The sequence below is a fragment of the Hyperoodon ampullatus genome (assembly GCF_949752795.1).
Source record: "Hyperoodon ampullatus genome assembly, chromosome: 1".
Classification (NCBI taxonomy): Eukaryota; Metazoa; Chordata; class Mammalia; order Artiodactyla; family Ziphiidae; genus Hyperoodon; species Hyperoodon ampullatus.
In genome coordinates, this window is record NC_136914.1 from 156,884,633 (window position 1) to 156,956,721 (window position 72,089).

The window sequence follows — 72,089 nt, forward strand, 5'->3', positions numbered from 1 at the left end:
AAATTGAAACCAGATGATACACAAAGAACTCCCTAAAGGTAAAGCACCAAATCCTTCATTCAGAAGAAATAGTTCTCATACCGAACAATGGATACATTTATTGGATTGTATAGTAGCTCAAAGATAGATTTTACTGTAGGAATCCACTCATATACTAACAGTGTTTTCATTTAGGCAATTAACCAAATTAGGACTATCTTCTTAATAAGTACCACTGAACAAGGTAGTCCTAATTTAATAAGTAGTTCCTTTTGTAACAGTGGGCAACTTGCATGTATATATTTCTTTGTAGTAGGATAGCTAAAGTCAGTCATCATCAGATATTTTCTTGGAGCAAGGTCATAATTTGATTCCATTCCATTAGAGACTTCAATAAAGCAGTTGAATAAAAATTGCAAAATGGGATATAAGAGAGAAAGAATGTCTTCACTATTTTGAAATAGAGGATTTAGGTGTGGCCATATATAAGCATTGCTCCAAATCAGACATGTTGATGCAGCTTCTCCAAGATATGGGTTTTCAAATCATCCTTTGGACTCATCTACTTTGACATGGTGGTAGTAACCTTTCTCTTTTAAAAAGGTTAGATCACTTGTTTCAGTGTAATGGACGCAACGGATATTCCCTATCATCCCCGATGCCTTCCCCATTTTCTTTTAATTTTATCTAATCCTGGAAATTCTTTATGCATTACTTTTGTAAATAGAAAAAAAACACTGAGAACTGCTAGAAAATAGATTGAACATTTTCTGTGTAGAAAAATATCATAGTTCAAATATTCTCCCCTGTTTCCGTGTGCTATATGTATGTATCCAATCAAATCAAGTTTGCATAATTAGGAAACGTCCAAACTCAGAGGTATCCACAATTGAGTTCTCTAGATGTTCAAATGCAAAACAGATGAAGTAGTATTTTTACACCGGCAATTCTGTTTATTCATGAATGTAAAGGAGTATATGCCCATTGTCAATTTAGCAGACTGTTTAAGATATAAATGAATTCTCAGAGAATGAGCAAGCACTTTGCTAAGAATGATGGATGGCCCTCTCTGAGATGAGTAAGTGTGGTAAACATATAACTTCTGGTCACATAGAGTTTGTCTGCCAGACGATACCTAACCTCACCCCATCCCTCATCTTCAACCCATCTCTGACCCCACCTTATTCCAGAGCCCCACTTAATCCCTGCTTTCTAACCCAGGGGGTGGGTATCTACAACAGGGTGAGGTTCAAGGCTGTGGAGAGATTTTAGCATGGGAAGAATGTGCGTTTTACACATTACTTGTTAATAGAAACAGCTGAAACTTTAAGTGTTTGTTTTGGGGCTGTGTTTAAAAATCCTCCGCATGAAAACAGCTGCATCAGTGCACAGCTGTATCAAAACCACCTTGTCAGAAATGTCATGCATGCACATATTTTTTTCTAACCTATTTTGGACAAATCATACTTCTCAATGTATTTCTTTTATCCATGGGCCTATAGTGATGTATAGTTTATAGCATATGCCTGGTAAACAAGTTTATAAAATATAAGGATAAAAATATGATGCACACTTGATATACTATTGTTCAAATTAAATCATATTATCTCTTTTTGGACTCTGTCTACCTGGGATATCCAGGTGTGTTTCTGGGCTTTATAGCTTTAATATTTAAAATGTAGTATGCAAATCTTAGAATAATTAAGTTTGCCTTAAAAGAGAATCCCTTTGAGTTTAGAAGATCAGAGAGCAATTGAATATGCCAGAGCAAAAAAAAAAAATCGTTTCATTTTGGACATAACCACAAATTCAATAATAACCACTTTCCCCTACCATTTGTAATATGATGAATTTCTAAATTCCTATTGCTTTTCTTTTAATGTTTTACATTATAAAATGGAAATGAGTGCACTGCATTTTAAATCTCTTATATTTTAAAGTTGAAGTGAGTGAAAGAATTCAGGTGAAACAATTGTTTCATACCAAATTTTTTGAAGATTGGTCTTGGCCATGATTTAGATACTTATGATAAAACTTGGAAGTTATGTTTAATGTTACTTCTAAATTTTTGAATGTACGCAAAGCTACAGAGCATTTACTGATTGAGTGATGTTGGGTGAGTCACTTAACCTTTCTGAGGGTCAATCTGCTCATCTTCAAAATGAAAATAATATTTGCAACCCAGCATTATGGGGAGGATTAAACTTGGTATGCATGTAAAGCACTTAGTACAGGGTAAATAATCAACCCTGGAAGCCACCTAATTCACCAGCCTGGAAGGTCCCTGGGGCCCTGCTTCTCTCGTTTATGGCCTGAGTTGAGACTTCCTGTGTACCCTTTTCCTGTAGCTCTCAGTATTTATCCCTGGTTTGTCGTGGAGTGATCTGATTGCCAAAGGGGAGTGTTCTTGGGTAGATTTAAAAGAGAGGCTCAGGGTCTTTCATGTTCCTTGTCCTCAGCTGATACAGGACCGCTGGGGAGCAGCAAACTGCATCCATCCCCCATTAACTCTGGGAAAGCTCAGACAATCACTTCAGCCATCCCTTCTCCAGGCATTTTTCCGACTCCCCTAAAAAGGCCTGACTTGAGACCTTGCTGGAGGCAGAAACTGAGTCTCACTAACACAATACCCTATAAATCTTGAGCCAAACCCAGGTTCTATTTGCAAGTATGCAGGGAGAGAGCCTATAGTTACACAATTAAAAATAAGAGCTTAAAATGCAGTTTAGGTGACACGTTGTGAATGAGATACAGATTGAAAAAAAAATTCAGAATTCTGCCTGTTCCCTTACAGATGGTCAACTTAGGGAATGGGGTTGGGGCGGAGTGGGGTGGGAAGGTAGCATCTGAATTGATTTAGAGAAAGGCAAGAAAGACTGGACGTCCTTTACAAATTCTATATCTTTACCATGATCAGCCCTATTTATCTTCAACTAAAATATAGCCTGTGAGAGGGAGTTATTTCATATCATGCACAGGAAAATGAAACATTCACTTGCTTACTCTTTACACTTGGAGATCTTTGTAGCACATTTATTTCATACTAAATATTCTGGAATTTTTGACTGGAGCCTAACTCAGTGAAAGATCTACTGGAAGATTAATAGTATTCTGTTTGATATATAAAATTGATGAATGTACTTCAGTTGAATAAATTTTCTCATTTTTGATGGTTTATATATCAGATGAGCCTATGTCAGTGTTCTCAACTATGACTGACCATTGGGGAGCTTTCAAAAAAAAAACACTGTTACCTGGATCTCAATGCCAGAGATTCTAACTTAATTTGACTGAGTCATGGCTTGAGGAGCAAGAGTTTTAAAGATCTCAGTTGATTCTAATATTTAGGTGATGTTTAGAACCACTGGTCTAGATTAAGGTTTAAGGTGTTTGGGCTAACCCTGTAATTTACATAACCCAGCAAAATTGTTTCTTCCACTTAGTTCAGTGAAGACTTATTGAGAAGCCACTTTCTTCAAGGCCCTTTTCTTTTAACCCTAAGTTTGCTGTTTTATGAATAGGTACCATTGGAAAGAAAATAAACAGAATCTTACAATTTTATTGTTTGAAGTGTGGTTATAAGCAATCTAATCCAAATCTATTTTTCTACAGAGAAGTATCAATTGGTGAGAAAATTCAGAAATGTTAGTGCAAAACCACCTTTACAACTGAAAGAGAGAAGGAGAGAGAAACAAAAACTTAGGAACTTTGCTCAGTAGGTCAGTAGATAACATTTATAAAAAATGTGGCAAAAAACACACAACATAAATTTACCATCTTAACATTTTTTTTTTTTTTTTTTGCGGTACACGGGCCTCTCACTGTTGTGGCCTCTCCCTTTGCGGAGCACAGGCTCCGGACCCGCAGGCTCAGTGGCCATGGCTCACGGGCCCAGCCGCTCCGCGGCATGTGGGATCTTCCTGGACCGGGGCATGAACCCGTGTCCCCTGCATCGGCAAGTGGATTCTCAACCACTGCGCCACCAGGGAAGCCCCTCATCTTAACATTTTGTAAGTGTGTAGTATAGTTGTGTTAACTGTGTGCACATTGTTGTGCAGCACATTGCTAGAACATTTTCATCTTGAATGACTGAAACTCTATACCCATTAAAAAACAGTTCCTCGTTTCCCCCCCTTCCCAGTCCCTGGCAACCACAATTTTACTTTGTTTCTATGAGTTTGATTCCTTTAGGTGCCATGTGTAAGTGCAGTCATGCAGTATTTGTCCTTTTGTGATTGGCTTGTTTCATTTATCATTAGGCCCTCAGACTCTGTTCATGTTGTTGCATATGATAGGGTTTCCTCCTTCTTAAAAGCAAGATAATATTGTATGTATATACTACATTTTCTTTTTTTTCTTATTTATTTATTTAATTAAAATATGGTTGATTTACAATATTATTAGTTTCAGGCTTACAATATAGTGATTCAATATTTTTATACATTATACTCCATTTAAAGTTATTATAAAACTTTGGCTATATTCTCTGTGTTGTACAATACATCTTTGTAGCTTATTTATTTTGTACATAGTAGTTTGTACCTCTTAATTTCCTACCCCTATCTTACACTTCCCTCCTTCCCTCTCCCCACTGGTAACCAATAGTTTGTTTTCTATATCTGTGAGTTTGTTTCTGTTTTGTTCTATTCATTCATTTGGTTTTTTTTGTTTGTTTGTTTTATTTTTTAGATTCCACATCTAAGTGAACACATATGGTATTTGTCTTTCTCTGTCTGACTTATTTCACTAAGCAGAATACCCTTCAGGTCCACCCATGTTGTTTCAAATGGCAAAATTTCTTTTTTTTTTTTTTTTTATGGCTGAGTAATTCCAGTCTCTGTGTGTGTATCACACCTCCTTAATCCATTCATTTGTTGATGGGCACTTGGGTTGCTTCCATATCCTTGCTATTGTAAATAATGCTGCATTGAACATTGAGGTATATGTATCTTTTCAAATTAGTGTTTTTGTTTTCTTCAGATATATATCCAAGAGTGGAATTGCTAGATCATATGGTAGTTCTATTTTTAGTTTTTTGAGGACCTCCATACTGTTTTCCATAGTGGCTGCACCAATTTACATTCCTGTCAGTTTGTACTAGGGCTCTCTTTTCTCTATACCCTCACCAGCATTTGTTATTTGTGGTCTTTTTGATGATAGCCATTTTGAAGGGTGTGAGGTGATATTTCATTGTGGTTTTGATTTGCATTTATTTCTCTGATAAATGATGTTGAGCATCTTTTCATGGGCCTGTGGCCGTCTGCATATCTTCTTTGAAAAAATGTCTATTCAGGTCTGCTCATTTTTTTTTTTTGGTATTAAAAAGTTTTATTGTCATCAAAGATATGCATATACATAGTTCGAGGAGTCAAAGTTTTAAGACTTGAAACAAAAAACTAGCTGTCTTTTGTCCCAACCCTCTTTACACACGATTCCCACAAGCCAGGGTGGAAGTCTTTCCAGCTTCCAGTTTTCTAGCTGAAGCCTTTGATTTTGCCTCCATGGTTCTAAATAGAAAGCTTATTCTGCTTTGTCTTGATTTTTCAGATTTAAACATTATCCAGTGAATTCCTACAATGAAAGATGAGGATTTAGCTCTCATAACAGCTGCACGCTTACTGCCACCTCCAACACATATTTCACCTTTCTGTAGTCTTCTAGTATAGTTATATCCTAGTTTTTGGCATTGTAAATGTTTTAATCTGAGTAATGACATCTTCAGTTGTTAAAAATTTTTAAGTATCATTTTTGGTTTTTTGCTGACTTTTATATCATTTTGGCTTTTAAGTCCCTCTCCCACACAGTGGGCTCTTTTTACTCATTTTTTAAAAATTAAGGTATTATTTATACAGAGTGAAATCCATCCTTTTTAGTGTGCAGTTCTGTGAGTTTTGACAAATGTATACAATTGTATAATTGCCACCACAACCAGGATACAGAAGAATTTTATCATTTCAAAAAATTCCCCCATACTCATTTATATTCAACCCTTCCCCCACTCCCAGCCCCTGGCATCTAGTGAACAGCTTTCTGGTCCCATAGTTTTGCCTTTGCAAGATGGTCATATAAATGGAAATATCCAGGGACTTCCCTGGTGGTCCAGTGGTTAAGAATCCACCTTCCAATGCGGGGGACGCGGGCTCGATCCTGGTTGGGAAACTAAGATTCCACATGCCGTGGGGCAAGTACTGAGCCTGTGTGCTGCAACAAAGACCCAGCACAGCCAAAATTAAAATAAATAAACAAACAAACAAAAACATCCAGTATGTAGTCTTTTTTTTGTTTATTTGGCTGTGCAGCAGGATTGCGGGATCTTAGTTCCCTGACCAGGGATTGAACCCGGGCCCCCTGCAGTGGAAGTAGAGTCACAACCACTGGACCTCCAGGGAATTACCCAGTATGTAGTCTTTTTTTTAAAATTTTTAAATGTTATTTTATTTACTTTTTTATACAGCAGGTTCTTATTAGTCATCAATTTTATACACATCAATCGCCCAATTCATCACACCACCATCCCCACCCCCCTTGAGGCTTCCCCCCCTTGGTGTCCATACGTTTGTTCTCTACATCTGTGTCTCAACTCCTGCCCTGCAAACTGGTTCATCTGTACCATTTTTCTAGTTTCCACATACATGCGTTAATCTACGATATTTGTTTTTCTCTTTCTGACTTACTTCACTCTGTATGACAGTCTCTAGATCCATCCACGTGTCAACAAATGTCCCAATTTCTTTCCTTTTTATGGCTGAGTAATATTCCATTGTATATATGTACCACATCTTCTTTATCCATTCGTCTGTTGATGGGCATTTAAGTTGCTTCCATGACCTGGCTATTGTAAATAGTGCTGCAATGAACATTGGGGTGCATGTGTCTTTTTGAATTATGGTTTTCTCTGGGTATATGCCCAGTAGTGGGATTGCTGGATCATATGGTAATTCTATTTTTAGTTTTTTAAGGAACCTCCATACTGTTCTCCATAGTGACTGTATCAATTTACATTCCCACCAACAGTGCAAGAGGGTTCCCTTTTATCCACACCATCTCCAGCATTTGTTGTTTGTAGATTTTCTGATGATGCCCATTCTAACTGGTGTGAGGTGATACCTCATTGTAGTTTTGGTTTGCATTTCTCTAATAATTAGTGATGTTGAGAAGCTTTTCATGTGCTTCTTGGCCATCTGTATGTCTTCTTTGGAGAAATGTCTATTTAGGTCTTCTGCCCATTTTTGGATTGGGTTGTTTGTTTTTTAAATATTGAGCTGCATGAGCTGTTTATATATTTTGGAGATTAATCCTTTGTCTGTTGATTCGTTTGCAAATATGTTCTCCCATTCTGAAGGTTGTCTTTTCATCTTGTTTATGGTTTCCTTTGCTGTGCAAAAGCTTTGAAGTTTCATTAGGTCCCATTTGTTTATTTTTGTTTTTATTTCCATTTCTCTAGGAGTTGGGTCAAAAAGTATCTTGCTGTGATTTATGTCATAGAGTGTTCTGCCTATGTTTTCCTCTAAGAGTTTTATAGAGTCTAACCTTACATTTAGGTCATTAATCCATTTTGAGTTTACTTTTGTGTATGGTGTTAGGGAGTGTTCTAATTTCATTCTTTTACATGTAGCTGTCCAGTTTTCCCAGCACCACTTATTGAAGAGGCTGTTTTTTCTCCATTGTATATTCTTGCCTCCTTTATCAAAGATAAGGTGACCATATGTGTGTGGGTTTATCTCTGGGCTTTCTATCCTGTTCCATTGATCTGTATTTCTGTTTTTGTGCCAGTACTATACTGTCTTGATTGCTGTAGCTTTGTAGGATAGTCTGTAAATCAGGGAGCCTGATTCCTCCAGGTCCGTTTTTCTTTCTCAAGATTGCTTTGGCTCTTCGGGGTCTTTTGTGTTTCCATACAAATTGTGAAATATTTTGTTGTAGTTCTGTGAAAAATGCCATTGATAAGTTGATGATTCTTCCAATGCAAGGACATGGTATATATCTCTATCTGTTTGTATTGTCTTTAATTTCTTTCATCAGTGTTGTATATTTTTTCTGCATACAGGTCTTTTATTTCCTTAGGTAGATTTATTCCTAGGTATTTTATTCTTTTTGTTGCAATGGTAAATGGGAGTGTTTCCTTAATTTCTGTTTCAGATTTTTCATCATTAGTGTATAGGCGTGTAAGAGATTTCTGTGCATTAATTTTGTATCCTGCTCCTTTACCAGATTCATTGATTAGCTCTAGTAGTTTCCTGGTAGCATCTTTAGGATCTCTATAATATCATGTCATCTGCAAACAGTGACAATTTTACTACGTCTTTTCTGGTTTGGATTCCTTTTATTTCTATTTCTTCTCTGATTGCTGTGGTTAAAACTTCCAAAACTACATTGAATAATAGTGGTGAGTGTGGGCAGCCTTGTCTTTCTCCGGATCTTAGTGGAAATGGTTTCAGTTTTTCACCACTGAGAATGATGTTGGCTGTGGGTTTGTCATATATGGCCTTTATTACGTTTAGGTAAGTTCCCTCTATGCCTACTTTCTGGAGGGTTTTTATCATTAATGGGTGTTGAATTTTGTCAAAAGCTTATTTTGCATCTTTTGAGATGATCATGTGGTTTTTCTCCTTCAGTTTGTTAATATGGTTTATCTCACTGATTTGCGTATATTGAAGAATCCTTGTTTTCCTGGGATAAACTCCACTTGATCATGGTGTATAATCCTTTTACTGTGTTGTTGGATTCTGTTTGCTAGTATTTTTTGAGGATTTTTGCATCTATGTTCATCAGTGATGTTGGTCTGCAGTTTTCTTTTTTGTGACATCTTGTCTGGATTTGGTATCAGGGTGATGGTGGCCTCTTAGAATGAGTTTGGGAGTGTTCCTCCCTCTGCTATATTTTGGAAGAGTTTGAGAAGGATAGGTGTTAGCTCTTCTCTAAATGTTTGATAGCATTTGCCTGTGAAGCCATCTGGTCTTGGGCTTTTGTTTGTTGGAAGATTTTTCATCACAGTTTCAATTTCAGTGCTTGTAATTGGTCTGATTATATTTTCTATTTCTTCCTGGTTCAATCTTGGGAGGTTGTGCTTTTCTAAGAATTTGCCCATTTCTTCCAGGTTTTCCATTTAATTGGCATATAGTTGCTTGTAGTAATCACTCATGATCCTTTGTATTTCTGCAGTGTCAGTTGTTGCTTCTCCTTTTTCATTTCTAATTCTGTTGATTTGAGTCTTCACCCTTTTTTTCTTGATGAGTCTGGCTAATGGTTTTTCAATTTTGTTTATCTTCTCAAAGAACCACCTTTTAGTTTTATTGATCTTTGCAATTGTTTCCTTCATTTATTTTTCATTTATTTCTGATCTGATCTTTATGATTTCTTTCCTTCTGCTAACTTTGGGTTTTTTCTGTTCTTCTTTCTCTAATTGCTTCAGGTGTAAGGTTAGGTTGTTCATTTGAGATGTTTCTTGTTTCTTGAGGTAGGATTGTATTGCTATAAACTTCCTTCTTAGGACCGCTTTTGCTGCATCCTGTACGTATTGGGTTGTCGTGTTTTCATTGTCGTTTGTTTCTAGGTATTTTTAAATTTTCTCTTTGATTTCTTCAGTGATCTCTTGGTTATTAAGTAGTGTATTGTTTAGCCTCCATGTGTTTTTATTTTTTACAGAGTTTTTTCCTGTAATTGATATCTAGTCTCATAGCATTGTGGTCAGAAATGATACTTGATATAATTTCAATTTTCTTAAGTTTACCAAGGCTTGACTTGTGACCCAAGATATGATCTATCCTGAAGAATGTTCCATGAGCACTTGAGAGGAAAGTGTATTCTGGTTTTTTTGGATGGAATGTCCTATAAATTTCAATTAAGTCCATCTTATTTAATGTATCATTTAAAGCTTATGTTTCCTTATTTATTTTCATTTCGATGATCTGTCCATTGGTGAAAGTGGGGTGTTAAAGTCCCCTGCTATGATTGTGTTACTGTCAATTTCCCTTTCTATGGCTGTTAGCATTTGCCTTATGTGTTGAAGTGCTCCTTTGTTGGGTGCATAAATATTTACAGTTGTTATATCTCCTTCTTGGATTGATCCCTTGATCATTATGTAGTGTCCTTCTTTGTCTCTTGTAATAGACTTCATTTTATAGTCTATTTTTTCTGATATGAGAATTGCTACTCCAGCTTTCTTTTGATTTCCATTTGCATGGAATATCTTTTTCCATCCCCACACTTTCAGTCTCTTTGTGTCCCTTGGTTTGAAGTGGGTCTCTTGTAGACAGCATATATATGGGTCTTGTTTCTGTATCCATTCAGCCAGTCTATGTCTTTTGATTGGAGCATTTAATTCATTTACAGTTAAGGTAGTTATCGATATATATGTTCCTATTACCCTTTTCTTAGTTGTTTTGGCTTTGTTATTGTAGCTCTTTTCCTTCTCTTGTGTTTCCTGCATAGAGAAGTTCCTTTGGCATTTTTTTTAAAGCTGGTTTGGTGATGCTGAATTCTCTTAGCTTTTGCTTGTCTGTAAAGCTTTTAATTTCTCCATTGAATTTGAATGAGATCCTTGCTGGGTAGAGTAACCTTGGTTGTAGGTTTTTCCCTTTCATCACTTTAAATATGTCCTGCCACTCCCTTCTAGAAGGCTTGCAGAAGTTCTGCTGAAAGATCAGCTTTTAACGTTATGGGGATTCCCTTGTATGTTATTTGTTGCTTTTCCCTTGCTGCTTTTAATATTTTTTCTTTGTATTAAATTTTTGATAGTTTGATTAATATGTGTCTTCGCATGTTTCTCCTGTGATTTATCCTGTATGAGACTCTCTGTGCTTCTTGGACTTGATTGACTATTTCCTTTCCCATATTAGGGAAGTTTGCAACTATAATCTCTTCAAATATTTTCTCAGTCCCTTTTCCTCTTCTTCTTCTGGGACCCCTATAATTCGAATGTTGGTGCATTTAATGTCCCAGAGGTCTCTGAGACTGTCCTCAATTCTTTTCATTCTTTTTTCTTTTTTCTGCTCTGCATTAGTTATTTCCCCTATTTTATCTCCCAGGTTCCTTATCCATTCTTCTGCCTCAGTTATTCTGCTATTGATTCCTTCTAGAGAATTTTTAATTTCATTTATTGTGTTGTTCATCTTTGTTTGTTTGCCCTTTAGTTCTTGTAGGTCCTTGTTAAATGTTTGTTGTATTTTCTCCATTCTATTTCCAAGATTTTGGATCATCTTTACTATCATTACTCTGAATTCTTTTTCAGGTAGACTGCCTCTTTCCTCTTCATTTGTTTGGTCTGGTGGGTTTTTACCTTGCTCCTTCATGTGCTTCGTATTTCTGTCTTCTCATTTTTTTTTTTTTAACTTACTGTGTTTGGGATCTCCTTTTCACAGGCTGCCCGTTCGTAGTTCTCGTTGTTTCTGGTGTCTGCCTCCAGTGGGTAAGGTTGGTTCAGTGGGTTGTGTAGGCTTCCTGGTGGAGGGGACTAGTGCCTGTGTTCTGGTGGATGAGGCTGGATCTTGTCTTTCTGGTGTGCACGGTCATTTTCGGTGGTGTGTTTTGGGGTTTTTGTGAACTTAGTATGATTTTAGGTAGCCTCTTTGCTAAAGGGTGTGGTTGTGTTCCTGTCTTGCTGTTCTTTGGCATGGGGTGTCCAGCACTGTAGCTTGCTGGCTGTTGAGTTGGAGATCTCTGGGAGAGCTTTCACCATTTGATATTACATGGGGCCGGGAGGTCTCTGGTGGACCAGTGTCCTGAACCAGGCTTTCCCACCTCAGCGGCTCAGGCCTGACACCCGTTTGGAGCACCAAGACCCTGTCAGCCATACGGCTGCTAGTGTTGGAGTGTCTCCTGCAGAGGTGGGGGGTGGCTGTGGCTCACTGTGGGGACTGTGACACTGGCAGCAGAATTCTGGGAAGTACTCCTTGGCATGGGTCCTCCCAGAGTCCGCCATTATCCCCACCAAAGAGCCCTCTTTGCAGCTCTTAATGTTATAAAATTTCGTGAATCCCTGTGTTATCACAAATACCAAATAGGTAGTATTTTTAAAGCTTTTAAATAGTTTGGTCTTAACCTAGGGATATGTTTGTAAATCAGATAAATCAAATGTCTTTTCCTAGATAACAAGAGCAAGTTATCCAACCTAATGGCTGTTTTTCTTTTTGTACTGAAGCTCCCGTGTGCACATAGTTTAACTCCTCAGTATACATATGTGTGTGTGAATGTATGTATATGTATATAATTCTTTTTTAATTGAAGGAAGAGCTTGTTTATCTGAGCTCTCTGTCCGATTTACAAATTGTTTCCAGTGTTCTCCACATTCAGTAATTGAACATGTATTTTACATTCCAGTCTTTCCAGAGAGAAAAGGGCCTTTCTTTTTATTTTTTATTTTTTTGCGGTACGCGGGCCTCTCACTGTTGTGGCCTCTCCCATTGCGGAGAACAGGCTCTGGATGTGCAGGCTCAGCGGCCATGGCTCACGGGCCCAGCCGCTCTGCGGCATGTGGGATCCTCCAGGACCGGGGCACGAACCCATGTTCCCTGCATTGGCAGGCAGACTCTCAACAACTGCGCCACCAGGGAAGCCCGGGCCTTTCATTTTGAGTTGGAGTTGAAAGCTGATATCCCTTTGGGCAAGCCTATATGCTACTTGACAACTATTTTTAAAACATAAATTATATTTTCCTACATTTTATTGCTAATATTGAATCAATTTATTTTATAGGATTCAGAGTAATTAAAGAGTTCTAGCATCACATGCTAAATGAAATAGATTTGATTTGTATAGTACTCGAGATTTCTTTAGGAGATCACCTTTTGTAAAATGGACTTTGGTAGTCAAATCTCCAAATATGTGATGAAAACAATGTGTGTAGTATGATAAAAACAAAAGTTCTAATACTCTAAGGGTTATTTGAAATCTTGAAACTGATATTGAAGTAAGGATGAGCAAGTTAATCATTTTTGTGTCTTTTCAACAACAGCAATTTGGAAATTCTTCTCTGCATGTTTTTATTTCTTGGTCATTCTCCTGAGACCTACCCTCCTGCCCGTAGACTACTTAGCATTGCAGCTGGTAACAACATTTCTGAAGGCCATAGAATATAATTTCTTCAGCTCATAATGACAGAACAGATTCAGCAGTAGAATTTCCTCTGGATATTAATATGTGTATGACACATTACCTATTTCTTATATCCCCTGTGTCTTTAAAGTGTTATTTTTTTCTGGGTGCAGATTAAAATTTCTTGATGTTCAGTAGTTAGCTGGTGTGTGTGTGTGTGTGGGGGGGTATGTATAAAGGACTGTGTAGCTAGAAATCAAGCTGAAGTTTTACCCCCCTCTGAGCTTTTCCTTCTTCTCTGAGTAGCACTTCTTTGAAGTAATTTTGTCCTCTCAGAGGGGAGTGAATCATTATGTGTACTTAATGTTGAATATGGCCTTGTGTGTCTGCAAATTGGACTATTGGGAAGCATTAGAATGAAGAAAATATGGGCTGCTTTTACCTTGTGTGTATTTAACAACTTTCACATGAAGGGAGAACCTCACATTAGACAAAATATGATTAAAGGCAGAAGTTGAATAGAGAGGATTATACTAATGCCCTCCAGAAAGTGGCATAGAGAGTCTTATTTGTTGGGTTTGAGGGTTGCTTTTTTTCTTAAATTCTTTTTGGTTTAATGTGTGTTTTCCTTTCTTTTTAATTCTTCAAATTGAGACATATTCAGTAAATTTTGTCCAGTGAAAAAGACACTCATCTTTGTATGGTAGTATAATGGAAAGAAACTGGAATGGAAAGCCTGTATTCAGGATTAACCTAGAGGATTTTCCACTTTCTTAGACTGGGTAAAATAGTATGCAGAAATAATAGAAACACAGGAGAAAATGGGAAGTTTATTACTTGTAAGCTAAGAAATACATTAAGTGAGACGTGTATGAGAGCTTAGTCTGGTAGAAACATGGAGAACTGGAGCTTATGGGTGCTCATGCTGGGACGTTTCTGTGGGGACTGTATATATGAAGGCAGAAAGTGGCAGCAAAACCACAATATGCCTGCTAACTCGTCTTATTGTAAAGTCAGATTCGGGCTTCAAAGCCCTGCCTTATCTTCCTTCTTGGCCCAGGTATCAGTAAATTCCTGAGAGGTTGTATTAAATTTTGCCTTCTTCTGGGGAATGTAGGTGGCTTTGCTTGCTTGTGTTTTAAAAAGCAAAACAAAAAAACACCTGAGGGTTTGTAGAGAGTGTTTGCAGTAAGGACCAACAAGGAAGCAGGGTATTGCATCATAAGGATGCTTTTTGTTGCACATAAGAAAAAAAAAAGCTAACTGGGTTAATCAATAAAAGGGATTTTTTGGCTCATGTTACTGGAAAAGTCCAGAGGTAAGACAGGCTACTGGAAGGTTTGGTCCAGGCCCTTGCTGTGTTTCTCTGCAGTTTACTCAGTTTGTCCTCATGTCACTTAGCTTTGTTCACATGTTGGCTTTGGCCTTATCCTCTTTCTTCATGGTCACAGCAAGGTGGCCTCAGCTTCTAGACCTCATATTCTCACAGCACATTTTTCCAGAGCAGGAGAGAGCACCTGTCAGGGCCACTGTGTCACACTATTCCAGATGGCACAGAGGAATAATGTGGCTCTCAGAGTGGCATCTGTGTCCTAGAATTCCTTACAAAACTCTTGATTATCCATGTGTTTGGACCAGTGTAGGTCCCATCTCCACCCATGTACCAGTCACTGTCAGAGGACTAGAATGTCTTGACTGGGTCATTCTAGGGCCATGGGAGCCATCTCTGTAGAAAAATATAGAGTAACATTCATTGGAATTACATGGATTTCCAAAAGAAATAGGGGATGATTTATAAGGGGTAAGTGAAGAATGGTAGTTGCAGAGGAAAAGAACAGTATATTGATTTAGATGTGTTGGATAAGAACTGACCCTTTTGCCCCATGATAGTTACATTAGCACTCAACCTCTGATACTTTTCAAGGTTTCTACCCTCCCTCTTTCCTTTCACTCTTTAAACTCTTCCATTTGATTTTTGCTTCCACCATTCCACTGAAACAGTTCTTGCCTTGCCAAATCCAGTGGAGGCCTCTAAGTCTTGATGTACTTGACGTCTGTAATATATGATAATTTGATTACTACTTCCCCTTCCTTGACTTTCTTTTTCTTGACTTCTTTGACACCATTACTAGTCATCTTCCACACCGATGACTCCCACTAAAGTCACTTATCATTATTTAAATGCCTAAAGTGGGCTCCAGTCAATTCACAACATTACATTATTGATCATTCTCTTCAGTTTTAAAATGAAATGTTTTTCATTTCTATAAAAATAATTGTTATAGAATAGTTATGTATCTAATGATTATATAATGCTTTATAATATCATTATGCATAATTTGGAAACTTCAGAAAATAAAAAGGAAGACCATACACATTCATAGTCCTGTCACCCAGATATAAACATTATTTCTTTTTTAAAAAATATTTGTTCAGGGGCTTTCCTGGTGGCACAGTGGTTGAGAGTCCACCTGCCGATGCAGGGGACATGGGTTCGTGCACCGGTCCGGGAGGATCCCGCATGCTGCGGAGTGGCTGGGCCCGTGAGCCATGGCCACTGAACCTGTGCATCCGGAGCCTGTGCTCTTCAACGGTAGAGGCCACAACAGTGAGAGGCCCGCGAAGTGCAAAAAAAAAAAAAATATCTATATCTATATCTATATCTATATCTATCTATATATATATATTTGTTCATTTATTTATTTGGCTGTGTCAGGTCTTTTAGCTGTGGCATGTGAACTCTTGTTTGTGTCATGTGGGATCTAGTTCCCTGACCAGGGATTGAACCTGGGCCCCCTGCATTAGGAGCATGGAGTCTTAGCCACTGGACCACCAGGGAAGTCCTTAAACATTATTTCTATAGCAGTCTATTTGATATAAGTATTTTAAAATATGTGTGATTAAACGATTTTGAACAAAATTCTTTTTTCTATATATGTCCGTCACTGTAGAAAAATTGAGAAATACAGAAATTTTATGCATCAGAGGTAGAAACAATTAGCATTTTCCCATTTCCTTACTCTTATGAGATGGCATGAAAGGTATTTCGAAAGTTAACATCTGCAGCAGGATTTCTGTTCATCTTTTACAGTGGAAAAAAATCCCAGTAATTTTGTCTGACCAATGTGGCTTTTAGTGTTAGAGAAAATCATCACTCAAGTTCCTTTGCAATGAGAATAATTATTATGTTGATCTATGCAGTTCTTTGCAGGAGGGTAAATAAAAAGATTTTACTTATTCTCTCTCCACAATGTCTAATCCTTTAAATATTTTTATCATTTGCAAGGTGCTAAGAGAATAGGATTAGTTATTGTTTTATGAGCCATCGAAGATGGCAGTAGGTTCCATGTGAACTCTGGGACAAGGTAGACTTCCTGATCTGGGGAAGGAGAGGAAGCAGCAGGTAGAAGCTGAAGGAGGCACAGCTGAGCTTTCCTTGCCAGGCTGTGGAATCCGCCTGACCATGCATCATCCAATTAGATGTATGAGTCAGAAGAACACAGAAATCTTCCTCAATGGTGATTATGTCCTATTTTGATTAATTTACTTTTGCTGGAAGAAGTCTCTAAGTAAGATTTTGCAAGAAGATTTTTGAATAGTGTGCTTTCTAAGCTGTTGTATCCTTGAATATATTTTGTTGCCTTTATATACTGGTTGAGTGTAAAAGTTTTGGCACACAACTCATTTTTTGGGGCATTTAGTATTTTATTTGATAAGTTTAATGACCACCTGAGTTTTATTCTTTTGGAAAAATACCCTCTCCGTCCTTGTAGACATTTTAAATTTTCTTTGCCATTCAAATATTTTGGCAAATGATTTTAACTATGACCTTTAATGGAGTTTACCAGAACATGGTGTCTCTTAATGAGAACCCAGGTGTTTTATTTTCAAGTCAACAAAGTTTTCTTCCGTGATGTCTTTAATTATTGTGTTGGATCCAGTTATTATCTTTGTTTAGGATGCTAAAATTCTTACTTTAGATCTTCGTTTTCCTTTCCTTGGATATGCCATTCTCTCTTTTATGGTTATTTCTTTGTCTTTTAAAAAAATCTAAACTCTGGTAGAGCATTTCAAATTTGTCCTTTATGACACCAATTTAATTTTTCACAATTTCAGTAACATATTATTGCCTTCTATAAGGCTATATATTATATAATTGAACTTTAATTTCTTTCCATTCACACTTCACATTTGTTTTATTTTATAGCCTTTCAGTCTCAATTTCTTATTTATTTTCTCCTCCTGTCTGTTAGATACAATGTCTCCCTATATTCTGCTAAGGATACCAAACTAAACTGTTTCCAGCCTCCTGCAGTATGGCTTCTCTGAATTTTCATTAGAAAGTTTCATTTTCTACAGACTGAAGGTTTTTCCCTTATAAGGCTCTATATTTTTCCTGCTTTCTCAAAAGAGAGATGTATCCATACTTAGTGTTTCATAAAACAAGGTGTATGGGTTGCCCTACACCTTGCCCTAGTCTCTGCCTGTGGTTCTAGAGGAATCTCCTTCAATGTGCTGAAGGCAAGTTAATGTGCACAGCTAGCCCATTACCCAGGGCTTTAAAACATTTGGTTTTGCTGAAGCAGATTCTTCATTTACCTCCTAAGCTCAAGTACTTGTAAGTAAGACATAACGGGGGAAACAAACCTACAGTTCCATGCATGCACTCCAACTAAAACTTTTCTTGACTCCTGTAAGGCAGTACACCACTGCTCCTTCTAATCTCAATTCCTCTCTCTCTCTGTGCATTCCTGGGAGTTTCTTCATTGGATTGTAGAAGAGTGAGGAATTGATAGAGGTGTTAAGGAACTGTTAGTCTGTCTTTAAAAACTGACGGCATTGGCTTTCCAGTTTTGTGATATCTAATTATCTGTATAGTAGGGGAAAAAGATGAAGGGTCTCTCTACTGACTTTTGGGCAAGCAGGCAAAGGGAGATGTGGCACTGGTGGTCTCTTTTGTGTGTTCAGCTTGGATTTAAGTAGATATACCTCCCAGATTCTGGAATTAGGTTGATTATTTGGCCTACTTTAAGGTACTGAGAGGTTTTGTCTCTTTCTGTGTCTACATGGATATTTTGTTAAGAAGTTATAAGGGGTATCTTTCCCAGGGACAGAACTAGCTACCACTTTGGCTTCCTGCATGACAAAATCACTTGCATTGTTGCTACCACTGATGCATCTTTCATACTTTTGAGAGTATATAGTTGATCCTCACTTTTAGGCACCAATAAGTTATCTAGAGGCAGTTATTTAACAGCTACTGGGTATCTGCACCAAAATGCCCCATATGTACCTCAAATCCAACTGTCAATTTCACATCCTTGCTTCAGCCTGTTCTTTGCTCTGTATTTCTCTCTTGTGTGACAACAGTCATCCCATTACTTAAGCCAGAAACGTGGGAGTACACCTAGAATTTTATTTCCTTTCTGTAACCCCTCAAATCAAATCAATAATAATGCCAGCTAGTTACTTAGCACTTATTATGTGCTCTTAAACATATAAACAGTGCTCTTAAACACTTTGCATATGTTAACTTATTTAATCTCTGTGATTACCTCATGAAGTAAGGTCATCAGGACTGGGACTAGAGTGAGTCAAGTGAGGCATCCAGGGAGCAAAATTGAAGGAAGCACTCTCAGGATTATGCAAATGTATGCTTGCCCTAGTTCCAGCCCTGATCTTTCTTATATCCATTTACTGGGTGAGGAAACTAAGGGACAGAAAAGTGAAATAATTTGTCCAAGTTCATGCAGTTGGTATGTGACAGAGTTGAGATCTGAACTCTGTTTAGTCTGACTTCAGGGTGCAGAAGCTTAACTGTTACACCACATACTCCTCACACATCACCTACCCCTCTTCTCCCAGTTAACTCTTATGTTAGTCTTTTCCACTCACATCCTTCAACGCCTCATTATGTCTTGCCTGGGTTATTGTGTAATTTGGTAACTAGTCTTCCAGCCTTCAGTAGAGCTTCTATCAGATTGGTGAGCCTTAATACTGTTGGAGTTATTCTTGGGTAACTTGAATAATTGAGAGACAGCTGATTTCAGTTCTCCCTAGCCCACATGCATGGTTTGACCAAGTTAAGCACTCTTTACTCCAGGCGTTTAAAGATGAAAAAGAGACCTGTCTGTTGGATTCAGAAATACATAAATGGGAAAATGTTGAATTGGTATTAATCATAATCTTCTTCTAGCATTCCCATTCTTTCATTTGTGATTCCAGGCTAAAAACCTTTTTGGTATATGTGTTCTTCCCTAGAGACATGTTCATAGGTGGGATGGGCTTAAAGTTTCCTTCCAGTCGGCTTCACTGTGCAGGTTCCCATGTTTCCTGTCCAGGGGAAGCAAGAGAAGTGGGTTTTGGTTTGGACCATCACCCCAGCAGGTTGCCAGTATATCCTTCACAGGAATCCCATTCTCTTTCCAGGGCCCAGTTTTCATAGGTGGCTCCCTAACTTTAGATCCATTCTAAGAGTCCAAGACTAGTCTCTTACTGGATTATCTGTTCTGAAGCTGAACATTAGAAGGAAGTAAGTGTCTTCTTTTTCACTGGCTTATTTAACCCAGGACCCGCACAGAGGAATCAGAAGATAGTCATATAGGGAGATAACTTTAGTGATGGATGATATAAAAACATTTCTCTGGCTAGGTCATGTTGACCTAAAATTTTAATCCATTGTGCATTTTTAACCCCAAACATATTTACTCTCCGAATCTCACTAGGTCATTGTGACTTTGTTTTATTTGCTCAGGGTGAGAAAAAAATATAATATTCTTTGTAGAAAATTCTCAAACCTAGTCTATATTCCTAAACTTGCCTCTTATTTTCATCTCAACCCCCCACATTAATCATGTACAGGACTTTAAGAAATGTCCTATAAAATTACCTTGCTAAATTGAAAATTGGATTGTAATAGTCGCAGCCAATATTTATTGAGTGATTTCTTTGTGCCAGGCACCGTTCTCAGCACTTTGTGTGCAGTAACTCACACAAATTTTCACCACAGCCCTATGAGATGGGTGCTATTATTATCCCCACTCTACAGATGAGGAAACTGAGGCACAGAATAGTAAAGTATCTCCGCAAATGACCAAAATGACAAGTGACAGAGCCAGGATTAAGGCAGAGCAGTCTGGCTACAGAGACCATGCTCTTGCCCACTCTGCTAAATAAGTCCTATTGGCGATATGATAAAGTCAATCTTCCTTAGCACAGAACACATTCCTCTCTAGCTCCTTAAGTGTTAGATTTATCAGACCCAAACAGCTTATTGCTAATTACATGTACCATGATAATCCACACTTATATGCCTCTAAGCCTTCCTTCCTATTGGCTCTCCCTCCTCTTCTCTCTGTTGTCCAGCTGGTGTCTCTCTGTCTCCCTCTCTGCCTCTCTCGCTCCCAACAAATTATTTCTGTCCTGGGCTAGTTCTTTTGCTTCATTTTTCTTTCTTTCTTTCCCATTCCCTTTCTCCACTCCTAAGAAAAGTGAAGTACAGTCATCCCTGAGTATCGCAGGGGATTATTTCCAGGACCCCCCACATGAACTGAAATCCATGGATACTCAAGTCCCTTATATAAAATAGCATAGTACAGTCAGCCGTCTATATCTGTGGGTTTCACATCCGTGGGTACAGAGAGCCAACTGTATTATTTTAGGGGTGTATGGTATTTCCTGAAAAAGTGAAGATTGTGTTCAGTATCTAATAAAAAAGTAAGAATAGTGACTTATAACTGTGACTCAACCCAGTCACCTTGAATAATCCTTGAATAGCCTTCTCCAGCTATCCTTGAATATGATTTTGATTTTTAGAACCTAAACCATCCCTGGAATTATCTAATTATCTAATAACTTTCTAATTATTTCATTTCAAGTAGAAGGAAACTCAGTCCCAGGGAAGTTGACTTGGCCGGGATCACACAGTTAATTCCAGCTTTTCTGATTTAGAAGAGTATTCTCTCCTCTGTACCTTTTAAGCCTAGTTGGAAAAGGGAGAGAAAATGGAAAATATTCTTCCTTTACTTCCTGTTCCACATTTTTTTTTTTTTTATTCTGCCAGCAATCAGTTTTTCCCCTTTGGCCTAAGTTTGTGATATGTAAATGTCTGCTTCTCTTTTTTGAGAGGGTGCCAGGCAGACTCTCTTAGCTCTCTTCTTTCTTTTCCCCTAATCTTCCCCTCAGGCTAACCCTTTCCCTTGCCATATCTCAAGTTCATGGCTCTGATTGCCCATAAGAAAACATCATGCACATCACCATCTTTATTAATCTCTGAAGTATTTAATAATACTAGTACAGAAATGCAGAAATCATGTGCTTGTCATATGGATGGCATGTGTACTTTCATTGCCCATGATTACAAAGAAAATGTTACTCAAGTTTTTATTTGTATGTAGTAAATAAAACAGCTTGACCCTTTAAGAAAATAGAAATGTAGATTGAGTCGATATCATGGATATGCTTCCTTTCTCATTAATATTAAGCAGTAAAAGCATCTAACAAGCACCGTATGTATGGACCAGAGTCCACAGACATGTACATGTGTATGTGGCCTCAGTGAGAGGTACCACAGGTAAAGGTCACAGGAAAGAAAGCAGCTTCACAGACATCAAGGAAATAGCAGCTACTTACTGACAGCCAGACATTTCAAATAACATCATGGGTCCCAGAACCACTTCAAAGGAAACCGGCCAGGAAACAGACAAATCATGAATTTGAATACTTCTGAGATTCCGGAAATTCAAAAGCAGAGCCTTCAGATATTTGCATTGAGGTAGATTATGAGCAATTATTTTATTTCTCAAAATTGCTCAAAGCTTTTTGTGGAAACAGAAGACTAAGACCATTTTCTGCCTTTGGATGATGCCTGTGTACTGTTAGAAATTTGAGGAATGTTTAAAGAAATAAATCCTGAAATCCTGAAAAATGTGTTTTGTGCCTAAAACATAAGATTTTTCTTTCAAAAAGTAGTACTCTGTGAAATGTATTTTCTCTACCAGCTAAATGAGGATTGATCTTCTGGGTGTTTCTCAAACTGGTTGTACCATTTCAACTTGCAGAAGTGCATATGATTTTTCCTTTTTTTTAGGTTTGTGAAGCTCTACTTCAGGAGAAATATATAGGCAGGGAACAATTATTAATTTTGATGGCTATACTAATTTTTTGATCATTATAATTAAATATTTTAAAAACTAAGAAAAAACGTTATGTTTGGTACATAGCAAATGGAAGGCCTGCCTTTTGCAATTTTTGATTTTTAGGGACATGATCTTATGCTCATATTTTCCTCATAAGTAAACTAAACAATTGAGACCTTTAAAGTATAATTATTCAAAGTAGTAAAAACAAAACAATTAGATTGTGATTATTTCATCTCTTGGTCTCGACATTTCCAAAAATCGTTCCCAGGACTACTTATTTTTAAATGAACAAAAATGTTCCTATTCCAAATCCATGAAAGTAGGCATCAGTCTTTCAGAAAACAAGTCACCCCACTTGCATCATTCATAACCTAGTATTTGGGAGTAGACTTTTGGTATAAACAGACATAATATCTAGCTACAACCCCTCTACAATTGTGTAGAGGCTTTGCTTTTCTTTAGGCACATCCTTGCCCAGAAAACCTCCCACAGGGAGGCAGTATGGTCTAGAGAATAAAACGCCCATCTTACCTTCCTTATAGCTTTGGCACTGACTTCTATATTACCTCCAAAGCTTTAGTTATTTTTATACTCTACTTTTGCCATTCTAGTCACAAAGGCACCCTTTCCTTTTATGTAAAACTCAACTATTCTGGTTAACTAGATTTGTCTTTTAATTAGAAATATGCTTGTATGAGAGATGAGGGAAAAATTCCTTATCCATGTATAAATGAGTGATTGACAGAATATCAATTAGGACCATGCCAATAGTTACATAGCAGTCGATACTTTGTGCCACGTACCTTACTGCCCCTCAAACAGTCATAGCTCCCTACATCACAGGCTTGTTACAGGTGAGTAAGGAACTTTGGACAAACATTCTTTTGAGAGCCTACTAGTCTCCTGGCATTGTGTTGGATTCTGGGGATATGCAGGTGAAAGACATAGTTTCTGATTTCAAGGAGTTTGCAATATAAAAGTTCAGAAATACAACTCTGAGGAAGAGAATGCAGCATGCTGCTAAAGCTGATTGTAGTACTATGCTGGTACAGGGAAGGAGTACTTGAAAAGGTGAGCAGGAAGAGAAGACTGGAAGAGTCTTCTGGAGGCATAGAAAAAGCATGTGCAAAAGCACTGTGGTTTGAGTGTTGTGTACCTAGGGAAATGCATACAGGTGAGTGTTGGTGCTGTGTGAGAGGTATAAGAGGTACTGTCTGGAAACACTGGAACTTTTTGTGAGGATAATTGATGGTCATCAAAAGATTTTAGCAAGTGAAGGACATGATTATATTCACGTTTTGGATAACTTGGCTGAATCCACAATGAGAGGGAGGGAGGAGAGCTGAGGTTGCTACATAAACCATGTGGAAAATGATAAGGGCCCGAATGATGGCACTGGAGGTGAAGGTATAGAAAAAGGGTCATAATCTAAAATATTTTTGAGGTAGAATCTGAAATGTCTTCCAACCAGTTGGATGTGTGGTGAAGTGAGAGCGAGGAGTCTAGGTTGACTCTTCTTCAGTTTCTAGTTTTGGTGGTTAGGTGGAAGGAAGGTGGAGCCATGCAAGACATGATGTATATGTAAGAGGAGGTGGAGTTTGGGGGGAAAGAGCGAGAGTGAGGTGAGTCTGAGGTGTTGTAGCTTTGTGGATCCACAACAATGCTAGTTCATTATTTTCTCCTGTTTCTTTTCCCCGTGGAATATTTGTAGATGCCTAGTAGGCCTTAGACATCTGAGTCTGGGCTGGAAATAGGTCTGCAGTTAATCAGCATTTAGATGGTAATAGATGAAAATGGAAATAGATGAAATTGCCCAGAGACATGTATCTAAAGTGAAAAGCAAAGGATTGAACTCTGGAGCAAATCAGTATCAAAAGGATAGAGGGCTGTGCCATTATTAAAATATGTTGTTTTCCATGTTACATTTCTAACTATATATTCCAGGTGGATAGAAGATCGGGTGTTTTGAATTTGACTTGAGAAACATTTCAAGAGTTTTGTGAAAATCAGTGAAAACAACTAGTTTCACTCTGTGGAGTCCAGTAGTGACATAATTTTGAGATCCTTTTTTATGGTAACAGTACAAAGAAAAGGGCAACTAAAGTGCTGATTATTATTGGCTCTAAAAGTGTGCTTACTGATAAACCCAAATTGATGCATCTGAATTGATGCAACTCACAGAGTGTGGTTATGAGCTTTACGGCCGAGAATACATTTACTTGATATACTGTGAATACCTGGATGGATTCTCTACCATATCCAGGGATATTAGATCACGTTTTTGTTGTTGTTCTTTTGCTTTTATCCTTTGTTCAATTTAGTACTCTACACAGAAAAACTAGTCTTAAGACCTTTTTTCCCCCCTCTCCTGGTTGTCTTCATTTTCAAACCAAGAAGGTCATCTCTAGCCAAATTTTGCTCTGAAAGGCTTCCTTCTCTCCCTTCCCCCCAAAAATAAAAAGCTATGGTCTAAATACAAATAAATACACTAGAAGGAACTACACATACCTGCTGGGTTTTTAAAAAATATTTATTTATTTCTTTGGCTGCACCAGGTCTTAGTTGTGGCAGGCGGGATCTTTCATTGCAGCATGTGGGATCCAGTTCCCTGACCAGGGATCGAACCTGGGCCCCCTGCATTGGGAGCATGGAGTCTTAACCACTGGGCCACCAGGGAAGTCCCACCTGCTGGGTTTTTTGAGTTTTTTTTTTTTTTTTTTTTGCAGTACACGGGCCTCTCACTGCTGTGGCCTCTCCCGTTGCGGAGCACAGGCTCCGGACGCACAGGCTTAACGGCCATGGCTCACGGGCCCAGCCGCTCCATGGCATGTGGGATCTTCCCGGACAGGGGCACGAACCCGTGTCTCCTGCATCGGCAGGCGGACTCCCAACCACTGTGCCACCAGGGAAGCCCTTTTGAGGTGTTTTGATGGTGGGCAATGGGACTCTGTGTGGCTATAAACTAGGCAGACAGCTGGGCCCTTAGAGAAGAGGAATGGGAGACAGAAGAGGCAGCTGGGCAGTGAGTAAGAAAGGTTCACTAATGCAAGTTAAATTGGAAATGGGATTTACTTAGTATATAGAAAAAAACAAAACAGTGATTATCAGCCTTGGGAAATGTAAACAAATTTTGTCCCTTTTTATTTTTATCCTTGAGATCAAGTCAAGGAGTTCTGTCATTCGGAGCCTGCTGTGTGCACACTTGGGTCCTCATGCTGTCTTCATACTGCCTTCTGAGCTGCCCAGGATTTGGTTAATGTGAATCTCATGATGAGTCCTGGATACATGAAGACACCTCTCTGGCTTTCTTCTTCCTCTCCCTCTTTTCCCTATGGAAACACAATTTTCCACCTTACCTCCATCTCCAACCCCAAGTCATTCTGTGTCCAACTAGGCATCCAGGTTGTTGACCCTTAGCTAATCTGAAAAACAAAACTTGTGCTAACATGTTCATGGCTAGGAACTAGAACTCCAGGGTTCTCTATGCATATCAAGAGAACAAGTTACTGGAGATAGCAGCCAGCGAGATACAGTGGATTCTTCTGTCTTTCTTACCCAGTAGGATGACTTTATAGGTAGAGATGTCAGGGAAAGCATTTAAAACCTTGGTAGTAGGGTTATGTAGATAACTAACTGATTGATTTAAGCAAAAACTTGGATCTTTCTCAAGTCACCTTCCTATTTAGAAAATTAAATCAGAACTTCACAGACCAAGCCTGCTATGGGTCAAAACACAGGAAATTAAATGTAACCTATAAATGCATGTTGAGGAAATAAAGCTTAAGAAATGAAGAGAGTAAGACCCACTGTAATAAGCTAACTCACTGTAGCAGTATTGCCCCAACCACACTAGCTTCCTTCTCTTCCTTATATACAGAACACACACTTGTTTCCTCAAAGCTTTCCACTTGCTGTTCTATCAGCTGGGATGCTCTCTTTAGATACCGACATGCTTTGCTCCCTCATTTCCCTTACTTCTCAGATCTGACCACCCTATGTAAAATAGCATCACTCCCATCACTCTTTATCCCCAACTCTGTTTTTCTTCAGAGCACTTATATATCACTGAACAATATATATTTATTTGTTATTGTCTGTCTCTCTTACAAGCTCATTGAGGTCAGGGATTTGCCTACTGCTCTATCCCTAGAGCCTAGTTCAGTGGTTGCTACACATTTTGAATAAACGATCGCATGGCGGAGTTGAGCATTGAACCTAGGTCTTTGGAATTCTAATCCAGTTTTCTTTTCATGTGGTTTAGTTCTCATCTCATGAGGTCATTCTGTCCTCTTGTCTTGCCCTCCACGTAAACCCTTTACACATACACAGGCATAAACGCACTTAATAATCACTTCTTAGGGGAATTTCCTTGGCTGCTAGTTTCCATTGTTTAGGCACAGGAGAAACAACTGGGAATGGTAATCCTGCAGATTTCCAGGCCTCACGCCTGTGCTCTTGATTCAGTAGGCTCGAGATGGAGCCTGAGAACTAGCATTTTAAACAACACTGTAGGAGATTTGAAAACTGGTGGTCATGTGACCATCTTTTAAGATATACCTTTGTGACATCAGATTCCTTCAGGCTCTGTTAAACCCCTTCTTTTAGGTTTTTACCATGGGCCAATTAGACTACAAACCATCAGCAAATTCTATGCTAATTCCACCATAAAATCCATTTAGCAGTGCTACTGCTCTGGGCCATAGGCAGGATAAAACAGAACAGAAGTGACTGGGGGGAGGAAAGGATGAAATCTACATTGACAGTATGTCGACTTGTGTGTGTCAGTATGTCTGAGGGCAACATGGAGGTTGTAGCAAAGTCCCCTCAAGCCTGGAGCTGTTTCTGTCTTCAGCTCTATCTACTGAAGAATGGAGACGTTTTGTAGATCCATAATCCCTTTGGGTTATATTTCTAGGATTGAGATGGTCATTTCAGTGGTTAACTGCAAGAGAGGAAGAATAGGAGAAGACATAGAGGGACGGTAAGAGAGGGGTTACAAAGTCTTCCATATCCTTGGTCATTTATCTGGGGAGGGCATGAGGTTCTCAGGAATGCAGGTAAATTGCTGACTTCAATGAAAGTCAACCTTTTATGGTTGTTATATAGATCAAGGGAGATCCTGGGTATAAAACACTTAGCAAAGTGCCTGGAAAATAATCATCACAGTAAATGATGGTTATTAATACATGTGGTATGGTTATCTCCATGCTTCATTCTACCTCATGAATCTCCCAAATTTGTCTAGCTTATGGTGAAAAAAAAGTTTAACATGTATGCAGTGTGTCGAGCTTTTCAAAAGCAACCAAACAACACTTACTTAAATGATGATATACTTATTTTTATCACCACTGTGATCCTTAAGTTCACTGTGTACTTCCAACGATTTTCCTAAAGACTTAAACTCAGTAAAGTCCAAAATATATTTGGCCAAATGCTTTTGTCCTTCATTTTTGAAGCTGAGTGCTTGGAAGAAAACTTATTCACATGTTATTAATTATTTGACATGTAATTAAGCACTTCCAAACAGTTCAAAACCATTTCCAAGATTTATTTTCCTTGAGAAATTGGAGTTGCCTTGGTTTTGTTTTGGACGGAAACACTAACCATGTCAGCTCTATTTAGGCAGGAACAACTCTTTGCTTACCCATGTATTCACAGTAATTAGCACAGGGCCTGACAAATAAAAGGTGCTCAATATTTATTGGATGAATGAACCATCAGGTGGCTCAAATTTTGTGATCCCAGTAAATATTTGCATTCAAGGGTCTCAACTTGAGTGTTTTCATCCTAAATAAGCTCTATGTAATCATAATAGGTTTATTAGTTTCCCAGTACTGCTATAACAAACTATCACAAACTGGGTGGCTTAAAACAGCAGAAGTTTATTCTCTTACAGTTCTGGAGGCCAGAAGTCCAAAATCAAGGTGTTGGCAGGGCTGTGTTCATTCTGAAGGCTCTAGGAGAGAATTCTTTTTTGCCCCTCCAGCTTTTCATGACTCCAGGCATTTCTTGGCTTGTGACTGCATAGCTCTAATCTTTGCCTCCCTCTTCACACGGTCTTGTTCTTTGTGTGTTTTCTATCTCTTATAAGGAAACCTGCCATTGGACTTAGGGCTCACCTGGATAATCTCAGATGATCTCATTTTGAAATCCGTAACTGGATTACATCTGCAAAGTTGCTTTTTCCAAATGAAATCAAATTCACAGATTCTGGGACATGGACATATCTTTTAGAGCAGGGGTCCCCAACCCCTGGGGCCATGGGTTGGTACCGGTCTGTGGCCTGTTAGGAACTGGGTGGAACAGCAGGAGGTGAGCAGCAGGTGAGTGAGAGAAGCTTCATCTGTATTTACAGCCGCTCTACATCGCTCGCATTACTGCCTGAGCTCCGCCTCCTGTCAGATCAGTGGTGGTATTAGATTCTCTTAGGAGTGCGAACCCTACTAATTAACTGTCCATGCGAGGGATCTAGGTTGCACACTCCTTATGAGAATCTAATGCCTGATGATCTGGGGTGGAGCTGAGGCGGTGATGCTAGCGCTGGGGAGCGGCTGCAAATACAGATTATCATTAGCAGAGAGGTTTGACTGCACAGAGACCATAATATATCAATAGCTTGCAGATTCATATCAAAACACTGTCAGTGAGTGGCAAGTGAAAACAGGCTCAGGGCTCCCACTGATTCTGCATTATGGTGAGTTGTATAATTATTTCGTTATATATTACAATGTAATAATAATAGAAATAAAGTGCACAATAAATGTAATGTTCTTGAATCATCCCATAACCATCCACCCCCTCCCCGGTCTGTGGAAAAATTGTCTTCCATGAAACCAGTCCCTGGTGCCAAAAAGGCTGGGGAACGCTGTTTTAGAGGGCCACCATTCAACCAATACAATGAGTTAATGGAAATTTTTGACATTTATAGTGGGGTTATCTTTCCCCTGATGTTTCTCTCACTATATCATTGTATATAGATTTTTGAAGTTTTTGTAGCTGAGAAGGTTGGGGACATGGTTTTTGTTTTGGCCTAATTAAGGGATAGAAAATTGGGAAAAACAAATCAGCATTTCACCTACAGATGGGAAAAATACGGTGAATGTTGGTAACTGGTGGGTGGAGAGAGGAAGTTAAGTAAGTGCTCAGGAAGTAATGTTACACCCAACCTGATGAGGTCTGCATGATATATTAGGGATGGGTATTTGAAACATAGTGATTTGAGTGATAACAAATGTAAAAGAATAGTGGTTATGGTGGTATAAGAGGGCCATTTTATAAATATCTCAGCGTTTTACTCTTTGAGAGGGAAAGCAGTTTGTGTAGAGAATTGACAAGTCATAGAGACATGGCCAGAGACTCTTGGGATAAACAGTTGGAAATGAAAGTCCTAAGAAGAATTCTGATCAGGAAAGAGACCTGGGGTAGATGTGGCTTCTACACTAAAACCATCTGCATTTGATTTGGCAGTAGTAAAATGCAGTTGTAGAATGTATATTATCAAAAGAAATAGAACATCAGTGGTAAATTATTCCAACATTAAACAAAGAACCAGTGAGAACACTTTCAGAATTATTGTAATTCTGGTCAGCATTTTATTGAGAGGAAATTTTGGAACTTGAAAATGTTTAACAGGGGGCAACTGCAGCAATTTTTAGCCTAGTGAGGATAAAATTTTTGCTAAAAAATGATCCAGTATTGTTTAAGTGAAAGAATTCTTGAGAAAAGGGAGACATCATGGAGTAAAAAATATCCTGAGAGGGGAAGAATACACTGAATAAGTTAGAAATAGAACTTTAGCACCACAGAAGAGCTTGATGAATAAAACACTTGGTGAAGAACTCAGTAGTAATTGGAACAGAGTTCCTTTTGTTCTAAGGCTTAATCGCTGAAGTGGGATTTTAACACATGGCCTTTTATAAAAAATGAAATAACTAAAATTTATAACATCCAGTGGTGGACAAGTCATACAAAAATGTATTTGTAAAAATGGAAAGCACCTGCAACTTTGAGGGTTAAGAAAAACTGAATTTATATTTGATATCTCAAGGGAAAATTGTAAATTTATCTTTTCCTGCCACTGGAAATTTCTTTTGGTGAATTCATTATCAAACTCAGGCAGTGGAAGTCAGATAGTAAGGATATTATTGAAGACATTGGCGATTTATGCAGAAATGAAGGTGTATACTTGTCATCTGAATGTCCTTTTCTATATGCAAATAAAATAGATTCTTCCCATTTAATTTATGTCCTCTCAAAATGGCTGAGAAAATGCTATTTCTATAGCTTCAGTTTCTGCTTATGCCATTCAGATTCCCTTTTCTTTTGGTCTTAAGTAACCAGTATTCCCTCTCCCCATTTTCTCACCTCTGGCTATATAGGCACAGGGGTATCCACCCTTTTCTCCATTCTGACAGCATCTACATTGTAGGTCAAATTGTCCCAAGTATTTTTTCTAAGTTTGTTTGGAATTTAATATTAAAAAGAAATAAATGTTATATACAGTACATATAATTCAAGAAACCCATCCTTGATTGCTAAAAAATATAATCATCCCATCAATTCAATGACTTTTTTTTTTCAGTTTTAATTCATAGTGTGAGAATGAGTTGCTGATTATGTCCCCATGGAGGCTAAATCAACCCATCCATCTAATGTTCTCTTCTCTCTCAAATATCCTGCCACTTATTTTCTGATGTATAGATAAATCTTGAAGATTTATTTTTGAATTTTCAAACTCCCAGAGCAATGGTCCACTATAAGGGCACCATGGAGGTTTGGGATAGTACATGATAATTGAGAAATAGAAAAAAAAGGAATATATTTGCATGTTTTTATGTTAAAAATCAAGAAAGAAATTTTCACTAATATTCTATTGTATAGATAGGTAGCACATATATATACTTTACAAATAAATATACATATTATGTGTATGCATTTCATAGAAAATCCCATTGGTGTTTTAAAACATTTTTTTCTTTATGTTTTTTAGCATTAAACTTTAGCCTTCAAAATAATTTTTTAAAATAAGAGACTTATTCAATAATACCTCAGAACTTTGAACTTAGGTTCCTCTGACATGCATTTTTCTTTCTGAAAGTCTTCCCTTTCTGACATATAAGCAAGCATACTACATTTCTGGGTCTCTGAAGCTCTGTCAGAATTTCTTCCTGCTGCAGTACCTGGGCAGTGAGCAGCAGTGCCTGAAAGTCTTATAAAGAGACCCCTGCAACATTGCCGGTCCTAACAGGCTGAAACAATGACTGTTTTTCACTTTTACGTGGTCTGTTATGTTCCTTTCTCTCTCCTTTATGTTTTTTTTTTCCCCCCTGCCTAATTACTACATTAAATCACAGAATCATTTGAAATTTCCTTTTTGAGTACTGTGGTCCAGCCTAGCTCAAATCCAGTAAACTTGACAAATCTTAGTTTTAGCAGGAGGTTCCAGGGCTGTGGAGTTTTTCTGGGGTTCCTAGTGCTTCAGGTGGCAAAATATGAGTAGGTTAGCTTCAACATAGGTGTGTTCTCTTCCCTGCTAAATGTCACTAGTAGTTCTGCTATTGCGATTTGTCTTCTGCAACAGTTATTCTCTGCTTACAATATACATTTTAGATTTTATCCCACTGAAAATAAGACTTATAGCAGTAAGTGTGGTGATATGGTCACAGTGTTAGAATTTTTTTCTTACTGTCTTTTCTGCATTTATGACTTTCTTCTTAGTCTTTCTTAGAGAAAGAAATCCCTTTTTCTAAAATGTTTGAATACTCAGTTTGTCCTTACTTCAATTAAGAATAAATATTGAGCATATACTATATTCCAGGCATTGTGCTAAGGCATAGAGCATGGAACACTCATCAAAACAGACCTAATCTTTCCCCCTCAAGGAATTTATAGTCTATCAAGCAATTCAGACAATAAAGAAGTCATTGCATAGGTAATGAATGCTGTAAAAGAAGAACTAAAAGATGCTACGAGAATGCCTTTTTTTTAAAAAAGGCACTCTTCAATCAGATTTCCAGCAGAATGAGGCCAAGAAGCTCTCTGGGTCCTATTTTTCCTGCTCTCCTTCAGCCCACATGCTCCTGCTTTCTGTGTTCATATAAGCAAGACCTAGATAAGGAGAACGATGAAAGCATTGCTCACTTTCCTCTGTTTCTTTTACTGTGATTTATGTCCAGTTATAAAAGTGGGATCAATTTTAGATTATTTTAAAGCAATTTTTGTGGGTGTAGCTAGTTGTTTTCCCTGGGAATGTGGGAACGTTTGATGACTTTCCTCAAAAGTTTCATTGATCCAGTCTCCTTTTACCCATTGTCTTAGGCCAAGTACAGTGATGAATGGAAGGAGATTGGGATGTGGAACTCCTAGATATGACCTTGCATTTTAGCAAACAAATAAAAAGTTAAAATTTGACAGTATCTAGAACTACACAGTGTTTGCAGTTGTATTTAAAGCAAACTATTTCTCAGGTATTCTTAAGATGTGTAATGATCTGCCTGTACTCTTCGTTTATGCATGGATCAGTTAGCTTATGTAATCAATTTGGATGACTTGAGAGCTCTTAAAACAGAATTTCTTCATTTTAACTCACTTCATTACACACACACACACAGACACACACCTAACCCCTACCCCACACTTCCCCGTGTCAGTGCTCAGAGAATAGGCCACTTGAGGACTACAGCAAGAAGGCAGCCATCTATAAGCCAGGAACCAAACCCTGCTGGAATCTGATCTTGGACTTTCTACCTCCAGAACTGCGAGAAAATAAATTTCTGTTGTTTAAGCCACCCAGTTTATGGCAATCTGAGTAGACTAAGACAGGCTTTTTTTTTTTTTTTTAAGTGAATCATATGTTTTTTTTTTAAATTCCGTCAGTATTTTTATTTATTTATTGGCTGCATTGGGTCTTCATTGCTGTGCGTGGGCTTTCTCTAGTTGCCACGAGTGGGGGCTTCTCTTCGTTGCGCTGCGGGCTTCTCATTGTAGTGGCTTCTCTTGTTGTGGAGCACGGGCTCTAGGCGTGTGGGCTTCAGTAGTTGTGGCATGTGGGCTCAGTAGTTGTGGCACACAGGCTTAGTTGCTCCGCGGCATGTGGGATCTTCCCAGACCAGGGCTCGAACCCGTGTCCCCTGCATTGGCAGACGGATTCTTAACCATTGCACCACCAGGGAAGTCCCAAGACAGGCTTTAAGACTAAAAGATCACCAGATTTTGTTTGAAGCAAATGGGAAAAATTATTCTTGCTATAATTATTGTCAGGTGAGGTTCCTAAGGTAGGCTGAATGGAGACAGGAAGTTGCCCTCAGACATGGAAGAAACAGAAGTGAGGGAAAGCATGAAAATCCTCCAAAAAGGCTTCATATTGTGGTCTCAAGATATATTCTCCTTATCTTTTAATACCAAGTCATTAAGTCTCAAGGATTAAGTGGCAATGTGGTGATGAAAGAGCAATGATGGTAAAGTGGCATGAGCAGCATGAAGGCAGCATGTACTGAACAAGGAGCTGTCCCCTCACATCAGGGTAGCCTTTGGTGAGCCCTGCTCTCTGGCCAATTGAAAATTAGAATTCTACACCTCAGATTCAACCTCATTAATTCCTGCTTCTTGAATGATGATGTCAGTGGTTGAGCTCTCTGAATGTTCACAATGATTGAGGTCCCAGCCTGGCCCCAGCTCGCATCTGGTGTTCCTCTCTAAGGTGGTCACGAACTACAAGATCAGAAAAAAGAAAGTAGTTTCAAAGCTCAGTTCTTTTCTGTTGTTCTGTTTTGGAATTTAACGACATATGTGGGAGAGACTCACAACCAGCCACCTTGCAAAAGACTTACTTAGAAAACTTAAACAGAGGGGCTTCCCTGGTGGCGCAGTGGTTGCGAGTCCGCCTGCCGATGCAGGGGACGTGGGTTCGTGCCCCGGTCTGGGAAGATCCCACATGCCGTGAAGCGGCTGGGCCCGTGAGCCATGGCCGCTGAGCCTGCGCGTTTGGAGCCTGTGCTCCGCAACGGGAGAGGCCACAACAGTGAGAGGCCCCCGTAACGCAAAAAAAAAAAAAAAAAGAAAACTTAAACAGAAAAGAACCACAATTTTTACACTATTCTCCAAAGGCAAATGGGTACGTGTATGAGTGTGTGTGTGCATGCACACATGCAAGGGATCCACTTATACTGATTCAGTTGTAGAGATTTAAAATTTCATGCTTTTAGATTATAGTTTATGAATCACATCAAAATATTTAACAGGAACTAGTGGTTTTAAAAGTATTCCTCATAAAACACAAATGTGCAGGCATGAAAAAAATCATTTGGCTTCTGATATGGTATGGCAGATGATTTCTTCAGGTGAACAAGAATGGACATCTGAGTGAGACTCAGAAGAGGCCAGAGTCTGTGGAAGGATTGCTTTCACTCTCTCAAACACTGCACAGACCTGTCTTCACATTGGAGATCTAAAACAGTGCATGAAAGCAGAGATACAGGTGTTGACCAGGCCCGTGAACCAAGCCCGCTTTGTTTGTATTGCACACAGTGACCTCTTCTCCTGGGAGATCAGATTGCAAATGGAAACTGGGAACAGCGCTTGGGAAACTAACAAGTGCTGATCTCTAGGTGATGCCCTTTTCTTTTTGGACATCAGCTTGCTGCATTTCATGAGAACATCTTATCAGCGAGTCAAAGACATTCCAAGTCTCTTTCTTGCATTGGTGTCCTGACTTGTGTACTTAAATAAAACCCAGCAAATAAAAGCAATCTAAAGCAATTAAATATGCATCTCATTTTAGGAAATTCTTGTCACATTCTAGTCACATTTTGATGATTCTATCTGATGTTACTTTTGTCCTGTAAATCACCACTTTATTCATCTTGGGGAAACCATACTATAGCCTAGAATCTTCTTCAGAACTGCGTTGAAATCAGAAGCATCCAGATAAGGTGAACATGAACAAGCGTACCCCATTTGGAGCTGGTAGTTTCACTTCCTTTTGCTTCACTCTATCTATGTCATGAAAGTGGAAAGTAGTTACTTGACATACACATATTCAAATCAAAACACTGGATTTCTTTCTCTGGAAGAGAAAGAAATTGCCCTAAGAAAGAGAACCTTTGGACATAGATCAAACTGCTGCACTGAAGGAACAAAACTGAAGACCAGTGAGAGGTTAGCACCAGTGAAAAGACTCTCGCCATCTGCTAAATACACTATTCCATCGTGGTGATTTAAGAAACCAAGAATGTCCTTAAAATCTGCTTTGGAAATCTTTTCCTTTCAAATCCTCTTAGCAACCAACATGTATTACAGTGCAATGTGACTACAAAAACTCATGTGTTCCAGGTGAGAGAGAAACTTGTAATACAGTTCAGTCCTAGAGGCTGAAATCACTTGAGTCTCAGGAGAGGGGCTGTGAGGGTAGAAGCTCATCCAGGTTTTTTTGTGGAAGGCTAACAGTGCCCCTAGTCTGCCTCCCTTCATCCTTTTTCATTGAAAGTTGTTCCTTGAGAAGTGGAGGTGACTGGACTTAATGTTGGTGGGAGCTTAGCATATGGAAAGCTGTCTCTGGCAGGAGAAAGAGCCAACAGCAATCAGGTTTCATTCTTGCTATAAAATGCAGCAATATGACACACACATGGTTTAGTGAGCTGGAGAGGTTGTGATAGTAATCTCCATGAGTACTTTTCCAAACATTCCAAGCTCCTTCAGGTAAATTCCATCCCCTCTTCTTTGAGTTTTGTTTTGGTAATCTCACAGGAAACCAGTCTTGGGGGATTTTTCTAGAGGCCAAATTGATATTTCAACAGGGTTGAAATAGAATCTCATCTACCAGGGTAAAAATGTCTTCCTTACATGTTCAGGTCCCTTCTGTAGAGACCTGAGCTTTGAGAAGAATGGAGCAGGGGACCCACCTAGCCAGGATTTGCCTACTTATGGAAGCTGCTAAAGCAATCCATCTTTAATTCAGAGATTCCAGTGTACACTGAAGATGTCAACACATTAATCTTCTCACCACCCTTAAATGATGATTCTATCTCTTTTCCACACATGAACAGAGTAGTAGCCAAAATATAGAGCTTATATGCTTTGTGTGGTACTGCAAAAAATGCTTAAGTTTGACATTTGGGCCCCAAGCAAAATTTAAAATAAGTATTCTTTCAATTCTCAACATCACCCCATTCTATTTAATCCCACCTACCCCCAAAAATGTCTGCCTCCTAATCTCTTTACAACTGTAATTTCAGATTATTTGGGAAGTAGACTTCAGAATATGAACATCTCTCTTAGAGGTGGAGTAAAGGATCAAGACAAGAACTCAGGCTCTCCCTCAATCTTTGAGAAGGCTGAAGCTGCAAACATAAGTTGCTGGAGAGAATACAAACATCACCCAGGTTGGGGAGCAGTGATCTGGACTATGGTGGCTGGAAACAAGGAAAATTCGGAAAGGGAAAAGCCATGGGTGGAAGTCGCATTTCTTTTGTTCTCTAAGATGTTCCTAGACAAGAGGAGATGAAGGGCAGGGGCACAGGAAGTGGGTTCTTGTAGTAGAGTGGAGCGGTGAAGATGTTAGGACTAGGAAGAATTTTAGGTGCCACAGTGGTGGTGGCTTGTGCTGGCAGTGACCGTGCTGGCAGGGATGGCTGTGGAGGAGGAGGACTACAAAGGTGAGGCGGTGCCTGTGGCTACTCAGCACAATGCTGGGCACATAGCCTGCTGGATGGTTTGTACCGTGAAGGCAAGGAAAAGGTAACCTGAGGCTTACGTTGTAGAAACAAGTCACAGTGTCACAGTTCTCTGCTTTCAAGCTTGTGCAATATAAATGGAAGGCAATATATCCCCAGCTTTTGAGAAAATCTCAAAATCTTGAAAATCTCTTGGTAGAGCCAAAGAGGGACAATTGGTAGAGTTACTCTGTACCAAGTAAGGAACAAGAATTTGCAAAGCTCCCCCTCCCTCTTGTTTTTTCCTATTAGATTCAATGTGTTATTTGAATTTCATTGCATAATTAACCATGCATTTCCACATATTCTTATTTAATCCTCATAAAAATCCTGTGACATAGGTTTACCACTATTTTTATTTTACAGATGAATGAGGTTCGGAGAATTGGAAGTGAGTTACCTAAGATCAGCAAGTGCTAGACTCAGACTTAGTCCTTCCAGCCACCCTGCTGTATGCCAAAGTCCTGGCGACTGTTCTAGTACCTTTCATCAGCCACCATATTACCCTCTACTCTTGCCCAAAAGTTAGAACTGTTTTCAGAGCTGCTTGAACATTGGTGCCCTGAACCTTATTCTGAGCTTAGATGACAAAATGACAGATTTGTTAATTTAGCACTGCAGAGTTTTGAATCAAGTCATATGGAAAACTCAACAGACAATATTCTTGCTCCACAAATGTACTTGAATTTTTTTCAAAACTACATATTTTGGTCATTAAATGCCATTAAGAGAAACTGGACTTGCTGAAATGTAAGGTGGGGCACATTTGGTAGACAATGTCTTATGGAATAGTTTCACATGGATGTTATTTTAGAAAAAGCAAGAGGCAAGTAAAATGGAAAGAAAAACGAGGGGTTCACACATTTTTACTTGTGAGATAGATTGCATTAAATTGATATAGCTTTTAAGTTCGACTGTATTTGGCAACATTTGGAACTTAAAATCTCTTATAGAACGTGACTCTAAATGGAGGCTCCTTTAAATGTATGGAGAAGCAGCAGTCTTAGATTAATAGACACTCAGGAAAGCTCGTTCTCTCAATAATGGGGGTGTTTAATACGCATCAGTCTTTGCACAGCACTCACTTTTTCCCAGAGCAAAGCAGTTTATCACACGGGCCAGAATCTGCTAGAATTTCAGCCTGCCATTCTGGGCATTGGCGAGGTCCTGACCATATGTACAAAAATAAAGATCAAAGAGCTAATAAGTAGCGGTCAACATGCCTCTGGTCAGTACAAAAGAAGAAAAACAGGGCATCAGCCTTCTTTTCAGCGACTGTGCTAGAAGGAGCCCCAAATCACTACCACACCAGGAACTGCAAGTAATGCTGGGAACAGAGGCTATAAAACATGCAATATGTTTGTTTCAAAACACAAGCAGCAAAAAACAAACATACAAAAATCCACCCTAAATAAAATCAGTGTTCTTAGGCACACCCTAAGCAACACTTTAGCAACATTTTATTTATTTTTCCGTTTTTATACTAAGCTTAAAGAGCTTTCACAGATTGTTTATTTTGAACTCATGCAAATGGGACAACTCATTGGAACTCTAAGACATAGAGAGCCACAGGACTTTGGTCTACCTTGTTTCATAGGAACAGGAAGAGTTTTGACAATTAAACACAATATTGTATTTTCTGGGTCCCACTCTCTTAACATCTGCCTGAAGTCTGCCACCTATATATAACTAGATGCATAGCTTCTTTGTGCTGCTCTGTCACTCTCATAATCAGGCCTCTAGGGAGTGATGACTGAATGCCAAAGAACAGGCTATCCAAATCCATCATTTTCTTGGTCTCTCTTGTGCTTTCTGAGAATACAACTGAGAGTGAGTGATTACCAAGGAGCACTACAATGATGTAATAACTGATGTGGCAAGGAGCTAGCAGTGGAAAAGTTAAACAGAGCAGAGTATGAGTTGGGCAGAATGCAAAGCTGCATTCGGTTACTCTGATAAGATTCCTCAGCTGCCCAGTCTTGAAGGACCAATATTAAAAACAGTTAAAAGAGTGATTTGGGGGTTACTGGAGAAGAAATAGGGCAAGAGGGGCAGGTTTTCATGCATGTGTGGATCTGGAGTCAATTCGACAGGCAGAAAAGGTGGTGAGCGCCAGAGCTCTCTGCCCACCCACCTTGATTTGGAAGGAAGTCAGGGAGCTATATGGTTTTGTGAAATTTCTCAAGTGTCCTTGGAGATAATAGGTCTTTTAGGAATAGTGACTTGTTACAGATGTGTGCTTCTATTCCACCACTGTCCACAAGAACTTAGCATCACAGAGGAAAGGATCATAACAAACTCATACCAACTTGCGGCTTGTAGTCTTTTAGGGGCAGAGCTGCATCCATTGACGCATTTATTAATTCATTTCCCTTTATTGATCTCTTGATAAGTAAAGGCACTGAATCTGGTTTTGGGAGGGTAAAGACAGCCCAGACACCTTCTTGTCTCTGCTTACTAGATAGTGTCAGCCTGAGGCCACCTGGTCCCTGGCGTGTTGAGACACACTCACAGTTCTTTCCTCCAGGTTCTAGTAGCAACTCTTCTCTAGATGCTGCAGTTTTCATGCACCTCCACTCCATCACACAGACTCTCTACCTCTTGAAAATTGAGGGATGAGAAAATAAGGCCTCATAGGTGCTAGCTCAGTAAAACCACCAATTTCCAAAACACAAATTCATACACTCAGAAACTTTGTAAGGATTCACATGCAGCAGTCTGGGGAGGGGAAGAGTGTTAATTAGTGACCTCTGATATTGAGACCTAGACGCAGGTATTTTTTTTTCCAGAAAGATGGTGACATTGGGAATAATTTTATTCTCTTGTTCTTGGGGTTCTTAGTCTATAAAATACCTATCACTGGCTTCTGAATTAGAGAGGTCACAAAAGTCCCCCCAAAATAGCAAAATGACAGATTTTGAGGGGCTCCAAATTCACTGAAGGTGATCAATGGAATGTTCATTCCACCTTTAGAATTGAAATTTGTTTCAGGAAAACACGCATACCCACACTTAAGATGATCGAAAAATGTTTTCTGGGATAATGGCTGAAAGTTTGTTGTTTGTTGGTGGAATACCTCACTCTTCTTGTTAGTTTATCCTAATTCTAGTCTCCGTCTCTTGGCTTACCAGGCCCTTCTCACCTGGGATGCCCTAACGTGTTCTCCTTCTGCATCTCTCAGCACTGCTTCCCCAGGATAGCTCCCCAAGGCCCTTTTACTGTATGCACATTGGTCTCTCCCCTCTCTGAGCTTCTGGAACCGTGCTGCCCATTATGGCAGCCACTGGCCACATGTGGTCATTGGATATTTGAAATATGGCACATTCACATTAAGATATGCTGTAAGTGTAAATACACACTGGATTTTGAAGACTTACTACAAAAAAAGAATGTAAAATGTCTAAATTATTTTTCATTGATTACAAGTTGAAATGATCCTATTTTGAATCTATTGGCTTAAATAATATATATTAAATTAATTCCATCTGTTCCTTCTTTTTAAAGTGTGGCTACTAGAAAATTTAAAATAACATATGTGGCTTACATTACAGGCTATTAGATGGTACTGTCCTAGAGGACTTGGAGTCTGAAATAATTTACCATTGAATTATTTTTTGGTCAGGAGTCAGGATTCTGGGGTTGTAACAGAAACCACTCACATTTGGTCATGCCCATATAAGGGATTTATTGTGAAAACATGGAGATAGAAGAACGAATCGCAGTCAGGCCTTATGAGAACAGAAACGAAATGGGAAAATGTCAAGGATCCAGGCAGCTGCCCTCTCTCTCTCTTTCTCTCTCCCCCCTATCTTTCTCTCCTTCCCTCCCTCCCCCGCTTTCTCCCTTTCCTTTTATGGTTTTTGATCTCTGCTTCTACCTGCATATCTGCTCTGTCCTCTGCTGTATAAACAAGCTTGTTCATTGATTCTATTACTCCATTATTGCAGTTTGCAGAGGCTTTTACCTATGATGGTGCAAACTTGGGATCTGATTCTCCATGACCTTTTAGTTCATCTCCTCACAGCTGGCTGGCTTGGGCTTATCAGAATCTCAACTGCAAAATTGCAGGGGAATGGGATCGACCCGTTTTTTTTCAGATTTCTCTGTGATTCTTGGGGGACATGGTCACCTGGATGGGGATAGTACATTCTGGGACCATGGATAAGGTTAGACTAGAAGTAGTTGAGTAAGACTGATAAATTGAAATATTGGACATTTATGTATTTCCTGGCATTGTTTGTTTACTCCTTTGATGATATGGGCAAAATGGGAGATAACCAATCTTTCTCCTTCTACTGGATCATTTCCGTCAGCAAACAAGCCTGCTCTAATCTCTTCCCTTTAACCAACTAGTCTTGTCATTGCCCTTTTCACCCTGCTGTAACTCAGACTTGGATATTATCTTCAAGAGACTTCTGTTTGATTCAATTCAACAAACATTTATTACACATCTGTTGGTTGCATGGCATTGTGGAGGATGCTGGGGGTATCTGAGGGTATTAGAACAAAGCAGATGAGAGCCCTCAAGGGACCCATTCAGGAAAGCTCTGACTCCAAGGACAAATACACACTGTCTTCTTCACATGCTGCAGGAAGTTCTGTAGATTTTCAAATAAGCCTGTTTCATTTTGCTGTGTTCTAATTTTTTGGTTGATTCTTAGAAATAGTTACGGTTTTGTCTTTTCATTTCAAGTATTTATAACTTTATTCTTTTTTTTCTGCTTATTCCATTGATAACAAATCAATATGGACTTAAATATTAGTGGAATCATGGCATCCTTGCTTTATTTCTGTCTTTATTGAGATGTTTGTTATAGGCTGTTGGTAAATATCCTTTACAAAGTTAAGAGTTGTTCCCTTTTGTTGTAACTGTGGATTACATTATTAAATTTTCCAGTGAATGTTCCCTGCTTTCTTACATTAAAACTATTTTTTCATAATGTATTATTCTTTTGAAATTGGTCAGTATTTATTATTTTTCATCTAGGTTTGTAAATGAAATTTTACTTTTCATGTTTGATGCTGGTTTTGTTAGGTATTACAGACAAAATAAGTTTGAACAGAGGTCTGTGGAAGATAACCAAAGTGTGTACTGGGAAATAATGTGTGTGTGTACATCTCTCTCTCTAGGGGAGGTGGATTTAAAAAGGTTGGGGAGAAAGGTTGGAATTTGTATTCTGGAGGATTTTAAACACATTTTAAGCAAGTTTATTCTTTGTTCTGTGAGGAAGTTATTAGGGTTTATGTACAATAGAGGCATAATTTGATTTGTGCTTTGCAAATTGGAGATGATAAAAGTATTGCCTCAGCAGAGAGATTGAATATGAAAAATACAAAAAAGAGCAGTTGGATTTAGAGCCACTGGATATCATGACCTTTTAAGAGAACAGCATGAGAAGAGGGTCATGGGCATGAGAATGAATAAGACAGCTATTAAGTCATTAGGAAATTTTGAAAAGAAGCTTCACAAAACATGTCTCATAGCATTGCAAAAACAATAGCCACACTGTTCAAGAAGTGTTGCTTTCCTAGGTAGACACTGATAAAAATTTAGCTATAAAGAAAATGGAGGCGCTTATTAAGCGGGATTGTACTTAATGATACAGTGATGACATGCAGTAAAATGTGGGGGAGGGTTACAAATATAATTTGTCCATCAAATGTCATCACACAGCAAGAAAGTAGATTTTTTTCACTCTATACAAACGATTGATGCACCTGTGACTTATCACTAGAGTGAGGCCAAGAACATAAGCCTAAGGTCATCAATTACAGAGAAGTACTTCCCAAGGACCTACTGTACAGCACAGGGAACTGTACTCAATATTTTGTGATAACCTATAAGGGAAAAGAATCTGAAAAAAAAAGATATATATGTATGTATAATTGAATCGATTGCTGTACACCTGAAACTAACACAACATTGTAAATCAACTATACTTCAGTTTAAAAAAAAAAGTTTCAAAATGCAAAAGGGAAAAAAAAGAGAAGTACTTCCTTACTTCCCTTGGGGGTGGTTTGTTTGCCCTGTACAGTTGCATTCCTTAAAAGCATTTTTTTCATGAACTATAACAGATAAAGTATACAAAACATAAATGCATATCTCAATCATCACAAAGTGTAAACTTGTGTAACCATCATTTTGAACAAGAAATAGAACATTGTCAGCACCTCAGAAGTTCTCCCTCCACCCAATTACTATCCTGTTTCTGCCCCAAAGGGGACCACTATCCTTCCCTTTATGGGAATCATTTCTTTGATTTTATTTGTAGTATGTTTAATGCATTTCTAAACAATACAGTTAATTTTCCCTTCTTTGAACTTAAGTGGAAATATACATTATATATTATTTTGTATCTGGCTTCTTTCACTAAATATTACATTTTAAAGATTACTCCACACTGTTGAGTGTAGTTGTATGTTGTTTACCATAGTATTACATTTATGAACATACCAAAATCTGTCGTTCATTCTATAGTTGATGGACATAGTGATGCTATGATCCTTGTCTCTTGGATCGCGTATGCATGCACTTCGGTTAGGTAGGAGTAAAATCAGCCTGTGCAGGATGCATATTTGCATATTTTCAACTGTGGTAGTTAATAAATGGTTTTTCAAGGCAGTTGAACTACCTTCCCAAGTGCACCATAAAAGAGTTTCTGTTGATCTGCATGCTTGCCAAAACTTGGAGTTGTCAATTGTCTAGATTTTAGCCACGTGGAGGCTGTGCAGTGATAGCTCATGTCATTTTAGTTTTCATTTTCCTGATTATGGTGAAATTGTGCATCTGTTTACATGGTTATTGGATGTTTGAATATCCTCTTTCCAAAAATATCTATTCAGTTCTCTTGCCTATTTTTCTGTTGGGTTGTCTGTCTTTGTCTTTTTCCCATTAGTTTCAAGGAATTCCTTTAATATTAACTTACTAGCTGTTTGTTGTATATGTTAAAAAAATAGATTTTTTCACCCTGTGGTTAACCTTTTAATTGCTTAGGGTTGTATTTTAATAAATAAATATTCTTAATTTTAGTGTTAATATGGGCCAGTATATCAATCTTTACCTTTATGATTAGTGATTTTTTGTTTTTTTTTGTTTTGTATTTTATGTATTTTATTTTTCCAGCTTTATTGAGATATAATTCACACATAACATTATGTAAGTTTAAGGTGTACAATGTGTTGATTTGATGAATTTACGTTTTGTGAAATGATTACCACAGAAGCATTAGCTAACACCTCCATCTCATCACATAATTACCATTTTCTTGTGATGAGCACATTTAAGATCTCCTCTTTTAGCCACATTCAACTCTATAATACAGTGTTATTAGCTATAATCACCATGCTGTACATTAGACCCCCAGAACTTTTTAAATTAGTGATTTTTTCATTACCAATCTTTCCCTTTCCTGATATCATTAACTTATATACCTATTCTAAATGCTTTGTTTGCCCTCCTTCTCTGAATCACTCCCCTTGTCTTTCACTACTGTACATTGGAACTGTACATAATTTTTTGCCTTAGTTCTGTCTTCTGGGGAAATCAGGCAAAGACGATGTGTTTTGTACTGAGCACACAGATAAATTTTCCTTTCTGGTCTGTCTCTGTCTGGTGCTTTAGGCCTTTTACACTTAGTGTGATTACTGATCTATTTAAGTTTAAATCTAACAATTTACATGTTCTTCTTTTTTTTATTTACAAGTTTTTCCTTGTCTAATGTTCCTTTTATTTTCTTACTGCCCTGATTAAATTATATTTTATAATAATTTAGTTTGCAAGATATACTACATTCTTTTTTTCCCCCGAGCTTTATTTTTTTTTAAATTGAACTATAGTTAATTTACAATGTTGTGTTAGTCTCTGGTATACAGCAAGGTGATTCAGTTATATATATGTATATATATATATTTTCATATTCTTTTTACATTTATAGTTTATAAGATATTGAATATAGTTCCCTGTGCTGTAAGTAGGACCTTGTTGTTCACCTGCTTTATATATAGTAGTTTGTATCTACTAATCCCAAACTCCTAATTTATCCCTCACCCCCCTTTCCCCTTGGATAACCATAAGTTTTCTATGTCTGTGAGTCTGTTTCTGTTTTATAAATAAGTTCATTTGTATAATATTTTAGATTTCACACATAAGTGATATCATATGATATTAGTCTTTCTCTGTCTGAATTACTTAATTTCATATGATCTCTAGGTCCATCCATGTTGCTGCAAGTGGCATTATTTCATTCTTTTTTATGGCTGAGTAATATTGCATTGTGTGTGTGTGTATACTACATCTTATTTATCCATTCATCTGTCAGTGAACATTTAGGTTGCTTCCATGTCTTGGTTACTGTAAATAGTGCTGCTACAAACATAGGTTTGCATGTATCTTTTCGAATTAGAGTTTTCTCTGGATATATGTGCAGGAGTGGGATTGCTGGATCATGTGGTAGTTCTATTTTTACTTTTTTACAGAAGCTCCATATTGTTCTCCATAGTGGCTGCACCAATTTACATTCCTACCAGCAGTGTAGGAGGGTTCCCTTTTCTCCACACCCTCTCCAGTATTTATTATTTGTAGGCTTTCTGATGATGGCCATTCTGACTGGTGTGAGGTGATACCTCATTGTAGTTTTGACTTGCATTTCTCTGATAATTAGTAACGTTGAGCAGCTTTTCATGTGCCTATTGGCCATCTGTATGTCTTCTTTGGAGAAATGTCTATTTAGGTCTTCTTTCCAGTTTTTGATTGGGTTGTTTGTTTTTTTGTTATTGAGTTGTATGGGCTGTTTGTGTATTCTCTAAATTAATCCCTTGTCAGTTGCATCATTTGCAAATATGTTCTCCCAGTCTGTAAGTTGTCTTTTTGTTTTCTTTATGGTTTCCTTTGCTGTGCAAAAGATTATAAGTTTGATTAGGTCCCATTGGTTTATTTTTGCTTTCATTTCTATTGCCTTAGGAGACTGACCTAATAAAACATTGTTATGATTTATGTCAGAGAATGTTTTGCCTATGCTCTCTTCTAGGAATTGGTAATGTCCTGATTTATATTTAAGTCTTTAAGCGATTTTGAGTTTATTTTTGTGTATGGTATGAGGGAGTGTTCTAACTTCATTGATTTACATGCGGCTGTTCAGCCTTTCCAGCACCTCTTGCTGAAGAAACTGCCTTTTCTCTGTTGTATATTCTTGCTTCCTTTGTCGAAGATTAATTGACTGTAGCTTTGTGGGTTTATTTCTTGGCTCTGTTCTGTTCCATTGATCCATATGTCTGTTTTTGTGCCAATACCACACTGTTTTTTTTTGTTTTTTTTTGTTTTTTTTTTTTTTGCGTTATGTGGGCCTCTCACTGTTGTGGCCTCTCCCATTGCGGAGCACAGGCTCCAGACGTGCAGGCTCAATGGCCATGGCTCACGGGCCCAGCCACTCCATGGCACGTGGGATCCTCCTGGACCGGGGCACAAACCCGTGTCCCCTGCATCGGCAGGCGGACTCTCAACCACTGCGTCACCAGGGAAGCCCCTACCACACTGTTTTGATTACTGTGGCTTTGTAGTATTGTCTGAAGTCTGGGAGGGTTATGCTTCCAGCTCTGTTCTTTTTCCTCAGGATTGCTTTGGCAATACTGGGTACTTTATGGTTCTATATAAATTTTAGGATTATTTGTTCTAGTTCTGTGAAATATGTCAATGTAATTTTATAGGGATCACATTAAATCTGTAGATTTCTTTGGGTAATATGGCCATTTTAACATTAATTCTTCCAATCCAAGATCATGGGTTATCTTTGCATTTCTTTAAATCTTCTTCAATTTACTTTATCAGTGTTTTATGGTATTCAGCATGTAAGTTTTTCACTTCCTTGGTCAGGTTTATTCCTAAGTATTATTTTGATGTGATTTTAAAAGGGATTGCTTTTTTATTTTTCCTTTCTGATGTTTCATTGTTAGTGTAAAGAAATGCAACATATTTCTGTATGTCAATCTTGTATCCTGCTACGTTGCTGAATTTGTTTATCAGTTCTAGTAGTTTTTGTGTGGAGTCCTTAGGGTGTTCTATATGTAGTATCATGCCATCTGCATGTAAGGACACTTTTACCTCTTCCCTTCCAAGTTGGATACCTTTTATTTCGTTTTCTTGTCTGATTGCTGTGACTAGGACTTCCAATACTATGTTGAATAGAAGTGGGGAGAGTGAACATATTTGTCTTGCTCCAGATTTTACTGGGAAGGCTTTCAACTATTCACCATTGAGTATTATGTTGGCTGTAGGTTTGTCATAAATAGCTTTTTGTTATGTTGAGATACATTCCCTCTATACTCTTGGTAAGAGGTTTTTTTTTCTAATCATGAATGGATGTTCAATTTTGTCAAATGTTTTTTCTGCATCTATTGAGACGATCTTGTGGTTTTTCTCTTTCCTTTTGTTGATGTGGTGTATCATATTGATTGATTTGCATATGTTGAACCATCCTTGTGACCCTGGGATGAATCCAAATCCAACTTGGTCATGGTGTATGATCTTTTTTATGTGTTGTTGGATTTGGTTTGCTAATATTTTATTGAGAATTTTTGCATCTATATTCATCAAAGATATTAACCTGTTATTTTCTGTTTTGGTAGTGTCTTTGTCTGGTTTTGGTATCAGGGTGATGGTGGCTTCATAGAATGACTTTGGGAGTGTTCCTTCCTCTTCAGTCTTTTGGAAGAGTTTGGGCAGGATTGCTCTAAGTTCTTCTTCGTATGTTTGGTAGAATTCCCCAGGGAAGCCATCCGGTCTTGGACCTTTGTTTGCACGGAGATTTTTTTTAAAATTACTGTTACTATTTCACTTGTAGTGATCGGTCCTTCAAATTTCTTTCTTTCTATTTCTTCTTGATTCACTTTTGGTGGGCTGTATGTTTCTAGAAACTTGTCCATTTCTTCTAGGTTGTCCAGTTTGTTGACATATAATTGTTTATATCATTTTCTTATTTATTTATTTTTGTATTTCTACAGTATTAGTTGTTATTTCTACTCTTTCTTTTCTTATTTTGTTTATCTGGATCCTCTCTTTTCTTCTTGCTGGACTGGCCAGAGGTTTCTTGATCTTGTTTACTCTTTCAACAAAAACAGCTTTTGGTTTTATTGATTCTTTTTCTTTTTAAAAAAAATCTCTATTTTATTTATTTCCTCTCTGTTCTTTATTAATTCCTTCCTTCTGATGATTTTAGGTTTTGTTCTTCTTTTTCTAATTCTTTTAGGTGGTAGATTATGTTTTTTAAATTTATTTAATCTATTTATTTTTATTTTTGTCTGCATTAGGTCTTCATTCCTGCATGCAGGCTTTCTCTAGTTGTGGTGAGTGGGGGCTACTCTTCATTGCAGTGTGCGGGCTTCTCATTGTGGTGGCTTCTCTTGTTGCGGAGCATGGGCTCTAGGCACACTTGCTTCAGTAGTTGTGGCACATGGGACCTGTAGTTGTGGCTCACAGGCTCTAGAGCGCAGGCTCAGTAGTTGTGGTGCACAGGCTTAGTTGCTCTGTGGCATGTGGGATCTTCCTGGATTAGGGCTCAAACCTGTGTCCCCTGCATTGGCAGGTGGATTCTTAACCACTGCACCACCAGGGAAACCCAAGGTTATGTTGTTTACTTGAGATTTTTTTCTTGTTTTTTGAGGAAGGCCTATATAGTTATGACCTTCTCTAATAGGACTACTTTTGCTGCATCCCATAGATTTTTTTATGGTTGTGTTTTCAGTTTCATTTGTCTCAAAGTATTTTTTAATTTCCTCTTTGATTTCATCACTGACCCATTGGTTTTTTAGTAGCATGTTGTTCAGTCTCCGTGGAATCATTTTTTTCTCATTTCTCTTTCTGTGGTTGATTTCTAGTTTCATGCCACTGTGGTCAGAAAAGATGCTAGAAATAATATCCTCTAAAATTTGTTGAGGCTTGTTCTGTGTCCTAATATGTGGTATATCCTAGAGAGTGTTCCCTGTGCCCTTGAAAAGAATGTATTTTAATTTTTTTTGTTTTGTTTTGGATATAATGTCCTGAAAATACCAATTATGTCTAACTGTTCTGTTGTGTCATTTAGGATCTCTGTTGCCTTACTGATTTTCTGTCTGGAATATCTGTCCATTGATGTCAGTGGGGTGTTAAAATCTCCTCCTATTATTGTATTCCTGATAATTCCTCCCTTTATGTCTGCTAGTATTTGTTTTATTTATTTAGTTGCTCCTATATTGGATACATATATGTTAACCAGTGTAATATCCTCTTCTTGTGTGATCCTGTTATCATTATATAGTGTCCTTTTTTATCTTTCTTGATGGCCTTTGTTTTAAAGTCTATTTTGTCTGATATGAGTGTAGCTACACCCACTTTCTTATCACTTCCATTTGCATGAATTATCTTTTTCCATCCCCTCACTTTCAATCTATGTGTGTCCTTTGCCCTAAAGTGGGTCTCTTAATACTGTAGGCTCTTGTTTTATTATCCAGTCTGCCACTTTATGTCTTTTCATTGGAGCATTTAGTGCATTGACATTTAAGGTAATTATTGGTAGATATGTATTTATTGCCATTTCAAACCTTGTTTTCCAGTTGATTTTGTATTTCTTCTTTGTTCCTTTCTTTTTCTTTTTGTTTTTCCTTTTGTAGTTTGATGATTTTCTTTTTGTTTTTCCTTTTGTAGTTCGATGATTTTCTTTTTGTTTTTCCTTTTGTAGTTTGATGATTTTCTTTTTATTATGCTTGTTTTCTTTTTGATATATGTGAATCAAAGGAATGTTTTTGATTTGTTGTTACCATGTTTTTCAAGCATGTTAACCCCTTTATCTATTGCTTTAGACTGGTAGTCATATAGGCTCAAAGACATTCAAAAGAAAATCTACTTTTTCTTCCTCCCCTCCCCCACATTTTATGATTTTGATGTCCTCTTTTACATCTTCATGTTTATCCTTTTGCTGTTCATTGTAGTTTTCATCACTTACACAAAATTTTTTTGATTTTTAAAAATCTATGTACTGCCTTAATTTAAGTGATTTACTTTCCATTTGTAATTTTCTCTTTTCTATAGATTCTTTCTTCTTTTCTATTTAGATAAGACCTTTCAATATTTCTTTTAGGATTGGTTTAGTATTGCTGTATTCCTTTAGTTTTTGCTTATTTGAGAAATTCTTCCTCTCCTTCTATTCTAAATGATAATCTTGCTGAGTATAGTATACTAGGTTGCAGGGTTTTCCCTTTCAGGACTTTGAATATATCTTGCCACTCCCTTCTGGCCTGCAACATTTCTATAGAGAAATCAGCTATTGACCTTATGGGGGTTCCCTTGTAACTAAATCTTTGTTTTCCTATTGCTGCTTTTAGAATCCTGTCTTTAACTTTCACCATTATAATTATAACATGTCTTGGTGTAGGTCTGCTTGGGTTCATCTTGTTTGGGACCCTCTGTGCTTCCTGCACCTGAATATGTTTCCTTCTTTAGGTCTGGGAAATCTTTAGTCATAATTTCTTCAAATACATTTTTGATCCCTTTTTCTTTTTCTTCTTCTTCTCCTCTGGGATCCCTATGGCTTGCTCTTTATTATCCCATAGGTCTCATATATTGCTTCATTTTTAAAATTTGTCTTTTTATCTGCTGTTCTGATTGGGTGATTTCCATTATTCTACCTTCCAGATCATGTATTCATTTTTCTGCATTATTTAGCTTGCTGTTTATTGCTTTTAGCTTGGATTTCATCTCAGCAAATGTGTTTTCTAATTTTAGTTGGCTTCTCTTCATAGTTTCTGGTTCCTTGTTACAGTGATCTGCATTTCTATTGATAGACTTTCTAATTCCTTCAGTATTTTTATTACCTCCCTTTTGAATTTGGGATCTGGTAGACTGGAGAGGTCTGTTTCATTGTTTGTTCTTTCAGGGGATTTCTCTTCTTCTTTTAATTTGGAGTGGTTCCTCTCCTTCTTCATTTTACTTATATTTCTCTGGCTATGAATTTAGGAGAAACAGTTACCTACTGAGGTCTTGAAGGGCTGTTTTTGTGTGGCAGCATCCCTGCATAGCCAGTGTGAGGCTAATATTTTTGGTGCTATGGCTGTTTTTAGTATGGATGCCTGCCTTGTGTTTCCTCAGTGTGTGCTGGCCATTATCCCCTTGAGAGTGGGTGTGATTGGTGGTGTGGTGACCAGAGCCTGTGCTGGATGTTGAGTGGGGCCTCCTCTTTGCTCTGTGGTTGTCACAACCCTTTCAGGGGCAGGGTCTGCTCCACAGTTATTGGAGTAGAAGCCCCCAGATCAGTTTCTGAGCTGTGGTATAAGGTAGGTGGGACTGGAGTGCTTCTGCTGGGAGAGGAGACACTGAGTATTCCTCTGCAGGAGCTGTCCACTGGGAAGTGCACTCCGTGGTGTCGCCTGTCACCCATTGTGTATGCTCACAAAGTGCACTGTTGTTGGCACTGCCCTTGGCACTGCCTTGGCCTTGCAAATACAGGCAGTCATCTCAGATGTCCCTCAGGCACTTTGCTCACAAATCCGGCAGTGCAGATCTGCTGGCACAAATCTGCTAAAGCCAAGCACCAGGATCCAGCATAGCTGCAAGAAGTTGCACACCTGGACCTGCTGTGGGAGCTACAGGGTCAGCCCAGACCTCAGCCTTGCCTCTGCGTGCACAGACCCACAAAGCTCACAGCTGCTCATGCCAGATCCGCTCAGCCAGGTAATCTGCTCAGATGTCCCGTGGGTGCTGAGCTCACAAAGGTGCTGGTTGCATAAATCCTCCAAAGCCACGGAGACATGGCTCAAACTTTAGCCCCACTTCCAAAATCATGCAGTCCCTGGGGAATTGGCTCAGATTTCAGCCCTGCCTCTGCGTGTGGGCAGCCTGTGGAGATTGTGCGTTCCCAGAGCTCAGGTGGAGCTGCATCCACTGTGAGCACACTGAGAAAGAAGCTATGAAGGGAAGGGCAGAGCATGCATTAATAATGGAGTTTCAGTGGCACACCTGAGCTCTGTCCTGCTTCCCCCGGGGTTGCGGCCCAGGCCACACGCCAGCTCCTTTGGGCTGTCTTTGAGCAGCCAGCCCCAGTTCTCTCCCCAGGTCTTTCCACTGAAGCCCAAGTTTCAGCCCTCAGCCTCTGCATGCACCAGCAGACACTGATCTTGGGCTGACCTCAGTGAGGTGGTCTGGCCTCTCTTCTGCCTGCCACAAGCCTGCTGCACTGTCCTGAGCCTCTGAAGCTCCCTATCTGTCCAGGCTGATCGCCTAGCTGTTGAAGGGAGTTTCCAGGGTGAGGGAACCTTTTCTCTTTCACAGCTCCCTCCCAGGGGCACAGGTCCTATCCCAATTCCTTTTTTTCTCCCTTTCATCCTATCCAGTTACCTGGTGATCTTTCTTGCAATTTTGGTCATATGAGATCTTCTGCCAGCGTTCAGTAGGTAATCTGTGAGAATTGTTCCACATGTAGATATATTTTTGATGTATTTTTGGAAGGAGGTGAACTCCACGTCCTTCTATTCCACCATCTTGATTTCTGTCCTCTATACTACATTCTTTTATTAAATTTTAGTGATCATTTTAAATATTATAACATGCATGTTGGTTGATAATTTTACACTCTTCTTAGTGAAAATCATAGGACATTTCATTTGTCAATCCATGGACGTTTATGTTATTGTTCCTCTGTATCTTATTTCTATCTATATTTTAACCCATACAAGGCATTGTTATTATTATTGCTTTAAACCATCAATATTGTGTTAGGTTGTGTTCTTTCAAAAGCAGACCTAGGACAAGAATTTGGAAGTAGGTTGTCTATAAGGGAGGTCATCTCAGGAAGGATGATAGGAAATAAGAAAAGGGAGAAAAGTTAATAAAGGATGCATCAATGAGTGGGTTACTATGGTAGGCAATTGTGGCTCAACACTGTTCAATGAAGAAACCGTGTAGATCACATCTCAGTCATTTCATGAATGATGGGGAATGACTGCTGATGATTAAACAGGCCAGGATCTTTACTGATTGAGAGTTGCCTCTGGGGTGTTGACACTCCCATACTTGCAGGTTGCACCTGCTTGTAGTTGAGTGAGCTTCCAAGGTGCTAGAGAAAACACTTAGGCAGAGAAGAAAAGAGAATAGGCACCTGGGAAGGGAAGCTATCAGCATGTTTTAAATTCTCTTCCATTGCTTTTGCTATCGGGTAAATGGTTTAGAGAATCAACAGTGTCTGTGACAGAGCATCTGTTGTGTTACCCAGATACATTCATACCCCATATGTTGTTTTCCACTCTGTTATTGACACTCAAGGGTGGTAGCTGGCCATAATTTCTTCAAGATAAAATAAAGCAAACAGAAACCAAAACAACCCCCCCAACCAAAAAAAAAAAAACCCTTTTAATGGGAGTGTTAGTGCAGTAAGCCACAGTACTCATTGTTGAAGCTGATCCCAAGGTGATGGACCCGTATGTCACCTCCATCCCTGACACCATGGACACTCTATTTATGAACCCATTGTGCTAGCCCTGGGGTGGCTAAGGACAAAATCTGGCTTACCTTCACTGGATGAGTTATACTGTTCCTCAGGATCTTCAGTGTCTCCTCTGCTATAAATGTTCTCTGGTGGGCATGAATGTGAGGCAAAGATCTGTACAGTTTGTCCCCACTTCCGTATGTCTGTCCACATGCCTCAGACATACTTGTTGCTCATCCTCTAAAGGTCTACAGTCATGTATCCTTTTATTCCCTCTCTTTTGGAAAGGATATATTGGTTCTCTGAATGGGGGCATAAAAGGAAGCAAAACCTTGAATCTTTTGACTCTGAGGATAGCAGTAGTATCCAAAATTCCAAACAGAGATGTGGTATTGCTTTTGATATACTATATTGGATGTTGGGGACAGTATTAGGGGCTTCACCTGACCCTTTCCACTCTGATGGCTGTTACGCCACATGTCAGAAAATAATGTGAGAGTTCTAAATGTTGCTAAACATACCCATTCTGATTATGCACTCAGGGACAGGGGAAATTGCCAGGAGTGGACCCATAGACTCTTTGAACCAATTACACTCAGTTTAATAGAGGAGTTCGTATGGCATTTTGTTTCCACTAGTATATCAGTGTCTGCTATGATTCTATATCTAATAATTTTCAAAAGATCTGGATATTTCCTTTTCTCCTATGTAGTTATCCTGAAATATGGTTGTAGGTCCCTTTGGAGCATAACATAATACACATTATATATAATTCTTTTGGCTTGTAGCTGACTGAGCTTCCAAGTGGAGTCCTTTCTCAGGGGAATTTGACTTCCTTTCAGTTGACTGGCTCTGAATTAGTTTAGAACCAGAGATGGGTGAGGAACCAAGGAACAAATAAGTTGGTTGACTTTGGCCTTTGCTCACCAGCTCTTGATCTCTTATGTTTTCATAGGTCTAGAAACACTCTCATTGGCTGCGCATCTATCTTGCCTCTGGGAACAGGATGGTCTTTTAGTCATTGCCGTAGGTTCCAATGGTCAAGGGATCCTGCTTTTTACTCTGGTCTTCCTACCTATTACAGTAATTATATCCATGTTGCTTCTAATTATTGAATGCTGAAATCTGGCCTTTGTTATTCTGGAATGATGTCATGCATATTGACATTAGAGAGTCCCATGGAAGTCCCATGGAAACATACCCTACTCTCACTCTTGGCCCTCAGAAAACAGCCTCTCTGAGTTTACCAGTGTAGCCTCAGTGAAGGGAAGGTCCTTTAGTCCCTCCTGGGAATACAGTCAACCGGTAGATTCTTTGGTCTCATATAATTCATCTACTGTAATCTTTCTACTTCTTTGAAGTTCCTAGCCCTTTCTTCAGTATTCTTCTATGGAAGACTGGCACAGTGGGTCTAAAACTTTGACTATGAACAAGGTCAGTTTAAAAAATTCTGGTTAATAAATGTAAGCACTTCAAAATTAATTGAAAAGTTGTTGACAGTCATGTTCAGCTTCCTTACATACATGATAAATTTCTGTCTTGTAAAGTAAAAGAGGCTCATGCTCACTGAAATGTGCTCAATAATTATTCAAAGCCATAAAATACATGATGGCATTTCTCCCTGTCTGCCTTTTTGTCTCATTTTTCCTCAATAAAGTCAAGTTTTTCTTTCTATCCCTTCATTCCCAGTCATTCTTGTCCTTAAAGAAACATTTTCTTTGAAAAAAGACACATTAGAATGAGAATGCAATCATCCTATATTCCCTACTCAAAACAAGAGATTTCTAGATGAAAATGATAGAGGCTGTTGACCCAGCAGAAGAGATTTCAGTGAGGGTGATGCAGAGCAGTGGTGATAGCACTGATACTCCTACCTCCTCAAGTTTTCTTAACTCCTGCCCACCCTGGGCAACATGGCTGAAAAGGTGGAACAAGCTGCAAGAAGCTATATGACTTAAAAAGCAACTATACCTTCTCTTTTCTTTCCACTATTGTGATATTTGCTTCTCTTTTGTAGCATGGAAATGCACCAGTCAAGATCACCTGCTGTGGGGCTCCAGATACTACCCTTCTGGATTCACCACCACATTTGTGTCAGGAATATGATTCTTTCAGACTGCTCTCAGCCAGTGACTGAGCATGGTAATGGTACTAAGGCAGGATCATTCTGGCAAGAAGTGGGCCTCTTCTAATGGGCAACTTTGCCTAAGACTATACCGTAGTACTGGACTCCTGCAGCCCAATTCTCCTTCTTTCTCTCTATCCTTTATTAGACGTCAGACCCAAGTCATAGTTAGAATGCTCTCCTTGCCTTTTTTTTCTTCCTTCCCCAATACATTACCTGCACATTGTATTAGTCATCTGCTGCATAACAAATTATTCCCAAACTTACTGTCTTACAACAACACACATTTATTATCTCATAGTTACTGTGGGTCAAGAATATGAGTGTGGCTTAGCCAGGTCCTCTGCTTCAGGATCTCTCACATGACTGCAATCAGGTGCCAGCCAGTCCTGGAGTCTTATCTGAGGTTTGATTACAGAAAGGTCTGCAGGATTTAGTTTCTGTGGACTGTTCTGCTGAGGGCCTCAGTTTCTTGCTGACTGCTGCCTGGAAGGCTCCCTTAGTCCTTTGCCACATGGGAGTTCTCACCGTGATGGCTTGCTTCATCAAATCCAGCAAGAGAAAGAGAGAGAGAGACTTCTAGCAAGATGGAAGTCAAATATTTTGTAGCTTAATCACAGAAATGACATCTTATTACCTTTCCAATTCTATTGGTGAAAAACAAGTCACTTGGCCAGCTCACACTTAAGGATTACACAACACGAACACCAGGAGGTGGCAATCATTGTGGGCCATCTTAGAGGTTGCCTACCTTACACATCTCATACCATCTTGATGCATGCTTCCCAGAGGACCCGTGCTCCTCTGAGGACCCAAATTAACACATCTCTAAAAACAAAATTTTAAAAATCAGCTCTACTTACTAGGACATTCGATTCTAACTATGGAATAATCTTTCATCAAAAATGGAATTTTTTGTTGCTATTTTACAATATTGCTTCTGTTTTATGTTTTGGTTTTTTGGCCCTGAGGCATGTGGGATCTTAGCTCCCCGACCAGGGATCAAACCTGCACCCCCTGCGTTGGAAGGTGAAGTCTTAACCACTGGACCACCAGGGAAGTCCCTGTTGCTATTTTAATGTGTCTGGATAACAAGGATTTAAGATAGGTTGTTTTGTGTAAGATATGAAGTTTTGTTACATTCACTGGGATAACGTTTTCTTCCTCAGTAACTGCAACTTTTAGTAGACATTTCATTTCTAGGACTGGTGAGGAAGGATTATTTATGCATTATAAATTGATAGATTTTTGTTCCATAACTAACTGCAAATGGAGTGGAACTCAAACTGAAACCACTATAGGCAGCAATACTATTTCCTTGGTGTGGGTCAGCCTATAAGCATTGTCCATCTGTCTTTCTTTGAGTCAGATGATTTGTTTCACATCAGTTGCTCAAACAATTGCATCAGAGCAGTTCCTGCCATTGATAGCAAATTCTTCAAGATTGGTGCATGGGAATATGGGTTGGTGGGGTTAAAGACAGTATAAAGGTGAAAATATACTATTACTTCATTTGTCATGACAAAGTACAATGTTATGAAACTAGCAAGAAATTAGTTTGAATCCTCACAATACCAGATTAATAGGAAGTCATTTTTGTTTGGGAGAAAATCCAGTGTTACAAGAGGCAGGTAGAAACCACAAAAGTATTATTTTAGATTTTATGAATAGGAAAACCAAGACATACAGCACCAAGTCATTTCTTTTCTCTTAATAAACATGTGAATAGTAGTATAGAGAGCAAGTTGCTCCCTGACCAATCAACTGTTCTTTCTATTATAATGCATCTATTTTGGATTTTAGAATTACCTGAGGGAATTTGACAAGCTGGCCAGGTTTCAGATAAAAGTGACCAGTGTATCAAAGGAGCAAAAGCAAGAGCTGCAAAAGAGTAAGAGCTAAGTAAGAAAATCTAGGTATAATTCCACAGGGATATGGGATTTTTTTTTTTTCAGCTTTGTCTGAAATAAGGAAAGAATGAAAAGCTAAAATTGGGAAAAGATAAATTCAGATTGACTATCCAATCCAAAGCAGGGGGTTGAGGATTATTAAAGGAAATAGTGCAAGTTCATTATATGAGACAATGAAAACCTAGACCAGCTGTGGGGTTCCAGAATGCACCCAAAGTAATCCTATCTGAGCTCTAGGGAGTAGCCTGACCTGGGTAGCAATTTCCAGCTTTAACTTAGAATCTCTATTATTGCATTAGTTTTGTGGATTGGCTCCAGGCATAAAATAGTTTACAGTGGTGACTGTCTATCATTTCCTGAAGTTGAATCCATATTTTTGTGGGCTGCCTCGTGTTCAGGGCTGCTAAAATCTTCTACCTGCTTCATGGCTCTGGGGAATCTAATAGAAGTTTTCACACGACAGTTTGGACAGCTTGCAAAATAAAAAGCTTGCAATGGGGTATGTGGTGTTCATGCCAAGGATATTCATCACTCATTGTTACCTGTGGGTTCAGACTGATCCAGGAATGTCCTTGTTCAGAAACTTCTTCCATGTGCCCCAAACTGTCATATAGAATACAGCCTTTTTTTGTGAAGTGGCAGATTTAGTGCTAAAGTGATAGGGAAATAGCTCATAAGTTTGAATGAAAGTTTGTCAGCAGTGTATATAAATGATAGATAGGAGGTGGGATTACTTTCCTTTCATGAGGGTTTATGCAGCCAGTTTATTATTCTTATGCAAAAATTTCCCTTTTTTTTTTTTTGGAGTTTGAACTCAAGCCTTAATTCCTTAAAGCTCTGTTTTCCTCTCCTCCATAGTAGAACAACTGGAAAGAATGGGTTATAGATATACAAGCTACTGTTGGTCTTAGCCCTCAGGGTGGCTCAGGGCAGCTGGAGCCCCTGGGACAGTGACCTTGGGCTGGAGATGACTTGTCCATTTACCTCATGTTTGCCATACAGCCATTGTCATGTAAGCATATTGCACCACATGCAAGTTTGAGAAACACTGCTCTTTCCTGTGTATCATTCTTCTAGATTCCTTTGATGCCCTGAAACATACAAAGAGAGGTCAAGGGTCATATATGTTATGCCTCCCTTTGTTGACTATTTCTCACAGTCTGCTTTCTGCCATCAAAGATTTCCCTTGCATCTGTCCAGACACAAAAATATATACATGTCCACTTCTGAGTTCTGAACATTTCTAATGATAATAAGTCTCCAATTTGACTTTATTTCAAAACATCTTCTTTAGCCAAAATGACTTACATTCTTGTTTAGGATGTAGTAGGAAAATAAAATGTTAGATAGGAAATTTTGAGATCTAGCTAGACTTGTTGTTATTGGGTAAATCACCTAACCTCTCTGGGCCACACCTGTGGGAAAAAAAAAAAGTTGATGATCTCCAATGTCCTTTCAAGAATTATGAATCTACGGAAATGATCATTTTTGTCATGGTACCATCTGGTGTTTACTGTTATTGTAAGTGATTCATGGGCATATAACATATGAAAACACTGTAAATATTAAAATAAATATTTTAATTGCAGACAATGTAAGTGCCCATATATTCAACACTTGAGTAGATACTTCATCTCTGGCACTGTGCTTGTGCTGGGGATGCACAGGTGACTAATTCATAGCCTTTGCCCCCCAAAAGTTCATCTTCTAGTGGTTAAAAAATCTGGGCTCGTAACCCATACCCTTCCTGGGCTGTCGTCTGGCATTTACCACTTACTGTTTGAGCTAAGCCAATTTGTTTAACCTTTTATCCTCTTTCTCTCTCAGTTTTTCATCTGTGAAGGTCCAGGTTTATAATAGAACATATCTAACATCTAAAAGGATTAAAGGAAACATCTCTATAAAGCACTTGGACAAGTGCTCGGCTTTAGAAAGCACTCAGTAAACATTAGCTTTATTATTCTCCATTGTGAAGCCCTTTCCTCAATGCACTTTCACATCTAGCATCTCATTTGACCTAATTTCACTGCAAAATATTAAGTGACTTTCACTAATAAAGGCCTAGAAAGGTTAAGTGGTTTGTCCAACAAGAAGCAGCTGATGAAGTACAGATTCATTGTTCTTCCTCTTAGGCCACAGCAATCTCACAATAAAAGAGACTACAGATTATGGCTTGCTGATTCTTCTAGGCCTGGCTAAAGCTTCGCTTTTCCTGTCAAGTCTCAGTCTAGAGAGATGTTTTCATTCATTTTTCATAGCTGTCACTTACCGTCAGCTCTAGTGTAGCATCTTACTGGACTCATTCTGGCTGGGTTGTGAGCTCCTTGAGATCAGGATTGTGGGCAGGTTTTTACTGCTTTTGTCCTTTACTGTGCTCAGCTAGGTAGGGTTCAGTCCCAGTCGATCTGACTCCAATGGCTGTGATTTTAAACACAGCTGAGTCTGTGATTGGTGAATAACAGAATAATGTCACATTAAAGTGAAAGTCGGGTTACAATTTTCCTATGGCAAAAGGCGCCAGAACAATGGAAGTAGAATGAGAACTTTCAGCAGGAAAGGCCATCCTTCAACTCAGCTTCTGCAGGCTGGAGCCCTTTCAGCTCTATTTCATGAAAGTTCAAAATGAGCTGTTGTATTGTGGCCTCCCTCCTCAGAGAGGGGCACCTTTAGTTTTGCAGGACCCTGAACTCCCAGCAAGTCGCAGTTCCCCATGTTCTCAGAGCTCCCCCTGTTCTGTATCCTCACTCGATGTTTTTGTGCACTTTCAGCATCCCCTGAGGAAGCCTGCAGCCTAATGAGATCATAAGATATTTATGTTTATTATTAGTTATTTATTATTTTTGCGATTACCTCATAAGGTAACAATGTTTACTTCTATTACTCTTCTGTTCACAAACTTGCATAGAATTTGCATGATGGGTTGCACTTTATTTTCCCATGAGCAATTTTGTGGGATATAGAGTTTGTCAGGAATGCATACAGGTGCTATGGAAGAAGAGCCTGTAAAATCACTCTCAATTTTCAATATAGTTCGATCTCTCTTACCTGAAGCCATTGGGGCCAGGTATATTTTGAGATTTGTACGTATTTCTAGATTTTCAAAAGGCTGTGTATCATCTGTATATCATGTATAGCTAGCACGGTGTAATTGGACACATTGCAGTAAGTGGATAAATGATATAAATTATAAGTAGCGTTGTGTTAACTTAGTCATATTTTGCCATCAAATGAGTTCTGAAAAGCACTTTTGGTTTTCAGAGCCTTTTGGAATTGGCTGCCTAGACACCTCTTGGAGCCACTTCCTTTCTGCTGCTCTGACTCGATTGTCACATGGTGCCTTGTGAAGGCTGGCCTCTCAGAGAGGATGCAGGTCATGAGCTGCTAACCTTGGGCTTTCCACCAAGTGCATTTGGGTGATTTGACCATACATTTCCACCAGAGGTGCACGCCTGTCCGAGTAAGGGAAAAACAAGGACACTGCATCTAACTTTCTCTCCCTTTCCATCTATCTATTCCTAGTGGCTCCTTTCTCCTACGTGCCCAGCAAAGACTTCTCTGTGTCATATTGTCTTCCCCTCCTACCCTGTGACTTAAGATCTGAGTCCAGATATGCTATAAGGGAGACAGCTGTTTGAGTAAAACAAACTAAGACTTAAAATTGACTTCTGTCTTAGTCTGTTTGGCTGCTATGACAAAATACCACAGATTGGGTAGCTTATAAACAAACAACATTTATTTCTCACAGTTCTGGAGGCTGAACGTCCAAGAGCAAGGTGCGAGCACTATAATCTCATATGGGGGAAGGGGCTAGGGAGCTCTGTAGGGTCCCTCTTTCAAGAGCACTAATTCCAGCCTTCACAACCTAATCACCTCCACCACCGACCCAAACACCATCACCCTGGTGGTTGATTTCCACACATGAACTCTGGGGGCAGGGGGACAAGCATTCAATGTATAACTTCTCTCTTTGAGGCTGAGTTCCACTTTCCCCAAGAACTGGAGATAATCAGGAATAAAATATTCAGTTTAATATTAAAAATAGTAAGCCCATTTTATTAGCATGACAGTGTTTAAAAAGTGAATCACATGACTATATGTATATGTTTTATATATACCTATACATGTGTTTCGTGTATGTATATATACATATACAAACATATTTATATTTTGGCATAGAATGTTTCTAGGTTACATAGAAGTTCATGACAGAGAGGAGCCTTATATTTTACCACCTTTTAGTGTAAGAGCCATTTTACTCATCAACCACTTAAAAACTCTTATGGGAATCCCAGTTTTAGGTGTACTCTAGCTGCAAGAGTAGTAAACTGCAAATATTTTATTTAGTGGTAAGACAGTGTCTCTATCTCCTCAGCCTGGTATCTCCTTTAATCTAATCTATTATTTAATGAATTCTAGAGTTAATATGTTTTTGAAGTGTGAGGGATTAGCTTAGGTATCTCATGCTCAGTACTTCAAAAATCAGTGCCGTCATTCTCTCTCTCTCTCTCTCACTCTCACTCTCTCGCACACACACACACACACATTGGCAAACTAAAAGTGACCCACTCAGCCACTTTTTGGCAGGGTTGGTAGTTGACTAGTTTATCATAGAGATGAAACATTGATTTAAATTTTGGAGAAGGGGATAGAAAGGTGCTGAGGGAGTGCCTGTGCTGAAATAGTAAAGTTCAAGTAACACGGAACTTACAGGAACAAATCCCTTCAGTACCTGTGGACTGTTTGCATAAGGAGGAAGCAACGTCTACTCATCATCAGTGTGATTGCTTCAATACACATATCTGTGAGTGGCAAGCTGAACTCACTGCCAACACTTGCAAGATGAAATATGTGGCCTGACAACCACAGGGAGAAGGACTATTTCGCCAAGTGTTCTCCTCTAGCCATAATAATATAACAGGGATCAGAGATTTTGAGCCCTGCTTCCTGTTAATATGAAGGGAGGATATGATGAGCCCTGACAAATATACCCACATGTTTTAGATATAGTATGTTTGAACCTTGGAATAGGGACATCCTAATAAATACTATTTCATAGTTTTAAGAATGAAAAGCAAGAATCTAAAAAGAAGGAGAATACTTAAATTTATTCACTTGCCACTGTGCTCTGTGCTGATGGGGGATTTATATTTTTATTTTAAAACGTGTTGGAGACTCTTTATTGGGCTCTTGGCTTCAAAGCAAATCAGGATAAAGTAGGTCTGTTTTCACTCTTTTAAAGAAAGGATTATTTAGTGAAGTCCATAGAATCTCATCATAAAGCACATTCCATAGAAACTGGTACCAAAGCATGGGCATCAGGTTTGGCTTTCCATAGTATTTCTCTTATTTGTTAGAAGTCATTTCTTTTACATACATTTTAAGCATGCATTCATACTAGTTTACATATAAACTAGTATAACTTTCCCTATACTAAGTCTTTGAATCTACTCTTTTCTTGATGGACACTTGGGTTGCTTCCATATCTTGGCTATTGTAAGTGGTGCTGCTATGAACATTGTGGTATGAATGTATTTTTCCCAATTAGTGTTCTCGTTTTTTCTGGATATATACCCAGGAGTGCAATTGCTGGGTCATATGTTAGTTCTATCGATATTTTTAGTTTTTTAAGGAACCTCCATCCTGTTTTCCATAGTGGCTGTACCAGTTTACATTCTCACCAACACGGTATGAGGTTTCCCTTTTCTCCACATTCTCTCCAGCATTTATTATTTTTAGACTTTTTTTTTTCTTTTTTTTTTGCGGTACGCGGGCCTCTCACTGTTGTGGCCTCTCCCGTTATGGAGCACAGGCTCTGGACGCGCAGGCTCAGTGGCCATGGCTCACGGGCCCAGCCACTCCGCGGCACGTGGGATCCTCCTGGACCGGGGCGCGAACCCACATCCCCTGCATCGGCAGGCGGACTCCCAACCACTGCGCCACCAGGGAAGCCCATATTTTTAGACTTTTTGATGATAGCCATTCTGACTGGTTTGAGGTGATACCTCACTGTGGTCTTGATTTACACTTCTCTAATAGTTAGCGATGTTGGATGTCTTCATGTGCCGGTTAGCCAACTGTATGTCTTCTTTGGAAAAAGTCTATTCAAGTCTTCTGCTCATTTTTTGATTGGATTGTTTTTTGGATACTGAGTTGTATGAGCTGTTTATATAGTTTGGATAGTAACACCTTGTCGGTCGCATCATTTGCAAATATTTTCTCCCATTCCATAGGTTTTCATTTCGTTTATGGTTTCCTTTTCTGTGCAAAAGCTTTTAAGTTTAATTAGGCCCTATTTGTTTATTTTTCTAAGCAGGCAGTTTTTTTGCCTGGCACAGGGCATGGTGGTTAAGAGAACAGTGCTGTAGAGGCAGAGTCCCTGTGTGGAAATTCCAGCACTACCATTCAATAGCTACATGAGCCTGAGCAAGTTACTAAGCCTCTCTGTGCTGCCATTCTTTATGTGTAAAGTCAGGATAATAATAGTGCTAACATAGTAGTATTTTTAAGAGACTGGTGATATATGAGGATTAAATGAGTTAATCCATTTAAAACACTTAAAACTGTATCCTAAATGAAAATGAAGCAAACACTAAAATTACATACTACTTCCACTAAGTTTAGAGTTGTCTATTTGCACCCATGTTCTTTTCACTATTTGACAGTTTTGCAATTTCCCTTTTTGCCCCATATCTTTTCCTGTGTTTTGATTTTATAACTGGGCCTTGCAGGTGATGAAGAGTGGGAGTGACAGAGTTCCAGTTCTAGGGAAGAGAATAGCGAATAAGACTGGCTACTCATGGAGCCTACATTCTAAGGGGAGCACACAACATAAATGAACAAGATAAATTCACAGTGATGGGAATGGGATTCATGAGGGTGAAATGCATGTAGTTACTTTAGATGACGTGACTAGAGATCTAAATGTTGAGAAGAAGGCAGGCATGCAAAGTTTTGGAAGAAGAACATTCCAGAGAGAGGAACAGGGATTAGCAAGTTAAAGAGTTCTGAGGTACAGACTGGCTTGGTGTGTCCAAGGAATACAAAGTATATCCTGCATGGCTGGAGCATAATGAGCCATGGAGAGTGTGACCAGAGGGAAGGCAAAAGAGAGAGAGGCTGGAGCAAGACTACGTGAGCTTGCAAATCAGGGGAGGGAATTTGGATTTAGAGCAGAGTTTCTCAACTGCGGCATTATTAACATTTGGACCAGGTACTTTTTTGCCATGGGGACTGTGCTGTGTATTGTAGAATGTTTAGCAGTATTAAGCCTCTACCCACTAAATGCCAGTAACATTTACCCCTAATTGTGACAATTAAATGTCTCCACATGTTGTCACATACCCCTGGAGGGACAAAATTGTCCATGGCTGAGACCTACTGATTTAGAGTATTTTCAACAGGAAATAATATGATCTGATTTACATTTGAGAAATATAATTTTGGTCAATTTGTAGAGAACAGAGTATAGAGAATAACAAATGGAAGTAAGGAGATTGGTTCTAGGAAGGAGATGGTAGTGTTTGCAGTTGTGTGATGTCAGTGGAGATACCTATATTAACAGCTAGTATTTCTTCTTAATAAGATGTGAATAAAATAAGATGTGAATAGAAATGTAAAAAGCAACAGCACAACACCTAGTACAAGAGTAAGTAGATACTCAGTAATTATGTATGTTGAATGAGTAGATGAATGAATGAATTATGGTTATCTCAGGATATAAAGTCCATGGTCAATATAATGGTGGCTTTGGCTTAATTTTGAATAATGAGCTGATAGATGAGAATGTTATGGTTGTTGAAGATTGACTCTGTCAATAGTGTAGGGCCCTTAAATACAGACTGAATCATTAGAGGGAAGTCCTAAGCCTAGAAAAGACTCAATTTTGTAGTCTCATCCTAAACTTGATTACAGAAAAAAAATTAAGGTAGTTGAACTATTGTCAGGGGAAACAGTGATTATTTGCAGCAATGGATAAAAACCATCTTCTTTTTGCATTTTGCATTCTAAAACATGCTCTGTCTGAGAACCCAAACCTTTTAACTTAAGCTGACAAAATTGGCTTGGATCTGCACTGAATTTTTTAAATCAGTTTTTGGTTGGGATGATTCTTGAGGCTATTTATTGTGGAATATCCATCTGCCCATTAATACAAAAGGGTACAAAATGACAGAAGACACTGTCCCATAGTGAGGGATGAATGACAAAAGGTTTGGAGGCTCCAGTTTAAATGTTTCTTTGGGTTTTTCTGGAGGATACAGAGCTGTGCTGGAAATCTCATAAGAATAAATTTTCCTGTGATGTGTCTTTACTTTCTCCTGCCAACTGGATTGGAAATATCACAGATAAAAGTGTTTCTTGTGGTATTTTCACATATCTTATTCTAGTTCCAGGAAAAACAATATATGTGAAATATATAACTATAAAAGACTTCATCTGAAAAATGATCAATCTTCAGGGATGTTTAATTCATTTCAAGATTTAGGTAAAAGCCAGTGTCTTCCAGTTCTTCTGTTAAATCTAAATTTACAATTGGCTTCAGGTGGTTGCCATTGGTTTGCCAAAAGATTACCATATCAGGGGTACCTCCTAGTTCATGAGATCTGGGTACTTGGTGAATTCTACAAAACTTGCATAATGTGCTTTTTTGAAAAAAATTTTAAGGCATTGATTCTTGTTAGGGATTTGAAGGGCAAAAAACTGGGAAAGGAAGTAAAAACATTAAATGTGATCAAATGCCTTAAAATGAGGTTTGAAAACTTGAATGGGATTTCCAGGAAACATTGAGAAATGGTAGTGCTCTTTATCAGTGACTGGAGGGCAGTCTGGAGGAGAATGATAAGTCTTTTGCAATTATTTAGTAATGCTTAGTGGACTGGGAAGCTATTAAAATAATGTGCCTCCACCTTTCTTATCATTTAAAAATTAGAGAGATAATTTCCTACATAATCTACTTTATCCCAGTTTTAAATAAGACATTGAATCAAGGACTATGAATCCCCATAGTACTAGAAGAAAATATATTTTGCTATTAATACTCTTAGTTTGGGAAACAAGTAGAGACATTTAGCATAGGTCATTTGCACTTTCTACCCCTTCATCACATGCTTATTAAGATGACTATACAAACAAATAACTATTGAATGTGCCAGACTGAAGCAACCTCAAATAAGACATCATTATTGGAGTTCCTATCCAAAGCCAAAAGAATGTTTTGCAATGTTTATAGTTTTCTTTTTTTTTTTTTTCAATCACTTTTATTTCTTTCACTGACAGGAAGGTATAATCCTTTGTTCATGCTAGGGCCCAAGTATCATTATCCAGTTTCTGTTTCCAGTTTAATAAAATATATATTTACATAGGCAAATTCCAACCAAATTAACAGCCTTGGAGCGTAAAATGTGATAGGTGTGACCTATTTACACAAAGGCCACTTGTTCTTTCTTTGGGTTTTATGCTCTTTATTGTGGGTAGTCAGGGAAAAGCTCATAGGTGAGCACTCATCACCAGGGAAAAGAAGAACTTTTGCACAGGGGTATTGTGATCTTCTCAGGCAGTAGGGCCTAAATTGTCTCAGGAGTTGGTGAGGAAGGGGTGGCAAAAACAACATAAATGGGGAAACGAGTTGTACCCACCACAGGGAGAAGAAGGAAGTTGAACGATTTAAAGTCTTTCAAGATAAATTAATCACCATGGCATGAATGATAAAGACTGAACTGGTTATATTTTTAGTTAAAATATGTGACCAATGGGAAAACATGCTGATGAAATTAACAGACCAGTTGCTTCTTTTCTGTGGTCATGATTTTTGAATAATTACCTTCACTATGCCTCCAAAATAAGTCCTGATCTGGGGATGCTGTTTAAACTGTTCCTTTGTCAGTGTATCACGAAGTTGCTGGAGAATGTACACCCTCACTTTCCATCCCCTTTTATCCAGTTAGCTGCTTCCCTTCCCATTTAAGACTTCCTCAGAGAAGCCCACCCTGTCTGTCTCTGTACCACCCCCCTCTCCAGCCCAACTAGGTCAGATTCTCCCTTTGTATCTTATCACAGGTCCCTAAACTTTTTTTTACATTGTTTCAGTTATATTTAAATATTTATTGGGGAGGTGTTAAGATGGCGGGATAGAAGGTCGTGGAATTCGCCTGTCCTCACAAGTACATCAAGAATACGTCTACAAATGGAACAATTCTCATAAATATTTATTTTGTAATTTTTAAATCTGTCTTCATTAACTATCAGAATGAGAATGTTTGTCATTTTTGTCACAACTGTCCCCATTTCTTAGTTCAATCTTTGACACATATGGACCTAAAAGTTTTCCATGTACAGGTATACCTTGTTTTATTGTGCTTTGCTTTACTGTACTTTGTAGATACTGCATTTTCTTTTCTTTTCTTTTTAACAAATGGAAGGTTTGTGGCAACCCTGCCTTGAGCAAGTCTATCAGCACAGTTTTTCCAATAGCAGTTGCTCACTTCATGTCTCTGTGTCACATTTTGGTAATTCTTGCAATATTTCAAACTTTTTCATTATCATTATATCTGTTATGGTGATCTTTGATCAGAGATATTTGATGTTACTTTATAATTGTTTTGGGTACCACTAACCGTGCCCATATAAGATTGTGAACTTAATGGATAAATTGTGTGTGTTCTGACTGCTCCACCCACTAGCCATTTCCCCATCTCTCTCTCTCCTTGGGCATCTCTATTACGTGAGACACAACAGCATTAAAATTAGGCCAATAAATAACCCTATAGTGGCTTCTAAGTGTTCAAGTGAAGGGCAGAGTCTCACGTCTCTCACTTTAAATCAAAAGCCAGAAATGATTAAGCTTAGTGAGGAGGGCGTGTTGAAAGCTGAGATAGGCCAAAAGCTAGACCTCTTGCCCCAGTCAGCCAAGATGTGAATATAAAAGAAAAGTTCTGAAGGAAATTAAAAATACTACTACGGTGAGCACACAAATGATAAGAAAGCAAAACAGACTTATTGCTGATATGGAGAAAGTTTTAGTCGTCTAGATAGAAAATCAAACCAGCCACAACATTCCCCTAAGCCAAAGCCTAATCCAGAGCAAGGCCCTAATTCTTCTCAGTTCTATGAAGGTGGAGAGAGGTAGGGAATTTCAAGAAGAAAAGTTTGGAGTTTGGTCCATGAGGTTAAAGGAAAGAAGCCATCTCTATATAACATAAAAGTGCAAGGTGAAGCAGCAATTACTGATGTAGAAATTGCAGCAAGTTATCCAGAAGACCTAGCTAAAATCATTAATGAAGGTGGCTGCATGAAACAGCAGATTTTCAGTGTAGATTAAACAGCCTTCTATTGGAAAAAGATGCCATCTAGGTGTTTCATAGCTAGAGAGAAGTCAATGCCTGTCTTCAAAGTTTCAAAGGGCAGGCTGACTCTCTTATTAGGGGCTAGTGCTGCTGGTGAAATTGAAGCCAGTGTTCATTTACCATTCTGAAAATACTAGGGCCCTTAAGAATTATGATAAATCCACTCTTCCTGTGCTCTATAAATGGAACAACAAAGACTGGATGACAGCACATCTGTCTACAGCATAGTTTACTGAATATTTTAAGCCCACTGTTGAGAACTTGTGCTCAGGAAAAAAAAAAATTCCTGTCAAATATGACTGCTCACTGACAATGCACCTGGTTACCCAAGAGCTCTGATGAAGATATACAACAAGATTAATATTGTTTTCATGCCTGTTAACACAACATCCATGGATTAAAGAGTAATTTCGACTTTCAAATCTTCTTATTTAAGAAATACATTTCATTAGGCTATAGCTGCCATGGAAGGTGATTCCTCTGATGGATCTGGGACAAGTCAATTGAAAACCTTCTTGAAAGGATTCACCATTCTAGATGCCATTAAGAACATTTGTGGGGCTTCCCTGGTGGTGCAGTGGTTGAGAGTCCGCCTGCTGATGCAGGGGACACGGGTTCGTGGCCCGGTCCGGGAAGATCCCACATGCCGTGGAGCAGCTGGGTCCGTGAGCTATGGCCACTGAGCCTGCATGTCCGGAGCCTGTGCTCCGCAACAGGAGAGGCCACGACAGTGAGAGGCCCATGTACTGCCAAAAAAAAAAAAAAAAAAAGAACATTTGTGATTCCTGGGAAGAGGTCAAAATACCAACATTCACAGGAGTTTTGAAGAAATTAATTCCAACCCTCATGGATGACTTTTAGGGGTTAAAGTTTTCAGTGGAAGAAGTAACTGCAGATGTGGTAGAAATAGCAAGAGAACTAGAATTAGAAGTGGAGTCTGAAGATGTGAGTGAACTGTTTCAATCTCATGATAACACTTAAACAGATGAAGAGTTGCTTCTAATGGATGAGCAAAGAAAGTGGTTCCTTGAGATGGAATCTACTCCTGGTAAGATGCTATGAAAATGACTGAAATGACAACAAAGGATTTAGAATATTACATAAAAACTTAGTTGATAAAGCAGCGGCAGGGTTTGAGAGGATTAAGTCTAATTTTGAAAGAAATTCTGTTGTGGGTAAGATGCTATCAAACAGTTTTGCGATATGCGACAGTATTGCATATTGATTTTATGAAATCATTCATAAAAGGAAGAGTCAATTGATGTAACAAATTTCATCATTGCCTTACTTTAAGAATTTACCATGGCCACCCCAGCCTTCAGGAACCACCACCCTCATCAGTCAGCAGCCCTCAACATTGAGGCAAGACCCTCCACCAGCAAAACGATTATGACTCACCGAAGGCTCAGATGGTGATAAGCATTTTTATTAATAAGGTAGTTTTCACATTGTTTTTTTTTTTTTTTCCCAGTACATGGACCTCTCACTGTTGTGGCCTCTCCCGTTGTGGAGCACAGGCTCCCGATGCACAGGCTCAGTGGCCAGGGCTCACGGGCCTAGCCGCTCTGCTGCATGTGGGATCTTCCCGGACTGGGGCATGAACCCATGTCCCCTGCATCGGCAGGCAGACTCTCAACCACTGCGCCACCAGGGAAGCCCCTTAATGGTCTTTTATATTAATGCTCTGAACTCATTTTTCCCCTCCTATAACAAAACCAAAGTATTACTCTGTGACCTAGGATTGACTTCCTATAAATGTACATTTTACTGATAAGTTATAAATGGTTTATGATGATTTTAAATTAAAACCAGAAGTTAAATTTGGAAAATGGAAGAGACAAATAATTCAACTCTCAAAAATGTAGTGTCTTAAAACTGCCATATCATATATCAAATCAAAAACTTTCCAGGGACTCTCTCTGGCTGTGATCAGACCTATTCTTAGCAGGGCCAGTGTCTGCTCTCGTCGTTGGAATCTATGAGTTTTGCTTTGGTAATTTTACAGTCACTGGGGCTGTTTACATTGAAACACCCACTCTGACTCTCACATTAATAATTGTTAATGATATAATAGTTAAAAGTGGGAGCTCAAGGGCTTCCCTGGTGGCGCAGTGGTTGGGAGTCCGCCTGCCGATGCAGGGGACACAGGTTCATGCCCCAGTCTGGGAAGATCCCACATGCAGCGGAGCGGCTGGGCCCGTGAGCCATGGCTGCTGAGCCTGCGCGTCTGGAGCCTGTGCTCCGCAACGGGAGAGGCCACAACAGTGAGAGGCCCGCGTACCACAAAAAAAAAAAAGAATGCCACCACTGGACCATTCATCAGTTCATCATCTTTTGGGCCGTTTGATTTGAAAAGATCTGTCCTGCAGCTGGCTGTTTTGGGAGCCTAAAAGCATTGAGGAGGGCATAATTGTATTCCAATGACATTTAGACTTGCTGGTGATAGTTTAATTAATATTTTATATTCTCAAATCTTTCATCAAAGGAGAGATTTAAAAGAGTTCAAAGGAAGGTTTTTATTATACTAGCTATGAGAGGTAAAAGCATTCATTGATCTTTGAGGAAAAATTAAGCTGTGCCAAAAAAATTTGTTTTCCTAAATTAAATGTGAAGGCAGGGCAAGGGTTTATAGTCAATCTTTTGAACAGTTCATTAGTCTATACTGGGGTCTTAACTTGTAATTTCATAAGGGAAATTATTTGTAAGGGAAACCTATCTCAGACTTCAGAATTTTCTTCAAAATGCTTTCTCTGAAGGCTATATCAAAGCAGAAATTGTTTGACATGGCTCAGTATTAATTTATTATACTAAATGAGAGGCTTTGGGCTAGCAAACCTAAGTTCAGTTACAAATCATGGTTCAAATGCCATATTGAAAGGAGAGGGAGGTTGGACAAACTGCTCAAGGTAGAGCTCCCACTCAGTATGAGAGTTTAGGAAGTGAAGCTGCTTCCTCATTCATAATGCTAATGAAAGGAAAATCCTAGGACTTGGTTTAAATAGATTAATGGGCTGCTATATTTTAAAATTGCTGACAGTTTGTTTTGGCACTTCAAGAAGCACTGTATCATTCATGCACAATAAATTATGAGCGATTAGTGATCATCCAATTTAGAATGAGATAATGGTGTGTTTATGTCAGAGAACTTAATTTAGGCAATCATGTTCCCGCCACTAAGCAAACATGCCAGGCTTGGGAAACTATGAAATGGCCATACAAGAACCCAGGGGGGTGAGCATGGTGGTAATCAAGGCCATAAAGACATGGACTACCTTTCATGTTTTAATTTGCATCAGTGCATTTGAGGTCTAAGAGCAGAAGCTGTTTTCCAGCATCTGTCAGACAAACCCATGTGTTTCATTTTGTTTGTTTGTTTGTTTTTTAGACGATAAAAAAGTTGTAAAGCATGAG